This window comes from Styela clava, chromosome 9 (assembly GCF_964204865.1).
Source record: "Styela clava chromosome 9, kaStyClav1.hap1.2, whole genome shotgun sequence".
Classification (NCBI taxonomy): domain Eukaryota; kingdom Metazoa; phylum Chordata; class Ascidiacea; order Stolidobranchia; family Styelidae; genus Styela; species Styela clava.
This window is the reverse complement of record NC_135258.1, coordinates 16,135,608-16,207,696: the sequence shown is the minus strand read 5'-3', so window position 1 is coordinate 16,207,696 and position 72,089 is coordinate 16,135,608. Positions and strand designations below refer to the sequence as shown.

The 72,089-nt window shown below is 34.8% G+C and overlaps 6 protein-coding genes across 7 annotated transcripts; 2 read left to right on the top strand and 4 right to left on the bottom strand.

Annotated features, from left to right (window-relative positions):
• The first annotated feature begins 1,191 nt into the window (after positions 1–1,191).
• LOC120339476 (cathepsin B-like) lies at positions 1,192–5,988 on the top strand. Its single transcript, XM_039407612.2, has 8 exons — positions 1,192–1,349; positions 1,464–1,702; positions 1,892–1,985; positions 2,203–2,255; positions 2,606–2,692; positions 4,170–4,300; positions 4,735–4,950; positions 5,371–5,988. Exons 2-8 carry the CDS (start codon positions 1,473–1,475, stop codon positions 5,574–5,576), a joined length of 1,017 nt encoding a protein of 338 aa, XP_039263546.2. The 5' UTR covers positions 1,192–1,349; positions 1,464–1,472; the 3' UTR covers positions 5,577–5,988.
• A 15,762-nt stretch (positions 5,989–21,750) lies between these two features.
• On the bottom strand, positions 21,751–31,918 carry LOC120338870 (pyruvate dehydrogenase E1 component subunit beta, mitochondrial-like). The gene is made up of 18 exons (XM_078116578.1): positions 31,754–31,918; positions 31,394–31,465; positions 30,784–30,891; positions 30,611–30,709; positions 30,069–30,222; positions 29,858–29,989; positions 29,386–29,588; positions 28,765–28,906; positions 28,306–28,474; positions 27,089–27,093; positions 24,828–24,971; positions 24,299–24,438; positions 23,900–24,029; positions 23,259–23,411; positions 22,824–22,996; positions 22,550–22,641; positions 22,076–22,184; positions 21,751–21,971 (listed from the first exon to the last, which is right to left on the bottom strand). Exons 1-18 carry the CDS (start codon positions 31,775–31,777, stop codon positions 21,924–21,926), a joined length of 2,097 nt encoding a protein of 698 aa, XP_077972704.1. The 5' UTR covers positions 31,778–31,918; the 3' UTR covers positions 21,751–21,923.
• Positions 31,847–35,502, bottom strand: LOC120338869 (palmitoyltransferase ZDHHC6-like). Its single transcript, XM_039406846.2, has one exon. It carries the CDS (start codon positions 34,978–34,980, stop codon positions 33,817–33,819), a length of 1,164 nt encoding a protein of 387 aa, XP_039262780.2. The 5' UTR covers positions 34,981–35,502; the 3' UTR covers positions 31,847–33,816.
• A 2,470-nt stretch (positions 35,503–37,972) lies between these two features.
• On the bottom strand, positions 37,973–53,486 carry LOC120339031 (WD repeat-containing protein 1-like). Its single transcript, XM_039407073.2, has 15 exons — positions 53,149–53,486; positions 51,570–51,691; positions 49,093–49,239; positions 48,523–48,617; positions 47,682–47,862; positions 46,388–46,498; positions 45,326–45,468; positions 44,440–44,525; positions 43,856–43,975; positions 43,246–43,325; positions 42,347–42,529; positions 41,446–41,565; positions 40,813–40,986; positions 40,258–40,399; positions 37,973–39,874 (listed from the first exon to the last, which is right to left on the bottom strand). The coding sequence occupies exons 1-15, from the start codon at positions 53,168–53,170 to the stop codon at positions 39,774–39,776; spliced, it is 1,827 nt and encodes a 608-aa protein (XP_039263007.2). The 5' UTR covers positions 53,171–53,486; the 3' UTR covers positions 37,973–39,773.
• Positions 53,487–59,771: 6,285 nt separating this feature from the next.
• Positions 59,772–65,713, bottom strand: LOC120339584 (carboxylesterase 1D-like). 2 transcript variants are annotated; one of them, XM_078116131.1, is made up of 9 exons: positions 65,370–65,713; positions 64,420–64,612; positions 63,666–63,862; positions 63,418–63,581; positions 63,068–63,219; positions 62,350–62,559; positions 61,676–61,820; positions 61,286–61,532; positions 59,772–61,026 (listed from the first exon to the last, which is right to left on the bottom strand). In XM_078116131.1, exons 1-9 carry the CDS (start codon positions 65,519–65,521, stop codon positions 60,864–60,866), a joined length of 1,623 nt encoding a protein of 540 aa, XP_077972257.1. In that variant the 5' UTR covers positions 65,522–65,713; the 3' UTR covers positions 59,772–60,863. The 2 variants fall into 2 exon arrangements, with proteins under 2 accessions (XP_077972257.1, XP_077972258.1); XM_078116132.1 differs by having other exon boundaries at positions 65,479–65,713.
• A 3,154-nt stretch (positions 65,714–68,867) lies between these two features.
• Positions 68,868–69,666, top strand: LOC120338776 (cystatin-A1-like). The gene is made up of 3 exons (XM_039406722.2): positions 68,868–69,057; positions 69,251–69,355; positions 69,463–69,666. Exons 1-3 carry the CDS (start codon positions 68,923–68,925, stop codon positions 69,583–69,585), a joined length of 363 nt encoding a protein of 120 aa, XP_039262656.2. The 5' UTR covers positions 68,868–68,922; the 3' UTR covers positions 69,586–69,666.
• Positions 69,667–72,089: the final 2,423 nt, after the last annotated feature.

The window sequence follows — 72,089 nt, the reverse complement described above, 5'->3', positions numbered from 1 at the left end:
TAGAATCGTGACCCGGAGTTGAATTTGAACCATTCATTTTTCACTTGCTTGTCATACATTAAAACTTGTGTTGCTTGATTAATAAGCGTATTTAGACACCAAAATCCTCTGAAGTCGTTTCCCGATTACGTTATGCCACCAAACCAAAAATTCTAAGATGTCAAATCGGCAACTTATATGTCCCTTATATCTAGAACAAGGAAACATTAAAATCCTATAAATATAACAGGAAATCACAAAACAAGGATAGGTGGTCGGTCAGCCAGCGGTCAATTGTTCATTTGTCATCACAGAAAACAAGCATTCAGAGAACTGATACGGGTGGATAACAGATTGAATGATAGATGTTATGCAGTGGTGGGATTCAAATTTTTTGGCAATCGGTTTCATCATAAAAGTCATATTTTCCAGCCGGTCCCGTCATAAAAGTCATATTTTTCAGCCGGTTCTGTTACAAAAAGTCATATTTTTTCAGTAATGCTAACCGGTTCGCTGATGACGGTTCTATAGAACCGATGCGAACCGACTGAATCCCACCATTGAATGTATGGCGTCTGAGAAGCGGTTGATTGTAAACAAACCAACTAGATGCTCTGGGAAAGAATTAGCACTGAATAAATCGAGATCAACAACGCACGACACCTAACGTAATTATTAGTAACCGTGATTACATGATCATTCTTATGTGACTCAAAAGTTCATAGTTTTGACCATGCTGTATCGCGGTCATGTTTTGTGCAGTGCGGGCTTGAACACAAAGCAATTTGAACTCGTAAGCGGTGAAACGGATTACAAATAATACGATATCATGTGTGGTCTCGTTTCTACATTGATGAATTTCATCGTTTGCAGTGTATTTTTTCACTGTTACAATTGCGACTGTGTACTTTTTTCTTTTTTGCTGATGGTAAACAAACAGAACGAACTCATGCTGTCGGATAGGCCATTTTACGTTAGATGTGCTTCAGGCAGACTAGGTCATGTGATTATGTCGCAGGCACGCAACGAGTGGTAGTTACGTCTCGCTATGCGGTTATATATAAAATAAGTATCTCCTTTTATATTTGATTGGAACAACTGACTAAAAGAGGAAAAAATCTACTGCTATAATAGTTGTTTACCATAGGTGTTGAGAAGAGTTGTTGGTAGTACCCAGTACAGTACGCGCACCGCTGTCAGGCTGTACCAAGGTTTCCTGTATCCTTTTTGCAACAGATCTGCAGATACTGGCATTTCATTGCTGCAACATAACGAATATTTTTATTAACAGTTTTCAATCATAAGTTTTAGGTTTATTTTCTGTTGTTGCTGTATTGCTTTTTCAACACAAGATTCAAACTGCAGAACTGGTAAGCCATCATTTTTTTCAATAGTACAGTAGACTAGTACCTGCAGACAGACATTTAGGCCTTCAAATCTTACATTTTGACATAACATAAAATTATCAATTTATTTTATTGAAGGGAATTTAAATGATGAAGATCATATTGGCAATTCTTGGGCTTCTGGTGGCAGTTGAGGCAACTCCCCATATTGTTGCATCGTTCTCACCATCTTTCAAGGAGATTGTTGATCATGTTAACTCGCTAGGAACAACCTGGAAAGCTGGTCATAACTTCGATCCACTCCACTATACCCCTGACACAATTGCTCGTTGGTGTGGAACAATTATGGGAAAGAGAATATTGCCATTGCAAACTGAGTGAGCATTAAAACATTTAATTCACTGCAATAATTTCTGAATTATTTTTTAGTTTTGCATCTTTTGTTAACTTATAAATATTACTCGGTATTTCCATATTGGTTTTTGTTGATCATCTTATTGTTTTCAATCTGCTTAATTGTTTAAAGAGTTCCAAGAAAATATATAAAATTTCATGAAATCTTTCAGAAAAACCAAAATTCGCGCCACTGATATCCCTGATGATTTTGATGCAAGAAAACAATGGCCAAATTGTCCATCAATCAGAGAAGTTCGAGATCAGGTATTTATGTATAAAAATAATATTTTTTGAATTAATATAAAATTGAATTTTGTAATATTAATTTTATTATTTCATAATATTTATTTAACCAGAAGTTATTAAATTGTTTTATGCATGGTATATTTTATGTAATTTCTGCAATTTCTGCATCAAGTTACCTTTCATTACCTTTCATTTTCAAACTTGTCAGTCCAACCTGATGTTATTTTCTTTTTAGGGCAATTGTGGTTCATGCTGGGCATTTGGAGCTGTAGAAGCTATGTCTGACAGGTTTGTATATGCTTGATATTACCGAGGATTTTTGTATTATTTAATTGCCACATGGTGATATTCACAAATTTTCACAAAAGTCTTACCCCAGCTAGTTGCGGCCAGATACGATATCAAATTTAACATGTTTCCGGTATGCAAAGTAAAATTGGATCAAAATGGAAGTATAGTTTTTTTACTGTCTGATTAATGTTAAAAAATCACTTTAGAGAAAATTCTCTGCCTAGCTAATAGAAAATATGTGTGCCGCATGATGATTTTGTTGCATCTGTCAAGCACATAGCATTGAACTGTCTTCTGCAAGCAAAATAATAATATTGGTATAATAACATCTATATTTGTTATATCAGGTATTGCATTGCAAGCAACGGGAAGCATATTGTCGAGGTATCGGCAGAAGATTTGTTAACTTGCTGTGGTATTGAGTGCGGCAACGGGTAAAAATTCATATTAACTCATAATCTTGTAATGAATATTTGTCAGGTATATGTAATTAAAAGATGTTAGTTATGGTCTATGGAGATATGCAATGTGGCAAAGTTATTATCAGTGTTTTAAAATTGTGTTCCCACAAGTGAAAAACGCATATCAGGGTTTTTCCTATTGTGTGATAGACCACAATTATGAAATCATGCAATTCAATAAAGCTGGGAATCTATTTCAAAAACTTATTTCAGTAATGCTATAAAATATTAACAAATGAGAATGCACTAAATGCATCAAATGAAAATGCACTAAATGTATCAAAACTAACAGCATCTGGTAAATCATTAGCCTGGGCTCAAAAACCCTAAGGTCATTTATTGAATCATGTGATGCTGACATGAAAGTTTGTTTCTCAGTCGGATACATGATCGGTCATGCGGTTTTTATGAGATCAAATCTATTGGAAAATTACTGAATGATGGCCGCTATGAATATAGAGAATGAACATTGCTTATTCAATATACCTGACACAATATAGAACTTATATCAATTCATTTTTAATAGTACTAACTAACTGTGTTAATATTTGTAATGCATGTCACAAAGTGCATTGTGCATGGTTCGATGATGCATTACTAATAGGCTTAGGTTGAATTTTTTATTATTTCCTGTTGTTGGCAAAATCACATGATGTTATTGTTAAAAGTATTGACATTATGAGTGAGTCACAATTTGGAATACAAGTTAATTCCATGACACATGATGTATGTAAATTTTTTTTGAAGATGGGAAATGGATCCATGGATCTGCTCTATTGTCTTTTTATATTAGTAATACCTAGTTTCATTTAAATACAATCCGTCACTCAAGAATTTAATAAGCGTATTGAAAAATAATAACGGGCTTCAATTGCTTAAGACTTCCCCATGAGTCATGTCACATGACTGTCTGGAATAAAATGTCAAAAAAACTTACATTCATTATAACGTCACAAATCATGTGGCTTAATCAATATCACTAATTTGTATGCGTATTGAAAATTAATAATGTGCTTCAATTGCTCAAGACTTCTCTATGTTAACAGCAAACTTGCATGCTGTTTGTAAGCAATTGTCGAAAAAATTTGCCATTCAATATAAAGTCACAAATCATGTGACTTGATCAATCAAATTCTAATGGTGCTTGTTTGTGCACAATGTCATGAAACTAAAATTGTAATTTTAATTTGTAATAATTTTTAATTTTATTTTTTTTACACATTAAACTAGATTTGCTATGTCTCTGCCCAAATGTTGTATTTATTAATTATTGAGATGTAAACTAATTCATTTATGCAGTTATGGAACTAGTAAAAGTAGTTGTATTATCTGTAATTTGAACTTGTTTCGAATATAGATTTGCAATTTCAACAGCCTGAATCAATTGGAAATTTCTGTAAAAACAGGTTTCATTAGTATGCAACAGGTATGCATCTTGATTATTTTTCAGATGCAATGGAGGATTTCCACAAATGGCATGGGAATATTGGAAGAGAAATGGATTGGTAACTGGTGGATTATATGGTACTACAACAGGATGTTTGCCTTATGAGATCAAACCATGTGAACATCATATAAATGGTTAGTTATACGGTTGGAAAAATTATTTTCTCAGATTCAGTTACAACTGGATATTCATGTGAATATCATGTTAATCATTTGTGTTTTATTTGAGCTCAGAAATTTAAATTTCTAACTGAATAATGACATTTTTAAAGATTTTGTACTGGATACGATTGGCAACTTAATGTTGTGCTTCATATGTTGTTAATACTTAATAATTTATCATTTTCTCATTGACTAATTATTGGCTACCAGATTAGGGTTAGGCCATAATTTTATTCAGATTTTCTATTAAGAGTCTGGGACTGTCTGTGTTAGCCAAATGTATTTACACCCGTCCATAGGTTTCAGTCCCTTTACACAACTTGATGTGAAGTAGGCGAACAAAATTAGTTATCTCCATATTAGTACACATACTTCTGGAGTGCCAATTATTGATATACTAAATGTAGGTTCCAGACAACCATGCTCTGGAGAAGAGAACACACCAAAATGTGTAAGAACGTGTGAAGGGGATAAATCAATAGACTACAAATCCGACAAGCATTATGGAGCCAGTGCCTATGCTATATCTGAGGAAGTTGAAAAAATCCAAATGGAAATCATGACCAATGGTCCTGTTGAAGCTGCATTTACTGTGTATGCCGATTTCCCGACTTACAAATCTGGTAAGATGTTTTAATTGTCTACTCGTGCCTTTCGGGTGGTAATTGAATTTTATAAATTTATAATTGAAAAATATTTGTTCATTTATGAGATCAAGCATGAATATTTAATTTTATTGTACCAGTCACATCCGTTACATGAATGGGCAAAAAATTCTCTGAAGATGAAAGGTTGTGTTGTGAAAAAGGATGTTTATACAGAATAATTTGATATTGAAAAATGCAAAAATCATTCAGATTTTAAATTTCAAAAAAATGTTTCGATATTTCAAATTTTGTGGCAAGCAAATTTATTAGTTTACAGTAATTTTAATAAAGCCATATTGATTGGGCATATGTTATTGTGAATCTTACGCAGCTTTCCAAGCTTTGGGTAAATATGTTTAAGAATATGGTATTATGATCCATTCTTGTCCATAACAGGAGTGTACAAGCATGTGACAGGAAAAGAGCTTGGTGGTCATGCGATTAGGATTTTAGGATGGGGTGTGGAAAATGGCACTCCATACTGGCTGGTGGCAAACAGTTGGAACAACGATTGGGGCGATCATGGATTTTTCAAGATCCTTCGTGGTAACAACGAGTGTGGAATTGAAGGAGAGGTGGTTGCTGGTATGCCCAAAATATAAGAAGGAAACAGTATTTTGACATTTCGATAAGATTTTTTTATGCTGATTTATCTGGATTGTTATGTTAATCAAATTATGCATTAAAGACTCCCATTATCTATTTTTTCTGATCTGTATTTCCAATGCCTTTCATGTTGTGGCATTTGACTGTAAAGATGCCGAATCCTTGTCTCTGTCCCCGTGTTAATTATTGTTGATTATTGTATTAGTAATACCATTGTTAATGCTTTTTTGGCATGAAGAAGTTCCTTTAACTTTCAGGTCTTGATTTTCTAACATTTACAAAAAGTTCACTTTATATTTAGTGCAATCGTTTTTTTTTTGCAGTCAGTTTTGTTGATTTCTATGTAGTTGATATCTGTGTGTATAATTTCTCATAGTTCACCAGTATTAAATCAGTTCAGCAACATTACTGATAGACTTGAAGTGGATGTATTTAAAATCGGGGTTGGGTGTTTAAAATCGGCGCAAGTGTTCTGACTAGGCTAGAGACTCTAATTATCACAAGGACTCTAAATTCTCAATCATTGAGAGAAAAATTCCGAATTGCGCCGCTTATAGCAGATTAATTATATTATATTATACATTTTGTAAAGGCTAGTTGTAGAAGTGATTTTCCAATTGGAAGATGTCTACTAACTCGCAGGCCGCAAACCAATTTATTGGTATTATCAAAGCGGCCGCGAGACGTTGACCTGTGCTATGAAACGGTTGTGACGTCGTAAAACTCCATTCGTGGCGTAAACCGGTGGTTCACAAACGGGGTCGCGTGAAGATTTTTCGGGGTCGCCTAATTTCTGTCAAACATGCGCACACAAATGAATAGGATTTTAAAGTTGGAATATGAAATTTGTGCTGGTCGGCATGTATCGTAAAAGTGCCTAACTTCGTATTTTTTGAGCAATAACTCGACCATTTGTTGTCCAAACGAAGCCACAATTGCCCAAGAAAACTGTCATGTAGTACGTATCCATTCCAGCTGGTCGATAGGTATCGGTATTAAGTGGCGGCGCGTGGTCATTTTGACAACCGGGGCAAGCTACTGCGGGACCAAGTCACCCCCATCTACGGGGACAGGATGAGCGCTGTAAGTTCTCCCATCATTTTATGGGTATAAAAACCATTCCATCGGTAACAACCAATCGGCAAAAGCGACAATTTTTAACGATAAGAAAGTGTCTTTAAAACCGGTCCAAGTCAAGGGATTAATAAATATAGACATAGTTTATTTTGAAACCTCTTTCAAAAGGAAAGGCAATATTTACCCAGATAAATACAATGACATATTAACAGAAACTTCGGGAAAGCAGACAAAACCTAAAATAAGGTTTAAAACGTTACTATGAAGAAAGGAAAGTTAATGCAAAGATAAGGACATGCGTCGCTCACTCATAAATATATATGCTGCTAGACTTCTACTGCTTGAACATATATGCAACACGCCGCGGTTTCTTGGAAGCAAAATGCTCAATAACGCGCTGATTAAAGTCATGCATCCCAGAAATAACGTCTCTGTGAATGGATAAAACAGCCAAGGAATTTAATCTATCTTGCTTCATCGTGTTTCTGAGATACGTTTTAATACGCTTCAGCGTGCTGAATGTTCGCTCTGCGTCGGCGGAAGAAATAGGCGTCGTCAAAATGATGTCCAGAAATTTGCAGACGCCGCAAAGGTAGTTACTAGAGTGTTAACCCATAGAGCGCGCAAGTTGATGTGATGTTCAAAAAAGTTTGATTGGTGTATATACATCGCAATTCATTTTCCAATTTACCCACGTTTATCATGGGGTAAAATTTGGAGACAGTAGCCAACAAATGGATGGGAAATTGACGTGCAAATTTTGAAAATTTTTTGGGGTTCATCAAAGCAATGAGCATATATACACTCATTGATCAAAGAGAACGCGGCAAGGTGTTCAGTGCGCAGACGATCGCCTATTTGATCCACCAGAATGTCACAGCATTCCTTTGCAGACAAAATCAAACGCTGCGTTGTTTGCCCGCGGCGTAAAGAAGCACTTCATGTGTCGTCGTATTTTATTGTTTCCCGGATACGAGATACAGCATCGCAGAAGTCTGAAATACACGACTGCACAGACGCTCCATCCATTAGCCTTGACTGCAATGCGCCGTATAATACATCCACGTGATAGAATATTGTGGAGAAAAAAGCGAGAAAAAATGAAAACTCACCATCTTCTAGCAGACGCTTTAGACCTGCCGCCTCCCTCACAGAGCGTTCGTCCCAAACCGGAGAGCTCTGAATGCCATTGAAACACTCAATGAGCCCAGACCTAATTTCGGACACGCCCTGCACCACGCGTGATTGGAAGTTCCAACGTGTTGGTGCACAAGCTTGGAGACGGCGGCTACATATCTGGCGAAGGAGGTCAGAGCGCTTCGGCGAAACGGAAAAAAATGAAGAAAACCCCGAAACATTTGCAAAAAATATACGGACGAGAGGGGTATCAAGACACATATTTTTAATACCGAAAATAAATTGGTGTGCATAACAATGTAAAAAATGCGCATGAGGAAAATCTTCTTTTATATGAACTTGAACACCATGTTTCGACCCACTCATGACTGCCGCGCCGTCATAAGTTTGAGCTATCAATTTTGACTTCGCGTTGTAAGGCTGTAACACTTCTTTCAGTACAGCCGATATCCCGCAAGCCGTGCGATCAACGATTGGTACAAAGCTGTGAAATCTCTCGGTAGGTTTACCATCTTTCACAAACCGAAAAATCACAGCCAGTTGGGAAACGCACGTGATGTCAGTTGTCTCGTCAGACTGAATCGAAAGGAACTGGCAATTCTCAATTTCCAGAGTCAAATGTTGTAAATAAATTTTATACATTGAGTCGAGCAAATCATTTTGGATATCCTTGGATGTCCCTTTCGAAACAGTTGCGGCATCAAGATGATCTCTCAATACTGTATCTAGGGATGCGGTGTATTCCACCATATCCAAAAATACCCCTCTATTAGAAGAGCCAGCCCGTTCATTGTGCCCACGGAGAAGCAGCTCGTGACAACCAATGAACTTCAAAACATCTATCAATCGAGGCAATAAAAACAAAAAAGTGCATTTTTGTCCTCGCTGTAACACAACCATTCGTGTTTTTTATACCAAGTTTCTGCGCAGAATGTACGCCGACGCTTTCCTCCGTCATGGGATTGTTTCAGTGAACAATTTTTTGGTTGATAAGGCCCAAGACGTTGTACCTCTAATTTTTGTTCCAGCGGCAGCTGCGAAAACGGAGTGCGAAGTAGTGCATCAACCTTATTCATTATGAGGTCTAAGGCTAAGAAATGCGAAGCCGGAAAGAAGTGAGGAGCTCAAAAGGAATGTGGAAAATCGAAAGCAAATGGACTAAAGGTCTCTACTCTCTAACTGATTCAAATAGCGAAACAAGCGACAAAAACGAAGGCGAGGAAACTATCAACTCTTCAAGCAACCAACGAACGAGAAGGAATGCGTGAATATGTCAACACGTTGTTGTAAGAAACGTCGGCATTGTGTCGTCATAATTTCGGGGCTAGTCCCGATCGGCCCCGATGATTTAGTAAAAGAAACAGAAAACAAACGAGACAAACGCGGCGAGTGGAAGATAAAAGAGAGAATACGATATACAATGAGCAACCGGGGCAAAATCGGCGTCGCCCCGTCGACGTTCGGCGAAGGCTTTGCGAGCGAAAAATGAACCATGTCGGGAGAATATGGCTAGTGTAGACAGTCTGTGCAATCGATATTGAGGTATTTTTCGAATATTTTTCATTATACCGAAAAAACAACCGGGGCCTTGCCCCGGTTGGCCCTATTGACGCATACGCTATTAGTAAATGTAATTGAGTGATAGTGTTACAAGCGCCAATAATATTTTCTTTTTTATAGCTTTTTTGATCATGTTACATCCGAATGAGTAGTTGGCCCGCTGGTACGCGATTAGGATTTTTTGCCAGGCTGCAAGAAATTAAGTTGGTTTACTATTTGGTATCTGTGTGGCCGCTTTGTGGTTATCGAATATACCAGGGGTGGCCAACCTGCTTGCGGCCGCGATCGACTAAAATCGTCAAAATAGTTCGCGATCGACTAATCGGTAATACACAAAAACGAACGAAAAAATTGTATTTCTTATGTCAATTTAATTCTCTAATTGGATTATGTAATTGTATCCGGAGTAAATGTTTCATAATTTATTTAGAAGTGATTCAGATTTAGGACCTGCCTAAGTTTTAGTCGTGGAGTGTTGAAAATTCCTCGAAAAACCTTGCCAAGTGTCAATGTATTATCTAAACAGCGAAAAAAAAAATATTCCCAAACCATAAATGTTACATGACTGCTCAAACTTCTAAATTTGTAATTTCCTCCGAGTCCGATTCTACACTCGCTTAGAATTAGAAAAAATCGGGCATTCTGATGCCAATGCTACCGTTGCGAATAAAATTCATCACACTACTCTAGGAGTGAGACAATTACTTTCGCATACTGCAGAAGTTGTAGTACGGTCGTTTGTAAGTCAAGCACTCGATATTCGGCACTTCATTTCTTAACTTTGGCAGCGGCGAACTTGCTTTTGTTACGTATTAATATGCTCTATCGGCCTTGCCGGGCTCAAATACTATATGTAAATTTCGTATTTTGCGCGTTTACACTACACTCACAGCAGTGCTCTTCAACCTTTTTGTTATTGCGGAACCCCTGATATCATTTTTCGTTTTTTTATGGAACCCCAAATAACAAAAAAAAAACACGAATATTTGTAATTCGAATTTTTGTATTTCAAATATTTCCACCTCAACAACGAAACAGAAAGAAGGTAACAAGCGTGAAATTCAATGACTAGGTTGTTCTTGCATTTTTTTGCAATCTTCTTGAATCGTGGCTCAACGGCGCTCAAAGCAATTCTCATACACATGTCTACACTCTTTAAACAACTTCGTTTTTTTTTTATATAGTTGTTAAAGCAGAAAATGCTGATTTACACAAATAGGTATTGGGAAATTGACACAGAAGTTTTAATGCATTTTTGCAACTGTGAAGAGAAATCCAAAAATATTCCTTCCCATTTTTTTCGAAGGTTTCCTCAGAATTAATATCATTACGGATAACTAGGAGTCCTTCTTGATGTTGCGCACTTAGAAATTCATCCAAAAATGGAAAAGAAGAATAATCATTTTTTGCAATTTTACTGGCCCAGCAGTCATTTTTTCCTTTACGCGGACCCCCAAGGAACCCTATAAACTCACGGACCCCACTGCATGTGTTGCGGAACCCCTGTTGAAGAGCACTGCACTACAGTATCATTCATTTTACAAAACACACATTGGTTGACGGCATTTTTTGGGGGTATGTTATTAAATTCTCTCAACATCAGACGCGATCGACTAGTCAAGACGTGACGATCGACGTGTTGGCCACCCCTGGAATATACCAAGCAGAGTTGCTTAAATTAGGTGTTTGACAAGTACGGAATTGATTGCCAGGCGGCTTCTTATTCGATTAATTACACTTTAGGTTTTGAAAAGTTGCGAAAGCTCTTTTCACGCACGTGTTTTAAATCTACGAGTAGGCGACGTGTTTTGTCCACACCGCCTCCAGATAAAAGTAAACATTTTATTGCAATATTACGTAGTAAGACCTTTCATACATAATTTCGAAGCATCCCGAGCAGTCAAACACAAAACCACAAGTTCTAGCATAATAAAAGGCAATTAGAACATGCGACTGCGTATACATTATTTCCAATTTTACTTTTTATGCTCTGTTTTAATTTCGAATTAATAATGAAACAATCTGTAATATGTTAACATTGAAATGAAAAAATCTTGGAAGATACTCAATACGATTTTAAATTTTTATATTCGTACGCTCTCTTACAATCTACCACATTTTATCAAGTCCGTTTGTGCTTCGCCAAAGAACCATTATAGTTCTTATCTGAGAGATTTTTACAGAGTGGTTTTCATACAATGCCATGTGTTATCAAATGTTCTGAGGTTTCCCTGTTTTCCGCGTATTGCCGGACTCGTTCATATATTTTTTGGGTCAATGTTCAACGTCCACTTGCAGTCGATATACAGGTGATTAATTGTTCACATTGAGGTAATTAAACTGATATACAGACAATACAGTACTGTTTTTTGAAGTTGCTCAACGTTTATAGTTGTGGGGTCGCGACTCGCGAGTATCTGTAGGCTTTGATTTTATGAAAATTGGGGTCGCAAAAAAAAAGTTTGAGAACCACTGACGTAACTGTCTCTATCGAAGGGCTTTATAAAAGGGCGTCAAAGCAGTTTCGAACATAAGTATTTGGCAGATGTAAAAATCTGACGACCCTGGTGTCTGCGCTGAAACAATGGCATGAAGCACTCTCACCCAGTGGCAGACTGCGTAGGTAACACTGGACTGTTTGCGGGGGGAGATGTTGGGTTACTTGCCTTGCTAGTTTGATATACATACGGAGTAATGGCACATGAGAGTTTCGAACATATTGATAATATAGTTGAAGCTATTTTAAATGATTGCTGTTTTTTCATAAATTTGAAAAATTCTACATAATTTTGGTTGATATAATCAATTTGACTATTCACGTGACAGAATATATTTACACTGTAGCGAATGTGCATTGTGTAACTATGGATTATAATGTATTTTACCCTTTCATATTAATAGCATGTAATATTTCACAAACTAGGCCGCATTATGTTTCGCAACAGCGATAATGCATTCGCTCCATGTATTGCCTTTCTCGTTTCGACCAATTTGATAACGTATCGTTTCCGGTCTGCCGAGAATGCTCTATAATATTGTGCTTTTTAGAACGAAACCCGCCATTTTTTTTCCATTCTCAGTCTCTGCATTAAACATCAGAACCGTTTTACATTTTAGGGTGTCCCTTCCGGTACATCGTCGCCATTTTGTTTCAATGTATCGTTACAATTTTATTTTCAAATGGTAAACATTTCAAAGCACCACGGAGACCCTTTGAAATTTTTTTTTCTTGTATTTTGATTTTTTTTCTTCTCTCTCGTATTTTCGTGCCCTCGTAAACGACGTATATTCTCTCGTATATCTTAGCCATTATTCATCATATCGTACCTTTTATTGATTCGTGTTTTTTGTTTTTAGACTTTCATCTCTCGGCGACCGGACTACAAAATTTAAAAAATTACCAAGTTAATTTTTTTTACTGTCGAGGGGGAATTGTGTAGCGAATGTGCATTGTGTAACTATGGATTATAATGTATTTTACCCTTTCATATTAATAGCATGTAATATTTCACAAACTAGGCCGCATTATGTTTCGCAACAGCGATAATGCATTCGCTCCATGTATTGCCTTTCTCGTTTCGACCAATTTGATAACGTATCGTTTCCGGTCTGCCGAGAATGCTCTATAATATTGTGCTTTTCTTGTTCACTCGATTTATGACTTGGATCTGACCGTAATCTTACTGCATTAGGAATTAAGTGTATACAACTTTATCTGTATTTGGAATTTGGATCGTGCATCTTTTCAATAATATACAACAATTCGACAATCATCATCGTGTGCTTATTATCGTCTGAGGGAATCCAGATTGGAGTCACATTCCATAACACGTGAAATTAATAACGTGGGAATCGAACTTTGAATATTAGGGTGAACAGTCTTTATCCCTAAGACCGCACTTGTCTCCCTATAACACGACTTACAGCTTTACAATTTTCTGATATATATGGCTGGTAAACATTCCCGATATCAATGTCCGAATTTAAATTCCTACATAATTTGATTTTGATCTTGTATATATGTCATATAGCATCAAAAAATGGTTTCAGACTATCTTAACACGATTTGATGACGACACGGCTTTTCCATTTGAAAATTTATCCCTAGCCGGAAGCGTTCGAACTTGCCTGGCGGAGAGCAATTATTCGAAAATAAACTCTGGATTGAATTAATGCCTTGGCTTTCGAACCATCGGTTGCGACTCGTCAATGTCATATTCGTGACAATAGCTTGAGTGAGTACTGAGGTATCATATATATATATATAGTTTTATATAAGCAACATGAATGTAGATAAATTATTAAATTTTCCCTCATGTGTCTGCTGCAAATTAGTTAGACGAGAAAGTATGATACTGCGTCGTCGGCCGATTCGTCGTGGACGGCCTAACACCAAAGTTATCTAATATTTTACCAAGTTTGGAATTTCTAAATGTGGATGTATGGGATTTATGATGTAAAAATATCGGACCGAATAATAATTGGTGTTCACCTGATTTACATGACAGAAAAGAAAGTATTTGAAAACTGTAACTGTGGTGTAGACTAAATTAAAAGTATGGACATCGCGGACATAGTCATTTTAGTGGGGGCATAGGTTTAGTGGGGGCATTTATTCAAAAAGAATTGTTTTAAATCAAGTTTTTTTTGCCTGTTTTGTTCAAAATGGCTGTACTATTTGATTTTTTTGTATTAAATAGGTTGAAGAAGAGTGGATGTAAAAACTTGCCAAGCACTTCTTATATGCAATAAATCTTTCAAAACGCCACAAATATCGATAGAGGCTCATGCACACCTTCTCAAGCTGTAGTTATGTGGTTGGCGCAGTAAGACACAACCGATAAGCCATTACGTGAACGACCCTGCTGCGATGAAACCACCTTGCAAAAATTGAAATGCGATCGAATAAATGAGTTTGTATAACCTAGAAAAACTCACTTCAACCTTAAAAAACAAAGTATGCTAAGCATAGATTAACCGAACAGTATTAACCGTAACAATGATTCATTTTATGAGAAAATGTCAATACATGACCTCGAAATCCATATTATGGCGTCATAACAAATTGGTTGTGGCGTCTTTGCATCAGAGGACTCTTACAATTAACATAGGCTAGGTTAGGGTGTCTCATCGTTCTATCAGTAGATTACCGCCTATATAAGCGCATTCTTCATTATCGCAACCCATTTGTTTTGCCGAAGGGCTGCACTTGATCGAATTGCTTTTGCAGTAGTCTCGTGAGCTAATTTTCATGATTTTTCTTACTCAAAACGTCTCTCTGATATTTCGGCTAAACATTCAGGGTAAAATCTTATGACTTTGGTGGAGATATAAAGTGGCTATAAATGTACGCAATAGTGGTAAAAGTCAAAATAAAAAATTTTACTTACATTTTTGAAATTATAATTCCGGCTGCGTGTGCAGCTGCCAGAATGCAACGTTTTGGCGTAGTTTCGCGGCGATGCAAGGGGTATTTCAACGAAAAATACAAAAAATACAGAAAAAATTTGACTTAAAACAAGCCCTTGTTTTAAAACACGATGTTTTTTTAAATTGATAAAAAACAAAACCCCAGGCATAGGCATATCCATATTAGTAGAAACATAGTACACATAGAAACACTTTAGTAGGAACACCATTTTAGTGGGAACATAGCTATTTTAGTAAGGACGTAGCCATTTTAATACATACATAGTCATTTAGTAGGGACATAGCCATTTAGTAGGGACATAGCCATTTCAGTAGGGACATATAACTTACATAGACATTTGGTGGGAATATAATTTCCTGGAAAATACTTTGTAATTAAATATTGATTTGCGACTGTTATTGACAGTAGCCAATTTGTAGGGGCATAGTCATTTTATTGGGAGATAGCGGAACTAGCCTGTTTTGGATTTCTATATTTTTTTACTCACTTTGCATAAAAGTACTTCTATTTCACGGTTTTATTTGTTTTCGTATTGCTGCTTTGATTTTTTTTACAGTAATGCAGGGGTACGCAAAAAGTGGGTTGCAAGACCTTCCACTCTGGATCTCAACATTATTTAAAATTGACATAAATATAAGCATTGCGTCCGTGTACCGTGTTTATGTACTGAAGCTTTTTAAACCTATAATTATTATCTGGTTGTTTGCATCGTGATTATCTAATATAGTCAATTGCATTGTTCGTAGCAATGCGAGGTTAGTAGCACCTGTGTGGAATTGCTTGATAAGTAGGTTTCGTATTTCGTTATTTCTAAAAACAGTCAGTTTTTAGAACAAGGGCTTGTTTTAAATCAATTATTTCTGTATTTTTTGTATTTATTTATTGATGTCGGTGTCGTACCAATAATTTGTAAGTGTAAAAGCAGTGCTTTAATACAATAATAGAAAATATACTTAGATCGACGGCAATATATATGTAGGTTCGAATCAGGGCCGCATTTAGACGCTGATTTAAAATGAATAAAAGTTCAAAATTGATTGTCAAGGCCGCCGAGGTTTGACGCCCCTGACCGTATACCTCTAATGATATAGCCCAGTGGTTTTGTTGTTTTTATGCCGTCTCAATCGCTTTACCGTAGACAAAGTTGCGTTGGCTCATTACGCAATTCTATTCTTCCGTCATATTTAGACGTCTTTCGCGACATGTCGGCGCCGTCTTACGCGACATCTTGGCCGCAGATCATTCAAACTTTTGGCTTTTTCGGCTCCGATTCATCGCGAATGCGCTCCATCAAATCTCGCAAAATTAAGAAGCCTAAATATCGGCTCGAGTGCTTTTTCTGTTCTGCGTGCTTTTCCTGATTAATATAACCATCCATATAAAACGTAATGCATATCTCCATGTTTAAACCAGAAAACTGCCAAGAACAGTATAATATTTCAGTAAGATATGAACTTGTTGCGACTCCACAGGTGGTCAAGACGCGCAAAAAAGCATGGGCCGCAGAGATCTTTTCCAGACACAGTAGGATTTTGAGCCTGTTGCCAAGTTATCGACGACTTTGTCATTGTAATGTAAATTCATTTCCCTTGAGGCGTCGATCAACTGCAGAGGGATTAATATGATGAACCCAATGAAAAAGAAAAGGCTTGATTAAAATGGCGATCCTACTTTACAGTCCAGATTAAAAAAGAATTACTTATCACAATTTTAGATGATAACGAATACCCATCGCCAACTAATAGAGCAATCAACCTGTTGTCCGTCTTTTCAGCCAGTTACTGCGTTATGCGAAAAAAAACATTTTCGCTAGAATTATCACTAGATTCAATTAAAACGAAGCAAAGAAATCGGCGACACGCGGCTGCAGAGCTACGTGTTGCAAAAACTTCTTTGAGTTTGTAGCCTCGTCTTGTAATCTTATATTGGAAACGAAACAGCAGCAAAATTCTCACAGGAGTTAATTGTGCATGTTTTTAATGTGGGATATTTTATGCGTGCCTTTCTTTCGCATAATGAGTGCCCAGCACTGCATTTCATTACGCAAATATATGGTATATATTATTTTATCTTTATGCTTCACCCATTTTCAATTTTTGGTCGGCACATTATTTGATAGTTTTTCTCAGGGTGAAATGTTTTTAGGTGTGCTTTTTTGTCTAGAAGCATATTTAGTGCCCGACATTGCATTATATTACGCAAATATATGTTATTCTTTTCTGTTCCGGCCATTTCAATTTTTTGCTGGTCCGCGAGTACATTTAATCTCATTTTACCGGTCCGCCAGGGTAGAAAGGTTGGGAACCGCTGAATTATAGCCTAATGATATATCCGGCCCAAGTTCGAATCTCATGAGTGATGTGACAATGTGCAAGAGACGCATTGCGCTACAGCTTGAGAAGGCATGTATGGGCAAGTCATCGATAGTTGTTGTTGCAAATTTTTATATCTACTTTTCTTGTTTCAGATCTAACCTATTTAACACAAAAAATCAAACGATACAGCCATTTAACCAACTGTAAAATATTCTGTTATTCGTTTATCATATCTTGTTTTAAAGCTCCCGAAGAACACAAACGTATTTCAGGCAACAACAAGATAATAAATATGCAAATGTATTTCATAACGTTGGCTTCGATTTTGGTCCGTGATCGGTTCCTCATTCATGCAATAAAACACCAGATGCATGCACCATTTCATGAATCATAACTTCCAATACCTTTGCAAGGTTTCCAAACATTTTCTATTTAATGCTATATTTACTGGCGTCACTGCCGGTGTACCCTCACATCTTTATTTAGGTTGATAGTAATTAAAAGAGGCTCAATTGCTATAATGAACACACCAATTTTCGACGATTTAGTGATTCTTGATTTCATCGATCTCTTTTTTTTTATTGATTTCATAAAATAAAATTCAACACAAGCGTATCATACATATCATATTACAAATGTATAAATAATATATTCACATATTATTCCACTTTTTATTATGTATAGCTAATTTGCCCCGGTCAATTGCATATATACCTTTTCTCGCTTTCTTTCACACTTTGGATAAAGTTAACAAAAAGGTCAAATATTGGAAGAATATGCTGCAGCTTATATCGATATATATATATATATAAATGTGCACATTTCGTCAGCCCTATTTTGACACCCCCAATATGTCTTCTATGCTACAAACCCCTCTCCTTTTTGGCGTCATGCTAAAGAAATTATTCTAATTTCTCACAACCCAAGCATTTGATGAGCATATAGTTTCGTGGAAAATACTTTATAACTGGGGTTACCATATTTTTTTGACCTCAAAGCGGGACACCTTTAAAGAGTCTAGGCTTACCATACGTCCCGCTTTAGGTGGGACAGTCCCGCTTTTTAGCGTCTTGTCCCGCCGACTCGACAAGTCAGCCAAAAGTCCCGCTTTGGCTGAAGCCATCCAGCATAATACACGAACATGTTCTCGTTACTGTTGTTGCTGTGTAGCGTAACGCTATAGCCTACTTATTGAAGGTGAATGAGTTATTTTGTTTGTTTCGTTGTTTCCCGCTAACATTGTTAGCGAACGTATCACACGTAAAATCAATTTTAATCGGCCCTATTCCGACCTTGACGTGAATGTAACATTGAACAACGTCTTTTTGACGGTGCTATCTACAGAAAAGCATGCTTGGGCGAATAAGTAAATTCTCAATGCTTGAAAACGGCAGACTATTTCATTATTCTTTATTCTATTTGCTGTACATAAAAAATCTAAATTCGGATCATTTGTATCGTTAGCGTACATTCCTTTCTATTTCTCGAACTGAACGCGATATTTAGACAGAGAATATGCGCATGAACTCTCGAAGACAATATGGTCAACGAAGACAGTCGGGATGGCTTTAAATGTAGGCCTATACCGTGTTTCCCCGAAAATAAGACAGTGTCTTAAATTTTCTTTAGAAAAATATCACTTGGGCTTATTTTGGGGGAATGTCTTATATTTTCATTTAGAGAATTACGAGATTTTCAAATAAACAAAATATGAAAACCGATATTAATTTACCGTACTTATGAATAGCACGTGGACCTCATGAAGTATACGCACCAAGATGGCGCACAACCTGAACTCAGGTTAGGGTTCAGGTAATGCGTACCTCCTACAAATCTTGGTGCGCATACTTCAGGAGTACCTGAATTAATGCAATTGATCCAACTATGCTGTGCTTAGAACACAACATATCAAATCGAGTTTTAATTTGAGAGGAGTAAACTCGAAATCTTCTTCTACTCCTAGCCTTGATCTGTATTTGTTTGAAAATATGATAACGCAGAAAACGTTCTTTCACGTTTGGAACAATTGTTTTAAATCAAGTTTTTGTTTTGGCTGTATCATTTGGCTGTTAAATTTGTTTTTAGAAAATTTCCATGTCCTCAAATAGTTTCAAACTATTTTTTCCATTTTATTTCTAATATTTTATGTTACCTAATTATGCATAGAAATGACATGAAAAAACATGTTTTATGTCATCGTGAAAGTGATTGTGATTTAATTTAAATTTGACGTACGACTGGAATCACTCTGCATAGAGAGACTAAAATTAACGAAATCTTTCTATGCAGAGTGATCGAGTCGTATGCCAAATTTAAATTAAATCAAAATCAGCTAATTAAATTTAACTAAACATTGTAAATAATTCCTAAAGTTTCTTTCAAACTTTTTCGATTATTAATTTGAACAAAATTTTGAATGTGAAGGTATGTTTGATATATTATTACGTTTTGCTCTTCAAGTCTTGAACATCTCGAAATAGTATCAGATTTCTCATATTTCAAGTAGAGAGTTTATTTGTTTTGTCAAACAGAAAACAATAACACGACAAATATAACTGTATAAGCAACGAAATCTCGGTATAGACTGTATAGCAACTGGTATCAATACGGTCATGTGGACATCGAGATCAGTTACCAGTACCACCCAATATTTATAACGTGAAAGACAATAGCTTCAGATGTGATAGACATCTAGGATGTGATATTGTAGGTTTGTCCGAAGCCATCAATAACCTTCAATGGAAGAATAATTTAGTTGGCAAGCGTTTGGGATGATATAAGCATCAATTAAATATACCTAGACATAAATTCAGACAAATTAGTTGTTTGATCAATTATGATATTAACGAATTTGACATTTTTGATTGATGACTAAAATAATAAGAGAAGGTTTTCATGTGAGTGTTTGGCATTGGTTACTTAAAATATGTAAATGGTGATTGACTCAAAGTAGCGTCTATATAGGGGCATTACAACGTCACTGCAATAGTCAAGTTGTTCGAGTGTTAAAGTTCGGAGCAACAAAGTAGGTATAAAAAAGCAATCATATCAAAATCGAGCTTAATTGTTTTTGTATGAATAAGCTCTACAAGCATCTTGTAAAATATCAGGAAGAATACCATGTTAGAATGTAATTTACACCGATTTTTCATTCTTTTAGTTAGGTACCGAATTCTATGAGAATGTCTTTAAGAGATGAAACGGTATTCAGAAGATGTTAAGTAGGTGAAACATATCTATAGTGCAGGGTGGTCGAAGGGCCACAATTAGTTCCCGAATGATCGCGCGGGCCTCTTAACATGGTGGTTATGTTCTACGCCGACTGCAGATTAATGAAAAACAAACAAAACCTTCAAACCAAAATCATAAGCTAAATGAAAATACGAAGATACAGTAAAATTCAAAGTTTTTACTACGCATATATATATATTTCAATGTCAAGTATGACACCGCTTTTATCTATTAAGTTTGTCAATATTCGGTGAGCAATGCAGAGCGAATTTTTCATTAGCAAAATTAGTGATCTCATGGGGATTTGACATGGTTCATCTGTGAAAAAACTTGCTCGCACAAGTAAGTGCCTTTTTTAGCTTCGCAGAAAAAAGACAGGAAATCATCAGACAGGCCACTCGGAAACCTTCGGCGGGTCACATGTGACCCGCAGGCAAAGGGGTTGGACGACCCTGCCTTAGTACCACCCATATATATTCCATCTGATGCATATAAGGATGTACAAAGTCGAAATGAGAAAAAGTTTTTGAAACAAATGGGTCCAATCAGAAGATTGCACTCGAAATGTTACGGTAAATCTTTTAAATGTTTATGTAAATATGAAATGATAATTATACGGCTATGTGCTATTCGGTGAAACCTTTTAAAAATTAGTCTGTTAAATTCTAGATTAGCTGGATAACATTGGATGCCACATTTGAAATATACAGGGTGGTCGCTAGAAAAGCAGAAATTTGGAAGCTCGAATGAGATCAGGGATAAAATGCATTCTTACTAGTTTCTTGGACTAAGATACTGCACTGCACAGACAACATTTTAAGCATCCATGAATGTAATATATATAGCATATGTCTTTAATAATTTCATTGAAGTTATTCTTTGTAAAAAGTTTTGATAATTTTTTTGCTTTTATAGCGAGAACCCTGTAGTTCGCATAGACAGGCAACAGTAGCAATGAATGAACTGTAAAACAAGTATTATGAGAATGATTGATTACAGTTGATCTAATGACTCGTTTTCAGGCATGTATTTCTCGATGACCTCCAATAAGGCCAACATTACGACATATTTAAAGAAAAATGGTAATTCTATAGATTCGATTTCATCATGATGACAGAACAGCATCATGGTTCAACATGATCATATATATTGCCAAACATAGCGCATATTCAAATAATTTAATGAAAAATATACATGTATATATCATAGTTTAGGACTCTTTGGCATTTGACGTTTCTTCCAAACATAACATTTTCAAACTGAGTCTTGCACCAATCAATCAAATATCAATCTCTAGTGGGGTACCAGTAACAATACCGAACTTGTTTGAGATATTTCAATCTCGCACCAACATTCCAGATTCAAATCACATGTTTGCCTTCGACCAGAATCTGACATGCTACAAAGCCCCACACAATATAGGAATTACAAAACTTTATTGAAAAATCATTGGCAATATAAGTAGCAATAAAATGCGCTGTAACAGTCATGGACTCACATTTGAGAACATTTCAAAATTACAGCATATGATTGATGAAATCCTTCTATTCTCCATTTAGCAGAGTAAACAGTGATACGAAACCTCTTTTCAGCTAGTCCTCAAGTGGCTTGATATCATATTGCAGAAACAACCAATCTTTCTAAAAACATCAAAATGATAATGATTTAGAAAATCAAGCAGATTTATATATATAGTAAGGCCAGCTTATAAACTATGATCTCACAATAAAATTTTAAGACTCACCTCGGTTTCAAAACATAAGCCATGCCTTTCAATCTGTTCCAGTGTCAGAATAGATGGAAGGGTAACACCACCACATTTGATATCACATTGCACAGTTGGTTTCAGATCACTGAAATTATATTGTTCAATTTCACAGTTAATAATGTCCGAATTGAATACATTCAAAACTACCTCAGATATACACTACATATAAAATACATGAATTCGGGAATAAAATAGTTTCATTCTTAAAATTTTTTATTCTAAGCATTTGACATCTGATGCCAGGGGGAAAAATAAACTCGAAAAAGTGTATCACATGTATTCAGCATTGCCAAATAAATTCATTTTCTGTGAATTTTCAAGCTTTTTTTTTATAAATTTCCCTGTTCCATGTCTAAAAATAGTCTGTCTGAAAACGACAAAAGCAAGATATATTCAATTATAAATCACAACAGGTGTGAGAATAATTTTATAACTGATAATCAAGCAGACCTGTCAATATTCTTCAACTTTTGGAGAACAAATTGCGATATATGTCCAATAGTTGCTTGTGATGACACTCTGACAAACTTTTCTGGTATTTGCTGAAATAATGAAAAATGATAACATAACTTATGCATTTATAATTACTACAATAAAAATTGACGCAGACAGATTGAAATTGTACTTCTAAGGTGTGTTATAATAAGTAGGAAAAGTTTTAAGTGGAAAAAAAATCAGATAATAGAATTTAAAAGATAGTTAAAACTTAAATAACTATACTTACTTCTGCCATCAGACTGCAATGTTTAAGACCAACCCATTCCAATATAAACTGAATTGGTTTAAATTGTATATCAGATTTTGGAACCACCGTATGTTTTTCAGGTGGATCCAAGAAGTCATTATTTTGATGTGCATGGTATTTTTCATAGAATTCATCTTCTCGATTTTTTTCACCTAGTAAATACATGAAAATATATAATCCCTGTCCTAAACACTCGATCAAATAATGATTGAATAAATATAATACGAAATAGAGTCAATCTAATTTTCTTTCTGAAAATGTTATGAAATAATGAAATTCAAGCACACAGCTTGGAGAAATGCAAAAAATGTCGAAATAATTTCTTGCGATTCAGAGCGACTCTGTTCTCAAACAAATTAAATAAAAATTTTCAAATGCATGGCAAAATAGAATATAAAACTACAAACATCCTACTTCTGTCAAGTCCCGGTAATAATTTGCAGACAATATCTTGTAGTAAAACATCATGCTTAACATATGCAAGTGGATCTGTCTCATGAAGCAGTACATCGCATACTGGACATCTTTGACTTGTTTGAAAGTGTTGGACAATACAACTCCTGCAGACTGAAATTATAAGGATTTAAATTAGTATTTTAATGAAGCTGGCATTTTAAAAGTAGCATAAACTGAATAGCCTACATTTTAGGTTTGTGATAAAAAAACATTTCCAATTATCTAGTTAAGGTATATGAAGGATTGGAGTCAAAGCGAACAATTTAACGCAGACGGCTATCAAGCTGATGATACCGAAGCCCTTTATATGAATATAGAAAGAAATTTGAGAGAAAATCCCAGAACACCAGATTAAAACTTTGACTAGGCAAAGGAATATTCTAATAGGCATACCTCGACAAATCTTATATATAACATCATATAAGCTGGCTATGATAAATCATGGGTAAGAAAAAGGATTTCATGTAATATATCTAAATGAGAAATAATTTTTTCATATTTTTAAGTGGCATTATCCCATTTCTAATTTGAAAAAAATATTCATCGATAAATATTCATGACTAATTATAATCAAATACAGTAATACATTTTCAACTTACATGCATGTAAACATTCTTTTATAGTTGTTGCATTGACTAAATAACCACAGCACAACTTGCAACAAATATTTTCATTGATTTCGCGAACTGGGACCTTCAGAACTTTTTGTTGGCGGTTGTTATGCTTTTTCTGTAAAACCATCACACATTTAAATAATCGATACAATCCTATCAAAAAAGTCAAGCAACAGCAAAAAAAGAAATGGGAGCATATTTGATATCATACAGATCTTGAATCCTAAATATGATTGCATACTGGGAAAGAAAGTCTATTTATAAGAGGGGTAAATCATATAATGAGTTCAGTCAGCATGCCCATTCTGCGCAGAATATCATCAAGATATTGGTTCAAAAATATGTTTCCAGATAAAATCAAAGTGTTGTGATGGTTTTACTTACAATTTTTTGTAATTTCTTTAGAGATCGAAATCTTATACGATAAAGTGTTGAATGTGGATTTCCAATCACTCTTTTCTTGTATTGAAATTGTTGAGCCAAATGTTCAAGGTACGAACAAAACCTCGCAAAATCCATGCTTACTGAAAAAAGTCATAAAAACCAATTTTTACAAATAATAACGTTGCTGGTCATTATTTTAGCTTGGCCAAAAATGTATTGATTCCCAATGTTGATATATTTTTACCCTGTTCAGATATTTATTTTGGACATACTTTACATAGTCCTGTAGTCATATATCAGTCTATTATACTAACTTAGAGGAATTATTTAACTTTAACAAACACGGAAGGAAGCAAATAAAATCCGCATATGCAGATATGCCTGTATGGCTGTATGGGCATAGTAGTTCACTGAATCTTAAGGTAAAAATCCACTTATTAATTTTGTCATTCGTTAGCAAGTTGAGCTGTTAATGTCTTACAGAGTTAAGAAGCCTGACTCTGTAATTTATCACAAAAACATACCGTACCAATAATATCAGGTCTTTTCCTCGATATATAGGTTCGATAAGCAATGAATATTTTTCTACATGATAGATAGGATGCATCGTCTGGAGTTGCATGACGAAGGAGGAAGTCCGCCAATCCAACAAAGGGTTCTCCTTCACCCATTTTCAGTTTTTATGAATGTATCGGTATGCTGTGCAGCTGAACTCACAGCCCCTGCTTGTACCGATGCCCAATAATCTAGTCACTGCGTTGAGTTGCAACACAGTTGCGTTGCAGACGTACCGGTAATAATTATATGTTATATCACTACTGAAGTCTTATTCACTACGAGATTATAGTAACCATATATATAAGTATATATAGGCTTTGATAGTAACGATGAGCTGGATCCCGCTTGCAGTCGCTGTTGACCGGATTTATGGACTACTTTTCAATCCGCAGGTACATATTCCTGACATGCATGACATTCCTGATATGCAATTCATCAACTGTGTGCTGTTAGCTGCACGTTTCTTTATATATAGATGCCGGATTGAAAAGCGTAAACCAGTTTTTGATGTTTTTTATAAATTCATTTCTGATATTCGAAACAATGAGAAATATATCGCAATGAAAAATGGTAAAATCCTGATACATAATACAAAATGGTGTTTATTTATATAATCATTGATTACTTAGCTTAAAACTGACAACTGTGTTTTTTTTCTTCATTCGTTTATAGTCTTATGTAATATATATTTGAAAGTGTGAGATTTAAAAAAAAATCTTTCATGTTTATTCTGTAAGATAATTTGAATAAAACTGTTATGTACATGTTATGAAAAAATACTCTTATGTCTGTGTTATTGAGTAATATTACTATTTATTTATTTCTATGTTTTTATTCCAAAATTATCTATGGAATGGTTTATGGAATTTATTAATATTGTTTGCTTGTTTGCTGCTATAATGTTCTATTATTTATGGAAATCCAAAAAATGCATGTCCTATAGTGTGATCTGAAATGATATTGTTATTTATTGTTTTTTGATTTTGAACGATATTTACACATACACTGATACTGAACGTTTTTACACTTGGAATAAGTTATAGGTATTATAAAATAACAATAAACATTATATATCCTTTTGTGGATTTTTTTTAATTCTGAAAAATTACAATTTTGGTTGGACGATTTCTGGAAAACCTCATATAAAGGCAGCAATACGACACACTGGGAAAAAAGGGGAGACGTAATAGATTCGATTTTATCGTGGCAAAACAGTAGCAGCACGGTTTTACATGGCCGTATGTATTTACAAACATAGCGTATAAATGTAACATATTTTAAAGTGGATGCTTTCGAGAATCGCTTCTTGGAAAAGTTTATTTTTCTCGAGATGACGTTGACATTGATCGATTTAAATAAAACATAAAACCAATTCAAAATATTTTACGTCTGAATTGTTGAAATATCGAAGGATATGCGCTGTGTTTGTATCTACGTGCTTCTACTGTGATGAAATGGAATCTATGAGGGTTTTTCTTTTCTTCCAATGTGTCATAATACTACCCTTATAAGACGTTTCCGAGATATAGCCATTCCAAAAATGATATATTGAAAATTTTGAAAAGAGTCTACGGGTGGGCGTGAAAGTTTTTTTTTGTTATTTCAAAGTAAGCTATCCGCAACTTATTCCAACTTTGATAGGTTTCCAGTATTAATTTATGACAAAGGTAAAAAAATAATTGTTCAATCATTCAGCATATTCAGTTAAAATACGAAACCTTTACAAAATAAGTTACATTTAAGTTACAAAATCGAAGAATATACGCTACGGCTGGTATTATATGCGACCTTGTCGAACCGTGCTGCTACTGTTCTACTATGAAGAAATATAATCTAGAAGGGTTCTCCTTCTCTCCCAATGTGTCCTAATGTTGCCTTTATTTGAAATTTCTAAGAAATCACTGTTTGAAGAAGACCTATTTACGCAAATTACAACAACTTGATAGACGTAGAACACGGAATTTAGACAATAGTTTTAGAAAATATTTACTCAAGTGTTTAGTAAATTTGAGTAGAACCACAAAAGCCCATTGAAATATTTTTCGAATTGTTAAAAAATCGAAGATTATACGCTGTGTTTGTGATTATATACAACCATATCAAACCGTGCTGCTACTGTAGTAGTATATATTTACGGTTCTACTATGATGAAATGGAATCTAGAAGGGTTCTCCTTTTTTCTAATATTACGTAATGTTGGGTTCATCGGAGGTTTTCAAGAAATCGACCAACCAAAGCTGTAATTATTCAAAATAAGAAATAAAATTCACGAGAGACCGTATAATGCTTGTAGTAATTTTATATCATTCCTCACTTATTCCAAGTGTATTAGACGTTCCGTATCGGTGTATGAGATGGTAAAAAAGGTAATTGTTCAATTATTTATTAAATTCATCTAAAATACAAAACCACGTTTATCTATGATAAATATATATTTTTCATAAAATTATCGGAATATACACTATGTTTTTGGTATTATATATGGCCAGTTAGAACGTGCTACTACTATTCTGCCATGATGAGTTCGAATCTACAAGATTTCTTTTTTTCTCCCAATATGTTGTAATGCTGGCTTTATAGTAGGTTTTCGAAAAATCGCTCATTCAAAACTGTAATTTTTCTACATTTCTAAAGAATTCACGAGATGGCGTAAAATATTTTATTTATTTCATACTCTCCGATACTTGTTTTAAATGTATTAGACGTTCAGTATCAAATTAAAAAGATACTTGTTCAATTTTTAAGTAAATTTAGTTACATAGTTTATTTAAAGGCTCTGGCGACAAATGTTTGCCTCAACTTCCAGCAAAGTCATTCAAGATTTGAGGAATTGTAATGGGATTGCAAAAATTGAGGATTAGAGCGAAAACGCATTTACTATTAATTAGGCAAGTAAAATTACAGCTTACGTCAACCATGCCGCTGTTACCACCATATTCTAGTGGACAAGTAGGCTTGTTTGTTAGTTGTTACCTTCCAATGCCTTCTCACAAAATTTTACAAACAAGATGCGCACTACTAATGTTCAGACATATTTTGCTCAAACCTTTCCAGAAATTAAGAGTAATTTATGTGGCCGAAACTTTTGAAAATAATATCATGCAATCCATTTTGTATTTTTGATACAGCACAATGTTTTTTGATTGAAAACTAACACTGAACTTCATATTATCATCATTATAGTTGATAACAGGAAAAAAATATGCCAAAATCTTATTTCGAATGTACATGGCGAGGCAGGTAATGGTCATAATTATTTGTGCCCTAATTATAGTGAATTCATTTCACCCAGCCCCCAACGAAATACAAAAAAAGGGAAGTCTCGGGACGCTATTCTCACGTCAAACTCCTCAACCAGATTCTACGCAACACATCATAAAAGCTCATTACAATCTGTTACTGTTGTGTATTTATAGCAAGAGAGATAAATATATAGTAATAAAATATGCTAAGCAGTTGCAGCTTGGCCTTGTTGTAAATGTAAAGTTTTACGGACAGAAAGAATAACATCCTTTGTTGCCGGCATAGTGTTGTCTTCCAGAATTTTGGCATACGGCATTGGTATATCAGCTCCAGTAACTCTGACAACTGGAGCATCGAGGTAATCAAATGCTGGTCCTGTGGATAAAAAATAATTCTTTTTGACTGGAAATGAGCTTTGTCCCTTTAATTTGGAGTGCTATTAGTATATTTTCAATCATACACTGCTTCAACGAATGACAAAGTTATTGTGAATATTATTAAACAAAAAAAGGACTCTTCAAACTGAAAAGATATAGTGAAACTAGATCTTGAGGCGACATTATTGTCATACATTCGCTTATCCAGAGAGGAATTATGCACATACCGAAATTGAATAAAAAGGGCAAACCATTGTGAATCAGGGTTGAAATATAATTGAAACATACCTTCCATTATTTGTGCAACAACTTCAGCACCAACCCCAAACATTGGCCATCCTGATTCCACGACTACAAGATGATTGGTTTTCATAACACTTCTTTCTATAGTTTCAATATCAAGAGGACGAATACTTCTTAAATTGATCACCTGGTATAAAGATAATTTAAATTGTTATAGACACTAAGTAACGCGATGTAAATGCCTTCATCATAAATATGTCTGTGGAACTGAAGTCATATTTTCAAACTACCACAGAGAAGGAATTTTCCAAAATAAAATAAATAAGCGCTGAGCTAATGAAGCCTTCTTTACAGACAGTTGAAGAAGGCTTGCATAGGCCAAAGTTCATTCAACCTGCTGTCAAGAATCATCTTTAAAATGGCTCTGACTTTGGAGTCGGATGTAAATTCCCCTCAATGTCCTGATTAGAATTAAACTTTTTTGCCAGCTGTTGATATCTTTTCACTAATTCACTTTACACACTCGTAAATGTTATCAGAGAATTGCTCAAAACTCAGAAATGAAATATGACAATAGCATCAGACAACATGGTAACCCAGGTGGAATCAATCATCACCAACCACATATTTTTAAAATTTTTATAAAAAATATTCAAATTAACTCACTTCACATTCAATACCCTCTGCAGCGAGTTGTTCAGCTGATTCGAGGCATAATCCTACAGGTTTTGAGTGAGAGACAAGTGTAACATGTTTGCCTTCACGTTCAATATTGGCTTTACCGATTGGCAAAGTAAAATCTTCTGACATTGCAGCATCCGAAACGGGAAATGAGACACCATACATTAATTCATTCTCCAGGAAAACAACTGTAATATTAATAAAGTCACAAACTGAGTTGAAGACTGCTATGATCACTAGGAGCTTCTAAAGCATTTCCAGTATATGACTGATGCATTGTATTGGGTATCATGATTCAGGAACACAGTTAGCTTCCTCCTTTTCAATGCATTCATTAGGAATGACCATGGTGAATGAAGCTTTGGTTGGCCTTGTCATATTTCCCATTCTCGGCAATATATAGGAAAACCCTAATACCCTCATATCAAAACATGTAATACCTTGAAAACATCTATACCTGGATTAGGATCTCGGATAGCTGCCTTTAATAAACCTCTGCAATCTTCAGAATTGAATGGAGATAAAACCTTCAAACCAGGACAATGGCCATACCAAGCTGCAAAACACTGTGAATGCTGCGCTCCAACGCCTAAAAAAATTGAAGAATAAGTCATATTAACACAAAGGTATACATACAATAAATACTTTTTTGTTAATAGGTAACTTACCAGCAGCAGAACCGTTTGGTCCTCTGAATACAATAGGGACGGGCACGGCCCCAGCTGACATATATAATGTTTTAGCAGCAGAATTAATAACATGATCAATTGCTTGCATTGAAAAGTTGAAAGTCATGAATTCACAGATTGGCTTCAAACCGGCCTAAACAAAAAATAAAAAGAAACACAACAGTTTGTGAAATAAACAAAATTTGAGTAGCTGCGGTAACATGCCTGCAATATTATTATTTATCTTGGGTAGATTAGATCTGTTCAGTAATTAGACTCATGACAAACTCCAAATTTCATGCAAGGACCTATGGGACTCATATATTAGTGCAGAGTTTATATTAAAAGAAGGAGGACCAAGAATTTATTGAAAAAAAATTCGCATGGTCATTTTATTCTAGTCCAGATATGTTCATCGTCACACGACTGATATGAAAAGGAGATGCATGTTTACTAAAACTAGATTTATTAGTACTATGATTTATGAATTAAAGTTACTCCAATAACAACAGTCTATCTAATCATAAAAATATTCCATATACCATTGCCGCTCCCACAGCAATTCCTGCAAATCCCATTTCTGTTATTGGAGTATCAATCACACGTTTATCACCATGTTCTCTCCATAATCCCCTGCTGACCTTGAATTAAAATCACAAATTAATTTACAAAACACAAAAATAATTTACTTCAGCTTAATGAAATTAAGAATAACCTTATAAGCCCCATCATATTGAGCAACTTCTTCTCCAAGCAAGAAAACTTTGTCGTCTCGTTTCATTTCTTCATTCATTGCCGAATTCAATGCATCTCTCACATACATCTAAAAGACCACAATCAATAATCAATGTTAGTTTCACAAATTTTACTGCTAAAATGCCTTTGAGGAACATTTCAGGCCGAGACAGAATACAAACAACATACAACATCATATGAGCTAAAATTTTCTATAAATGTATATATTCACATTCTCATTTTTAAACAAAAAAGCCATAACTGATGAGCCTGATGAGATTTTCAAAATTTTTCTCGACGCCTTCCTTATGATTTTCGCTCTGAACAAGGAACTGAAATGTTTCAAGTTGAGCATTCCCAACAGAATTTATTACTCTCTGGGTGGGGTGTTGAACATGGATTTCGTACCCAAGATGTGGAATCTGAAAAGCCAACACAGGTATATCCAATGCTTTCACCACCAGGCCATCGCCCCCAGAACTGCAAATCATAGTTGCACATTGAAGTAAACACACACACACATATGACATATTTATGTATTATGAAGTGTAATTCAAAAAATATATACCAGTAATATAGGCCATACAAACCTCTCCTGGATTACGTGAAGATGTAGACATCATTAATCTCCCACATACTTTTGCATTCAACAATTTGCTGTGCTGAAAAAAGATGATATTGAATAACTAAAACTTTCAATATTATAGAAATAAACAATGTCACATCAGTTATTATTAAAAAGTATTTAACAGTTTTTGAGTCCTGAAATATAATAACAAAAAACAAATTTTCACATTCATACCTAAAAACCCGTCAGAAATGTTTTGATAACATTCATACAATATTACGTTTGTATTAAGACAATACAGTATAAAATAGCAATTTTGTTCGACCACACAAAATGGAATAAATCATCAACACACAATGTCATGTAATGTATGGTAACTCACCTTGAAAAGTGTTCTGAAAGCCATTGTGAATCGTGTTGTATAATCAATCAATGTTATAGGACTGTCAACCAAACTTAATTATAAAACTCATGACTTCATGTATAAAAGAAAAAGATATTGGAAGTAAAGTAGCACATAGTATACTCATAAAGAAACTTTCTTAAGTAAGAATTATATCTTGAATGAATTTAACATCAGCCGTAGTGCTCGAGCTGTAAAGTGTTTATATAATATGAAATAAAAGTTATGTTAGGTTTTAAGCATTCAGATTTTTCTTTCAAAGCCTTTGAATCGACAAATTCACAATGTATAAAAATTTCACATAAATGAAACTTAAAAGTATAGCAATATTTGAAAACACAATTTCAGTTCAAGCCTAGGACAAATTTGTCGGCAATATCAGCAAAGATATTTTCGTCAGGTTTTATGATATTAAAGTTTTGGATCAATGGCTAAATATGGTATGTTCAAAATTTAGACAAAATATATAACGTAATTCCTTAGTCACACTATGATTTCCCAAGTCAATGTAGGGGAAATTGTTGTATGCTCCCTCAGTGATGCATACTTATTTAAATTCGAAATGAGAAAAACACTTTTCTCCACACAGAAAAGTAAAACAACAAAAAGGATCATAATTCTTAGAAAAATACATTATCAATTATACCTATAAGCAAATTCTATTTCAAGTAAATTATATAATAAATTCAAGCTTCTTGATTAACTACCACAAGAAGTTTATAATGAAAAGCAAAACGAAAATGATGTAACACAGACACACAACATGTTGGCTGCACATGATCTAAGAATTTCAAAACTGTATGTAATATTTAACATTATTAAATAGGCCTAGTTATTTAAGTAGCAAACTGTTATTTGAAACATTTAAACAAATTCATACCTCTTAAACAAGATTTTGATAGAATTATTTTCAAAGATTATGTTTAAGTAAAATTATTACATATGTTTTATATATGTATGATTTTTCAAGCATATCTGAATCTAAAAAAAATTAGGGAAAAAGGTTATAATTCTTGGTATAACAATTGATACAAGACTATTACACTAGTGCTTATAAATTTATCTACAATGTGAGCAAAAAACATATACGAGTACTGGTATATGTCATAATTACAGAGTTATACAATTTACTGCTTAACAAAACTCAAGATTGAGCAAGCATGGCAAATGTCATTTTCCTACTAGCAAAATATACATATAGATATAAAAATCAATAATATTCTTCATCTGACTTAAAAATAAATAAATTTTGATGTTTTGTTGCCATTTAATCAAGGTAGAATGTTTACAGCTTCTAACACCAGGGAATGAAGAAAAACAAAACTGTCAACAATATGCCATAATTGAGAAAGGGTGTGCAACATATTTTGTCGGCAGGCCATGTGAACAACTTCAGACATCTACCTGGGCCACATAAAAAGAACATAAACTGTCGGATTGGGATTTCATGCTAAATGGGGAAAATCTGAGTGCTGACAAGGGCCACAATAAATTTATTGACAGGAGGGTTGTGGCCCGCGAGCTGCACACCCCTGATATACAATATCAATCTATCTTCATTGAACTATTTGAAAATTAGATCAATTTTAAACATAAATATAAGGAAGTTTTGAGGCACTCTTGAGTAAGCTCTCATTTGCATAGATATGCAGGGCATACAACGCGTTAAAGCCACAGAATATATAGTAGTCACAGTCTCTGACATGAAATTTGTTTAGTTAAGATGAAATATTACCAAATGATTATTAATATTGAATCAAGTATTTCAATGCTACATAAGTCATTTGTGACAAAAAGTAACTTTGTTGAAGCTTTTAGGAGTCTGAGGCATTTTGAAAATTTCATTCATTTCTTGGTTTGTCATAATTGAATGTTTTAAACTTTTGTTCTCAAGAATAATATCAACAAAACAGAGTTTTGTCAGAAATATTAAACATTTGGTAATGCCATAATAATATAACAACACTGCAAATTATATAAATTTTTATGTTCAAGATATTCGATAAAATTTTTTTAAAATTATAGCTTCATTAAGATCAATTTCAATCTTTCTTTTTTGTGTTTTCATCGGTATCATTTGGCATAGACCTGGGTGGAGATAATCGCAAGACACATCGTCTTGGAAACCATCCTCTGACACGTTTTCCTTCATTAGATTCTGTTTCAGACAAAACTTTGTTCCCATACAGCCAATAATGTGACCCTCTCGTCACTTCAATTTTATCTCCAACCTCCAGACGAATACGTGGTTCATCAGATATAGGTATACGAATGCATGTGCATAGACCTTTTGTGCAAGGACACCACCACCCAGAGTATGATTCTTTCACCAAGAACAAAACAGTTCTCTTACGTTTTTCTCTCTTTTGTTCCAATTGCTCAATTGATAGTGTAAGGTTTGTGCAACCTTCAACAACTGGCCATGAATACCCACTTCCTTGAGGCCTACAATTCCAGTTTATAATTTGACTTAAGTTCTTTTTATATCCCAAGTCATAAGGGTATGTGAAAGGGGGTGCACCTTGGCCTGTTCGTTCTTCAGCCTTATCGATAATCCATTGTTCAATGCCTGTTTTGTTTGTTATTATAATTTTAAGCTGTTGTGCAAATAATACACCAACGGCAACAATTGTACCAAAAGCAAGACCACAAGCGATAATGTTTAAAAAAAATGCATTTACACCAAAGTGAACAGGTGCAACTGCATATTGATACATTTCTGCCCTCCATAGTAATTGATAAAGTAATGTAAAAATGCATACTATTAATGCATGGATACACCCAACAGGTGCAAAAAAGAGAAACAATACAAAATTGGTATGATTCTGATGACCGCAGCATGTATTAATCCATGGACAATGATGATCCATTTTCATAACACATCGTTTGCATGCACGGCAGTGATGCGCTCTTGGTGGTTTATATCCCTTGCATATAAAACAGTATTGTAGGTACTTTTCATCATCTTTATCATCCGGTGTCCATTCGAGAGGAACAAACCCGGGACCAAGCAAAACAGCGAAGAAAAAGTTCCGCAAGATCAACGCTAGCCATATTGTGAGAATTATCAGATTCCAAATCCCAAATTTGCTTGTGTGAAGTGGAAACAACCACAGATAACTATCGATGACAGCAACACAGTAACATACAAAGGTTACAAACAAAGCTATAAACGGTCCAATATGAACTAATCGCCAGAGACTCATGATTCTAAATATATACTATAATGAAGAGTACAGTTCAATTTGTACAGTTGTTACAGATAAAAAAGGCGCATGTTCACTAAAGGTACAGACTTCTAGATGGCATGGCACAAATATTTTTGCATATGTTATTCCTAAACACCACCTGGCCACGCCATCTCAAAATTACGTCACTACGATCACGTCATAGAGTTTGCCAAAGAAAAGATACGATAAGCCGAAACGGTATCTCCGCCGACAATAAAGATCTCGCTAAAGCTAGCGATCTCTCTCATATCGGGATCGTTACGACGAAGGAACGAGAGAAATAGTTTGCTTGATTTTGGGTGATCATCTGCACGTTTTGAACGACAATCCGTATACTTTGACGAGCCCTTTTTCGTCTCTGTAACTTAGTCAGGGGGTTACAAATGACATATGCGAAAATGGTTACGCCACGTCAACTAGAAGTACTTGACAGGGTTTACTAGCCATCAAAAAAATACTGAAAATTTTAAGCGAGTACTGTAATATTTTTATTATCTACAAACAGATATCTGGATATCAAGAGAGAGAGGTAAGTTCTGAAGACCTCAAGCAGTTCTTGGAATAGCATTTTCACATTAATCCCATGAAAGAGTACAAGAGTTGGTCGATAAGATGACATAATTGAAAGAGTACAAGAGTTGGTCGATAAGATGACATAATCATATGACTTTTCCCCCAATGGCTTTACCAACCACAAGCAGACAAGACGGTTTGATTTATGAGTTTGTTTTACATTGATTTTTGGGTTTGTATAAATTAATAATATACTGATATATGATTCTGCAAATATTTATACACTTATTTCTGTTTGTACCGATATTTGTCCACCACGTTAGTAGAGATATACGATAACGGTGAACTGGCAGACGCGCTCTCGTGCCAAGCGTTAGGAATACGCTCGCCACTGCATCTCTAATTAGCCTGCGGGGGTTCGCAGGTTCGAATCCCATGCGAGATGGTTATATGTGTGAGAGGATTGCTGGACTCCGCGCTGCCGTAGGGGGGTTCATGTAATCGCTGGTCGGTTATGGCTTCCTCCACCATCAAGTCCATGCTTCCGAAAAACAAATAATCTGAAGAGAGGCTGTGGTTCGCCATATGGTTAAGCCGTGTTATCGACTTTCCTTTCCCCGGGATAAATATGTAAATCCTATCCTAAATTATCCATGTGACTCACAGGCTTGGGTAAAACCTTCACTCTATCCTATGAATCCAATACCGGTAGGCTACCGTACCATGTCTACCTGTTATCTGCATATGCGTCGGCAACGATTCGACAAGGCAGATGAAACAGCGAAAAATAACTAGGTACCGTACGTATAGCCGTACCAGTAGCTCTGTGGCAATCAATTGACACTACTTTGCTGAGATAAGATCACTTCGACTTACAGACTTAGGTAACGCCGTTACCGGTACGATATTTCGATTATGAGCTTTCGACCAGCCATGCTTCCTCTTTTTTGACCTCGGTAGCACACCCCACACCTTTCTTGACTAATTTCAATGACACCTTTCAATCCCAATCGGGTTTGGCAGTCATCGGGTCCTTATTCGGGTGCAGTCGCATTATTCGGCGATGCAGAAAATGATAAAGATGAACCAGCACTGAAGGAATATCAACATTATAAGAAACTGGCCCAACTCGTCATCCCACAAACACAAAATACGGGGTGTCGAACCGACATTGTACGACGGCAATTCGTGTATGTTTGTCTTAAATTAAATCAAAGCATTGCATTTCAGTAACTCGTCAGTGAGGCACAAGTGGCCAAGTGGCTTTTTCCCGTGCAACTATCTATCTCCATTCAATAAACCAAGCTCTTAAGTTTGCCAGATTCTGGTTTTCCTTGCGTCCCTACGTGTTTACTATGTAATATGTATGCAGGAGGGACTAATGGATTTCAATGATTTTAAGTTAGATACACACATGTTAGTCGTTGGATGCACATGTGAATGTGAAGTTGTGAACCATATTTTATTATAAGAATTCGAATTTTTGTCGCCCAATTGAAAAGATATAGGCTACCCTGTTTTCCAGAAAATAAGACTGGATATTATTTCACTTTGCTTCCGAAAATTAACACTAGGGCCTATTTTCGGGGGATGTCTTATATTTTCATTTATTAAAAACAAAATTACAAATTGAAGAATTACGAGTTTTTTTAATATACAAATATGAAAACCGATAACCATTTACCTATAAATAACCCGTTTATATTCAAATAACCTTAAAACATAGATTATCAATCATTTAAAACGTTTAGGAGAGATTTCTTGTTATGGACTAGGTCAAAATAAAAATTCGCGTCATTGACTAGGTTATTTTAAAGTGAAGGGCTTATATTAAAATAAAAGATGCAGTTACATTTTATCCATTCTCGGTTTCAAAAGTTCTCTTCCAAAAGTACTGCCACGGATTTATTCCGAATAATGATCACTGTAATGCATGGTCAGTCAGTTTTCTATTTCCACGTTGATTTAATACGACATTGACAGTTTAGGCAATATTACCGGAAAATTCCACCCGTACCTTTTGTGTGACGCTGCTACGCCACTTGTATTGCTGATTAAAGTGAAAGAAGAATGGAAAGGGCGTAGTAAAACCAATCCGAACGACTAAGCTTTCGTCGCAGCTCAGTTGATTGCTATGAAAAAGACACTAACAAGTCCATCGCTAAACAATGATTACCATAAATCATAAAAACAATAAGACTTCACAAACCGAATGGCATTTTTTCAAAACAGCTCATCGCGAAGCACCAAATTAAACACAACATGCAACTCAAGAAATGCTTCTGACTGGAAAGCCTGTCATCGGTCGTTACATTGATACTATATCTAGAAGCGAAAAAATCATTAGAATTTCAAACAAGTTGAGAAACAATTCCAAAAATCTGACAGGGGAGAAGGAGATGCCACTGCTTTCTTTCTGTGAATTTCGCACTTGCACTCTGATAGAAGAATAGAATATTTTCTACATGATTTATTTAAAGTTTAAGACACAAATCGTTGTAATTGAGATATATCATGGTAAATAAATGAGCATATAAAGCAATAGATGACGCCATGATATTGTCCAAGAAAGCAAGTAAGATGTTAGATTAGAGTGTTGAGGTTCATTTAAATTCTTCCAAAACTGAACAAGAGCTCCACGATAAGATATATTGATTGAAACAAATTAATAAATAAAAAAGTCTGGTTTAAACATGTTTTAAAAATCAGCAACGAACCCTAGTTGCACATTTGGCTTTGATTATTAGTAATTTCCATTTTCTGAATAATTAGGAATCAAATCTATAATAAAATACTTTTTTTGTCTTTTAAAGAATTTTATATTTCCTTTTGATAAGCGGAGCAAAAAGTGAGTACAATGGTGATCAGAAATTTGTCAAGTGACAAATAAATCACATCAGCATAAACGATTGCTTTTTTTTTAGGCAGTTTAAAGTAAAAATTAACTGTGAAAACAATTGTTCAAAACAAAAGTGATGAAGCCTCAAAAAACATGAATTATGGAACAATATATGCATATAATCCAACATTGACACAATCCGAAAGATATATTGTACCGGGTACAAGGTCTGAGTACAAGTTTGATTATTCAATTAAATGAGACTCTTGAATATTTTCTCACACAAAATATTTTTTTTATTGTGACGCCAACAACTGGATATTCGTTATTAAAATATGAATTGCTTAGTGCATTTGTTTGTCAGTATCATAAGTCTTGAGAGTTTGAGATGACCATAGCGTATAGAAGCAGATAAGGACCCTCGGATTACCCTAAAATACAAAAAGTACGTCTACTACTCTACAAAAGGAGTGCTAAAAAGTGCGACTAAAAAATCGCTAGAACCCAAGAATTAGCAAATTGTAAAAGTAGCTAGAAACCATTGTGAGCCATGCTTGTTGCATTGCTGACAGCTAAACTGTACATTTCATAAGATATTGCTGTTTGGAAGACTTAACCAGAGAACATAGACCAGAAAACATTTCAAACAGTAAAAAATGATAGTTTACTAACCTAGTATTGAGTAAGATTATGCTAAATTTATAACCTATTTAAAAAAAAAAGCATTGCAAAGCGGCTTGTTTGAAAAATTGCATCGCAAAAATTGCACCAAGCTCAGTTGAAAATAACATGAAATGAAGTCAATTCCATCTATCATTTGAATTCATCAACAAGTCCTAGTGTAAGTGACATAGTCATCGTACGAGTGGGACACTATAACATGATTTCTACCTCTGGATAATGACAAAATATCAAACAGAAAACAAAAAGTGCTCATGTGAAAAGGCGACATAAGATTTTGAGCTTTATACAGCTCATCGTAAAAAATACATTTTTTAATACAAATGTACTGTATATAATAAGTAATTTAAACCAAGACTGTAGGACTGGGACATTTGTTACATTCTGTCATACGCTACACCTCAAAAAATTTGTTTCTATTACGACAGGTACACAACTGAAAAAGTTTCAAATACAATTCCTATATTGTTTGAAGAGAAATGGTAGAGAACTGTTAGTGATAAGGCAAATTCCTACATTTTTAATTCAAAAACAGCCCAACAACATTGATAAGTTATCATTTGCAGTAGAAAATCTTTGAAAACTAAATTATTGTTGATTGATTGATACCCACGACATGGCATATGAAGTACAAAGCGCATTAATAAACTTTTTAATGTCACACAACCATTAAAAAAACTTTTTGGGGTGCCCCTGAAAACAAGAAAGAGAATCCAATGATCTCAGATGATTACTTCTAGACCGTCCATCTCTTAATAAGGCAGTCATCACCAGCTGAAAGAAGTGTACGATTGTCTAGCCATGTTACACTTTTGATAAAACCACTGTCATGGGGACCTGGAATTGAACAAAATGTAGTTCGTAAATTAAGAACAAACGAAATCAATATTGAATAGACAATGGTTTAAACACATCTCATCAAACAACCCCAAAAAAACTCTATAAAAGATACTACGGTAACTAACAAAGCAATGCAATCACTAAAGTTTTTAAGGTCAAAATTTGGTCATATGCCTGGAATCAAAATAGGATTTTAGGAATGAGCCCATGTGAAACGTTGAACGCTGCCTTCGCGACTCAAACTATCATGTATATTATTTGATTTGAAGCGCACAGACTTTCTTGTAGAGCACGTATTTGTAGCATACGACTGGTAGAGCACAGCACCAATTGTCAAAAACAGAATAGGAAAATAATAAAATATTCTTCAATTAACTCACGGTGTTCTAGACTGTTCTTCTCAGTAGCAACATTCCACACAACTAACAATGGATCAATGCTAAAACTTGCGAGGAGTTGGCTGTCTGGTGACCAAGTTAGTATTGAAACCTTCATGCCGTGGGCATGAAACACTTTTATTTTCTAAAAAAAGGAATTTAGCTTAAAGCGGTTAAACTATTATTTTACACACATATGATACAGAAAAATGTGAAAAAGAAGTAAGAAGATATGGATACAAATGGACAGTGTTATAAAGAAAATTTACATAAATATGCTGATCTTCAACAAACTCGAAACTAAAGGAAGTGTTACTATAGTAATGATTACAAAGGTAATAGTGAAAAATTAAAAGAAAAGTTTTTCAATAAAATTATGTGAAAGCACTAGGAGGGATATACTAATATTCCAACACTGACACAATTAATTATTTAACTATTCCCATACCAGACCTATGCTATACTGATAACCAGACAGGAAGCTGGGTTCCTCTTATATTTGAGATGCCTGCTTTATAAGCTTTCCTATCCAAATCAACATTTACGAATAATACCCACTTTATATCCATCTGAAACCAAGTAAATATCAATAGACTTATTTTCCGTTGCAACTGCCAGCATAGATCCATCAGGACTGTATGACAAACAAGAAACACCAGATAATGCATTCAAAACTGTGTCTGTTTTCACCAACTTGTCACCATCAATGTGAAAGATGTTTACTTTATCCTCCTTTAAAAAGATTGTAAATAGCATATTCTCTGTATCTAAAATGAACATATTCTCCTTCCAAGATAAAGAAAGAATATTTGAAAACTTTCTCGATATATATCATAATCTAACAAAACAAGATATAATTTAATCAAATGATAGATTCAGAAATAGAAAGTTAACAAGACTTTCAGTGTAATACACAGAAACCAAGTAACCATGTGTCTTGTGTGAGCTCCCTTAACTTTGCGCAAAGATGAGCCTTTTTTCTTTGGGGGGTGCACGTAATTTTGCTCAGAAAAGAGTCTCCTTGACTTCTGAGTGAGTGACTGTGATTTGCTCAGAAATAAATCTTTTTTATCTCTGAGTGTCTGTAACTTTGACTAAAAACACTGAGCACCGGCTTGAAACTTCCTTGTATTAGATTTGAAATGCTTGGTTTATAAATGGTGGCACATGCTGTGATGAAATGTTAAATACCTTGGCCTCTAGGGCAACATCATTTCCTGAACTGGCAGCCAACAGAGAAGGCTGGAAGTTGTCGTAATCCTCCTGGTGCGGCTCATCATATACAATTTTCTTGTTCCTCATAAGAATGACCTGGAAAATGATAATTTAAGCAAATGTTTTCCAATGAACAAATGAATTGTTAAGGGTGGATAAAATTTTGTCATAATATGTCCAGAGGTAAAGAGAGCTGACCAATTGTTTGATTATATGTACTGTACCCTCTTGATAGCGTCTTTTACAACAGTTCGGTGTGATTTTCTCCACCATTCAAGTCTATGTATCAACAATTGAATGCTTGATATCAACTTATTTAACTGGCTTTCCTCTCACAAGCTACATATCAGTTTATCGGGCCACAGGGATTCAAATTCTGCACTAAAGGAGCTTTTTTCTTATTATTATTTTATTCTAAGCTGTTTGACATAACCTTTCCAATTTATCAACTTCTGGGTGAGATGGGGGCATGATATTTGAACTCAGGGTGTGTAATCTGCGATGACAACACAGCTAAGTCTAACGCTTCAAGCCAGGGGTGTGCAACCTTTAATACAGGAGGGCTAGATACAAATAACTGGATGAAACCTCGGGCTGCTCTTTTATTTAATAACATTGGTTTTCTTGTAATCGCAGGTGCATAATGGATTGGAATTAATTGCACATACCAGATAAATCTAAATTAAAATTCAAAATCAGCACTTCTATGCGAGTCGCACAAATTTTCCTTGTGGGCCTCATGAAGCCCGTAGGTCGTACACCACTGCTTTAAGCTATAGGTATTACAGACAGCATTAGCCGTGTAGGGGCAATCATTTTAGTTCACAGACTAAGAAAATTCATACGAGCCAGTGATCAATAGTATAAAGCAACTTACAGATTTATGACAGAGAATCACTATACTATCTTTTGCCAGCGACAATATAAGTGGTTGCGAAGTAAGTCCAACAGTAGTGGGAGATGTTGAAGAGTCGCACGATACTGACAAGAAAGATAATTTATCGTCCCATCCTGCTGAAATGGTTTCATTATTTGCATCATCGTAGAGAATCGCAATCACCTACATTAAAAATGAGTAAAATGTGTCATCTGGGTTTTTACCATTTGTATAAGTAGTTTTCTTAATTATTTGACTCTTATCTAAGCCTATCACTCAGACCTAGGCTCTACACTAGTAGCCACTGATTTATTGAAATAATAGGAATCTTTTCGATATGACAATTTTCACCCAATATATAACACCTTGGGTAAGGTGGGGTCTTAGGATTCAAACGCGAAATGGGCAATCTGCTATGTCAACGTAGCTAAGTCTTACAGTTCGACCGCTAGGCCACTGCACCGCCCCACCCACTTTATAGATATAGTTTGAGTAAGCTAACTAGAATGTCACAAGTAGAAAATCTTTTGTTGGATCATATTAGAGACTACTTTGACCAAGTCAAATATGGGCAATATTCCTAACGGACTCCTGGCCATTTAATAAACGACCAGGAGTTGACAATAATATTGACTCCGGCTCTAGCTCCAGACTGAACAAATTTCGACTCCGACTACAGCTCCAGGAACTGATTTTATAAATGGTGACTCGAGTCCCTTTGAGTCAATGACCTGATCTTCCCAACACTGCTGCTCAGAAATCAAAATTAATTCCCGTAGCTTTCCATCACCCATAAGACTGTGCGTCCATTTTATTTTACTGTTTTGTTGCAATTTTCTATTGTCTAGAAAAATTAAACTTGACTACAACTAAATTACTGTTTTCACGATCACACCTACCTTACTCTCCCCATGTCCAGGCAGATATTCAGCAACTCCACTTTCAACATCCCACCTCAGAACTTTCCCGTTGTTATCACCTGAAATTTTTTGAAAGAACTATTTTTAGATATTAATTTTGCATATTTTTGACAAACAGAGGAGAACCAGTTAGACCGCCGAAAGATATGGATAACAGCAACCTCTTAATATAGGGTTACCATACCAAGTTGATTATAGGAATTAGATATCCAGCCAATCCCACATATTCATGAACAATGAAGCAAGCCATTGAAAGCAAACTGGTCCACAAACATTCGAACCCGCAAAAAAACTCCTGCAAAGTAAACAATGCGGCAAAGGTGAATGTACTCCCAATTCTTAGGCAAAGTGCTCCAAAGGGCATTATATGTTTCTGAAAATTGAATATAGCAGTACCCAATACGTAGTTTCAAATTATGATTCAATTTGATTTCTCCAAAATATTTAAGACAAAACTGTATTGGTTTATCAACTGTATTTACATAGTATTTGAAAATGTTCCTCCTTCCTTCGTACTATACTGCCCAGCACCATGAAAACCTCCAGTAAATGAAAAAAAAAATAATAGTATCATAAATTTATTACTTACCACTAACAAAACGCATTTTGTCACCAGGTATTGCTTGAATCGATACTAGAGGTTTAGAGTGGCCAATGAGGATTTGAGATGGCTTATCAGGATTATTTCGATCCAAATAATTGATAACACCTGCAAAACAAAAACGTGCAATATGGCCGAATCTGAATACTTATTATACCAATAAAAAATTTTTTACTACAATGGGCTATTATAATTTTTTTCATTTGAATGTCTGCAAACAGTCCAGATAACTGGTTTCAACACACGATTTCGCAGGTAGGTAGGTATATAAATAAAAACCTATATTTTGAAGAACCAGAATGTTTAGTTGTCAGAAAATGTAACCAGATTCACTAAGTCTTATTCGAATTGGCACTCATTGGGTTTAAACTTGATATCAAATAGTCTCACCTATTTATTATATTAGAAATCCTGTGTGGGTGAATTACTCTATTAGTTACTGTATAAGTTGCATAATAATTAAAATGATGAAACCGTTTTCAAGTACATTGTTGTTATTTATCTACCAATGAATTCTATAAAACACTTTCACTTTTGTTTACTATTTATTTCTATATTCTCTTGTGCCATACCTGACAAGGAAACTGTCAAGATATGTTCTCCCATCCACAAACAAGACAACTGCATGTCGGTAACTTCTTTTCCAAAACTAAATTTCCTGCAAAAGAAAAATAACGTTAATATCATGCCCGAACTGTAATAATACAAGTTCTTTTCATAGTATAATCAAGGATTTTTTAATTTCTGACAAAAACCCAAAAAATCATTTGAATTACTGGTAACTAAGCATTCAACTCCAACTCCATATCTCAGAGTAAAATTCACAGAAAAAATAACTTGAAATATGTATAAGGCATAACTGAACAAAGTGGACAACTCAAAGTTGAAAATGAATTTTGATTTCATAAAGGACAAGGATGCATAAACATTCACATAATTTAGTGAAATAGGAATAAATTGGTAAACAGTAGAAATAAATAAGTTAATATTGAGGAACCAACTGGAGTCATTATCACGAGCATCACTAATTTTCGGCAGGGATTTTCAGAGGTTGAAGGAGGCGCAACAAGCTAAAAACAACGTCATCTCTCTAACAAGTCATTAGGAACAACTTTTGAAATTTATATCTAGACAATTTGATCAAAGCTAGGTTCCATGCACTCCAATCTTACATAAACAAGATATATTATAAAATTTGTTCAATGGTTTTAAGCTATTAATTTTCGCCACCAACAAGTGCAATCATTGTCAACAGCAAAAACCGACTACGTATTCACAATATATTTGCAAATTGATGCATACTGACATGGTAGATTGAAGATTGTAAGCGAGAATCTCAGAAAGTCAACCAAAACAAATAATCCTTTTAGTACAATTATAAATGGAGGCTATACGTCGATGGCATTGTGAGCTTTTGTAGCCTCGCATATAATTTCAATAACAAAAAAGCAAGCATACACAACTTCTTCTTTTGTTTCAACATTCCATATCTTTGCAGTCTTATCACCAGAAACTGTCAAAAGCTCCTTGCTATCTGGGCTCCATGACATACCATAAATTCCTCCAGTGTGACTCCCAGTCGCGCTTCCAAAATGTCCAATCTGAATAATAAGAAGTTTTCCAATTTCCTCAAAGCAAATAGAAACAAGTAGCCTATGACATGGCTGGTGCTACAGAAGAGTAGAGTAGACATATGAATTTCCAATGCCATAATCTGGCAATTCATTTTACAATGATGTATTTTAAGCTTTGGGCAAATCATGATTAATAAAATTTACCAGTACAGATCCAAATTGTGAATGGGCAACTAGCTAATAGTTCCAGATGCATGGTCTTGAATGGTGCATAGCCATAACTAACCACCTCATAATGCTGAGGAGTCGGCATATATTTATTCCTTATAGCATTGGTCAGCAAACAGCCTAGTACCAGGAAACGTTCATTGCTAAGTCGAAACTTTCCAGGTTGAATGCTTTGAAACTCTTTTAGACATAATTAAGCTACATTTGGCTCGGCGGTTGATGCAAGCCATTGTACCCTTCTAATTACCCGGCACATGTTCCTAGGCTCAAATTCTGTGGGTGATAATCATGTGCAAGAGGATTGTTGGACTCCTCGCCATCATAGGGTGGTCCGCGCAAAACTGGTCTGTTGTGGCTTGCTGCACCATGAAGTCCAAACATCAGAAACAAACAATCGACTAACCATTCCCATACACAACATGGATTGGTAACTGCACAAGAGGCTATGGTCCACCATAATGATTAAGCTGTCTTATCGGCTTTCCTTTTCCTCTGGAAAAATATAAAAATCCTATCCTAAAGTCCTGAGTTTTTCAGGGAAGGTCTGTATGGAATTTTCTTTTTCAAAGTCTGCAGAGGAAACCCTTAGTATTACATGATATAAGAAGCAAGGTAATCAGCAGTGTTATGACAAGCAAAACTATAATGCTTATATAAAAATTGAAAGATCAGATTATCTGGTTGCATTCTTATATTTATCACTATAATAAATACAAACCTGCTCTCCAGTCTTTCCATCATATAAGTAAGCATGTTTATCTGAGGAACCAGTAGCAAAATACTGACCATTAGGCGAAAAGCGTACACAGTTCACGAATCCTGAATGGTCCTGCAAATTGAACATATTATACAAGCATAAGGGATGTCCAATAACGAATAATTCACTACTTGAATACATTCTAAATTACCGGTATATGAAATATCGAATATCTTCTTAAAATCACCGGATTACGATAGATATGAGCTAGCCAGTGTTGAATATATTCAATCAATATAATATTGCGATCAGTAGAGGTTGCGCGAGACTAACTCCCAATCCTTTCTTAATGCCTTTGCGCTAGTGGATCCGTATGCATGTAATGCAAGGATGCTGTAGCAGGAATAAAAATACCATGCTATGCAATTCAAGAGTCCTGCTGCACACTAACACAAATATATTTGTGTTAGTGTGCAGCAGGACTCTTGAATTGCATAATATAATGTTGTACTGAAATAAATAATATTCCTTGCTATTGTATCGCATATGTATTTTTTAATGGCAATGAAGACTTCTCAAGATCACAAAAATACGAATCAAAATCATAAACGGGAAGTTGATCATAGATTTTTATGTCCGCAGATTGCAGTGTCATTCTTGAGCAGCAATGATTTTATTTTTGCGTAAGTTGACGAAGCCGTATGATATGTTGAGCAGAATTAAATTGAATATTTTGTGCAAAAGAAAATCATCCTCTGAAAACGTACATTCATTCAGCTATTAATAGACTGAATCATTCGCCAAAAAGTGGGAAAAAGTATAAATTATTTTCCTAATCTTCTTATTTTTTCTGACTCATTTTATTTGGTATTTTTTTATTTATCATACCAAAGCGTGTGAACACAACCTATTTCATACTGTAACAATAAGCACCGCACACTCGCACAGAAATAGAAAAACAATCAAAGTGCTGATTCTATCTCCTCGTCATTACTCATCACAACATGCATGAAAATTGCTTAAAGATTTTTCAAACAGCTCAATATTTCAAAATTCATATAAACTAAAAGTAATGGTTTGTCCCCATCTAATATATGAGACTTAGAATCCTGGACTTTAGGTGTACATACAAACTTTGGAGCATGCAAGCCATTTTTTGAGAAGACTAAGTCAACTTAATGCTTTTTGAGTCCCTGTTGGAGACTTTAGACTTCCTAATCTCCATTCAAATTCTTTAAATCAATTTAATTTTCAAGACTTTTGTAATATAGTACCCCAGCAAATAATAATACAAAAGTTTTGAATAGAAATTCACCTTAGCGTCTAATACAATTTTGAAGGGAGGTCCATGAAAAAACGATGCCTTAAATTTATCATCTCCTGTCGCAAGCCTGTAGGGTCGTACCGGTCTCATGCTAATAGAATTTACACGAGCAGGTAGTGCATCCATTTCGCCCAGACTGTTGCCGCTATCAAACATTATAACAGCAGCATGTCTAAACAAATTATAAAAAAATAAATTTATTATCATCCACGCAATCCAACCAAAATCGGACCAAAGTGTCAAAGAAAACAATTCTCACAAGGGGGCTAAAGGTTAAACTAAACAAAAAAGTAAATGTAGGTTGCAACTTTCAATGGAATATAAATATGGGTGAAAATTTGGTACTCCCGAAGTATGTGAGCCAAGATGGCGGACACCGAAGGGAAGGCCCAAACGAAACAATCTACTTCAAAAATAAGTTTTTGTTTTGGAATATATTCTCCATTAGTTCACATTTAATTAACAGAGGAATTAGAACATATATGATAAAATAAGAGCAGAATAGCTGAGATTAACATCGATTTTCTATTTATACATTGTCAAAAGTTGAATAAGTTGGTTTTTCGTCAGATATAAATTTCCAAATGACCTAATCTAATTTGAAAAACAAAATTTTTTCCAATATCAAATATAACTAAATTCAAATTGATTCGAATATTCAATTTGTTTCAGACATTTTAGTTCACAATAAATATTTACACAAATGCACCAAAGCAATAATCCATAAATTCTTCTACAACAATCTGCCAAATGTCCTAGAGTTTAAGAATGTTGAGAAGAACGAAATAGAACAAAGAAATATATATATATATAGGCTACACATAATTCATACTTTTTATTTCTCCCGTCTCCACCTACAGCTACTCTTTTGCTTTCTGGTCCCCATGCGATATCTCTTATTTCCCCCCCAAACGGTCGAAATTTACTCTGAAATGCAAAATGAAGTGTTTAATAAGTTTGTAATTTTTTTTTATGAATTTACTACAAAATAAAACCATATTGTCATGTCATTCAGAGAGATTCCACCAAGTTCAAGTGCTTTTCAATTTTTTTTTTTTGTGCATTCCTACCTTTCCTATGTTAAATCTCTTTAATCCTGACAACTTTTAAAAAATGCTCAGATAGCATTACGGGAAAACAGCAATCCGGCCTTTCCGCAATTTGAATAGTTTATAATGCATGTATTAACAATAACATATATTCAAATATATAACTGAATAACTAAAAAATTATTAGTGAAAAACTACACAGAGTATAAAGTCCTATTTCTGTATTTACTCAAAAAAATAAAATAAAATAAATCTCCCAGCAGAGAAACGCTGTACTACCCGAAAAAAAAGGTAACAATTGAATTTTATTTAAAAGAAAAATTAGAAAAAAAGTGACAAATTCCATAACTTACTTTCAATTTTTTCTCTTCATGCTTTGGCTCCCAAATCCTAATTTCGCCAGTCTCATCTCCGGAACAAATATATGCTCCAGATGGACTGTATTGAGCGGTAGTTGCATTCTTCACATGCTCACAATAGACATCACATTTCTTGGGGTTCTGAACATTGTTTTTTTAATATTATGAATGTGCAGTTATATTCAGTTATTACATGTTGTGTGGAGATCAGAATGATGAGCTCTGTAATCCTATGACACAGCTTTTTATTACCTAGTACCTACCGGTATATATTGGTCATGCAGAGTATGAAAGTGCCAAGTGGGTTACACTATGTACTGGCAAAAATGAATACAATAAGTTAGTTACTATTCCAGATGCCTTCAGAATAATATTTTCCAAAATAGCATATTTATACTTGTTAAATTAGGAATAAAATTGCATTTGAGAACATTGTCTGATTGTAACATTTGTAGATATGGAATTTGATCTTCGCAGAAAGTTAGAATTTCAAAGGAAAAGTTTTTGTGTTACCAACAATTAGGGGTGGGCAAAATCGAATATTTTTTTCAAATCGAATAATTCGAATATTTTTAACGAATACCGAATAGTCGAATAACAAATATTTTTTTGTCGGTTGATACTCCCTGAAAATAAAAAAAACATTAAAAAATCGTCAACAAAGCGTTTTTGACTGGTTAATTTCGCCCTAATCGCCGATTGTTTTTGTCACCACGATGGTTTTGATTGCGATATCCTGAAGTTGGTAAGCTAAATTCCCGCCAGTTCACTTTTTTTGCAACGATTTATTAGAGTTGGCGGACGTCGAAGTTTTATATTTCGGGCATACCCGTGCATTCATGTCGGCAACATTTGTTATAGCTATAGGTATAGAGGATTGATATCGAAACCCAAATTAATTTTACACCAATTTTTTGCGTTGGTTTTGGTCTTATTTGGTCTTACTTATTTATCAACTTTTGTAAATTTGCCGTTCGAATTTTAAGCGAGTGGTAATACTAACGCTACCAAGATGTAGGTATTTATTATGACGATAATTAACTTCCTTATGCTTTTCTATGGTGTCTGTGTTATTTTCGTATCAGAAAGATAAACCTCACAAAGCATTGCATCGATCCTGAATGTTGATTTAAAATATGATTCGACAATAAAGGCAATTTCTACGTGGTCATTAGACGAGAAGACGTTAACAAACAGCACTTCTTGAATGATATTTTATTTAACATATGCGACTTAATGCTAAAAACATTTTGCGCTTGAGTGCTTTTGTGTCGGAAAGTGGGTCAGACAATTATTACAATTAATTTTTTCAAGTTTCAACGTTTCTTTTAACAAAACAATTTCCCGGCAAGCATTATAGCTGAAATAGTTTCTGAGTAATTCACAATTTCACTTACGGAATTTGCAAATTCACCATTTCACTTGACGATTTGGATAATGTCACGTCCTAATTATTAGTGCAAAAATGTTAGAAATATACCGAATGTAATCATTTACGATGATAATAGGTGCAACAATTCGCAAACGAGACAGTATGCGTTGTAACATCGAAATTCATGATTGATTTTACGATCTACTTTCGTTCACGATTTTATCACTCAAACCGCCATGCATGACCTAGTAAAATGTTCACTTTTTCGAAACCTTACTTGGTCACAGATGGAAGGGATAACTGAAGAGCTCATAGAAAATACATTAAATGGAGTTTGGCTTGTCATTTCTTTTCTGGTCATAGCTTATAAGCTTCATGTATAGATTCTCGAAAACGCAATTTCAACTTTTAATTTTCGATAATCACTTCTATGTTCGGGCCATGCATAAAATGGCTGATACCTAATTTACGTACCGGCGCGGTCTGTGTTTTTGCAAAGTAGGGAATTGAAACGATTCGTTAGGCGCAAAAAGAAAGCAAATCACACCACAACGCAAAGACAACGATTTCTCAAATTTGTCGCTTTTGTCTGCCAGCGAGAGCTGTAGGTGAATTCTCACGCAATTCACGATCGATTTCGAGAGGCGCGAGTTCTGTGTCCAAGCAAAGTGTTGCAGGTCACGTGGTACCGGATATTCCAATAGTAAAATGCCATTCGAATAATTCAATATTCGATTCGCTATTCGAATATTTTGCCCAGCCCTACCAACAATAGATAATGAAGCAAAACGATCAACATATCATCTTTTAGTCAAACAATAATATAATTAATTTGATTCTATATATTTTTTAGAAGATTACATGAACTGTGAGACCAATCTTTTAAATTGTAGTACTGGGAAAAACCACTCATGGAACATGTAAGAAATAGAAAAACACAATCATTCATAGGCTGACAATGGTGTCCATACTGAGAGAATATATAGGAACCTCTGACTTTAGTTTGAGTAAAATATATTATATGTGTAAGGTAGGGCCTATGTAATTTCAACAGGTTATATGTAATATCTGAATATCCCAACCATGGAATTAAACATACCTCTACATCCCTGATAATAACTCCTTTTTGACTTGTGTACAAATAGGTTTTTCCATCCGGTGATCCTCCGAGAACATATGACTTCGCTCTAGTCAAACTTGGCACTGGTGGAAATGTTTCCACTGAAACAAAAAGATTAAAAAATATAATTGTGCTTTAGACCAGTGGTTCCAACCGGTGGACCTGTCCGCAAGAAATTTTGTTGTTTTTCTGGTGTCTCAAATATTCCAGTATTCTGACATTAAAATTCAAATAACTTATTGGGTCTCCTGAAGTACACGCCGCAAGTACTTCTAGTTGGCCTGGCTTAACAATTTTTGCATATGTCATTCCTAACCCCCACCTGACTATGTCATCTGAAAATTACATCACTGCGAACTGGCAGTGACGTAATACGGCCCTCCAAAGTCAGAAAGTATACAAATGGTTGTGCAGACAATCATCCGAAATCGAGTAGGCTATTTTTCTTGTTCTCTCGTCATACCATTTGTATACTTTCTGACTTTGGAGGGCCGTATTACGTCACTGCCAGTTCGCAGTGATGTAATTTTCAGATGACATAGTCGAAACGATACCGATAAGAGCGAGGTCGCTGACGTTAGTGAGTTATCATAGTCGGCATGACACGATTGTGACGTCGCAGTGATAGATAGTTTTATTTTGAAAACTCCACAATCTGACAATACGAGCAAAAAAAATCAGAGAATTTCAGAGAGCGAGCAAAACCTTTAAAAAAGTTTAAAACAAGATGAGTATCATGTGCCCACTCACCAACACGCAATCACAAAAAAAAACACAACTTTGTTAAACAAGGCTTAGGCCAGAAATAAATACAAAAAATATGCGAATGTACTAATCTTTTGGACTGTTGTTTCCTTTTAAAATACTCAAGCTAATAAGGACCAATTCAATCCGATACAAAGACAATGTGTGTAGGTGTAATGTAATGTGATAAAGTGACGAGAAAGGTTAAAAACCATGAAAACTACATTGATTAGGCATTGGTGACAATGTGATAGCGTGAATCAAGATACATATAAACAAATCAAAACAATGCTGGCAAATTCTGCGCTCAGGCAATTATAAAAACAATTATCAGGATAACAGGATGTAATTTTTGGGTGGCGTACTTAGGTGGGGGTTAGGAATATTATATTAATCAAATCATTATGCTACACCCACTAGAAATACTTGACGGAGCGTACTTCAGGAGACCCAACTTATTATTGCATATAAATAAACCTAATACAGTAATGAATGGCCTGCTACATTGATAAAAACCTTACACCTTATGAAATTAACAGATATGGGCTTAATAAAAATGTTCATACTATCATATTGAAATAAAAAAGTTGACAAAACTTTCATCATAAACAAGACTCAAGAGATAAACCACTCAACCAGGTGATATTGCCGAAACATTACAAAAGTATGCCTGTATGCATCAGTCAGTCAGTGGTTATTCTGTTATTTCACTACCGTGCCGGCCGGTACAGGTATTCCTTATGTCTGTATGTGATCTTGCCCATTCAGACATAAGATTAGAAGAGGACAGATTGCAAACATTTTTCAAACTTACCAAATTCTAAGTTTAAAGCCATGATGTTTAACTTCTTACGTCGGATGACAAATTAAACTTGACGTCGTATGATTATCCACAGTTCCAAACGCAGCGTTATCCTGTTGATAGTTTTTTGTTCAGACTTATCGATGTACCGCAGTAGCTACCGAGAGATTTCAAAATTACAATTAAGCCTATCAGCAGAACTAACTGTATGGCAGTGAGCGACAAATGGAGCAACTTATATTAAATTCGGAAACTAAATTTATGAGTAAACATAAGATGGCATCTGTATTTGGTATTTTGAGTATCGTATTATACTATATAACGTCACACTATTGCGACTCTGTGTCGCGAAAATATTCCAGTTTAGAACAGACGGTGCCTCCCGGAAGCATTCCATATATGGCAACACCAAAGCAAGAGCCGGCAACAATTTACTGATGCGTTAAATGACATCACACGAAGTCAGACTTATGTACTCAGCACCAAAGTCCTTATATACCCTCAGCACCTCTCGATGGCTCCCATGCGTGGTTGTCACAAGGATGGGATATACATATTTATCCTTGGGGAGATGGACGCCGATAAAACGGCTTTCGCATTTGCCAATGATGGATGGTCAGTCATAAAATTAACTTAGTCCTGACTTCAGTTACTGACCCAAAATCTTCAGTGTGCAGACATCTCGGATTTTTTACACTGATATCCCAAACTAACAACTTTTTGCAGAACTCTGGAAAATCCTGTCGTGGAAAACTTGTCTGATTTTTCAGCCAAGATAACTCTTGTTTTTTTCTTTTTGATCATCATGAGCTTCTGCCGAAGATATAACCTTGACAGATAAGTAGATAACGGTCCTTGGTCGTAGTTCAATTTGAATTCCATTTTTTTTTTCCTGAAATACATTGAATCAGGTCTTTCTCCGTGTTCGCTTCCGTACTAAAAGCTTTTCCGTGGTAATTGGTCGATGTCCTAACGCATTGGTTCTCAACGTGGGTTTCGTGGTCGCTTAGGGGTAGGGATCCCGGGGTTCGGACTTCTTTTTTTCAATCCCGATACCGCAATTATTTCCCAAAAATCCCGGGATTTTAAGGCTTTGTTATCCAGATGTAGATATTCTCACAAATGGTAGGTTATATCATTTTATTTAATACTTATTTTGAAAAAAGCAATCCACGCTTACAGTGTGAGTCAGTCAGATTAAGTGGAATTATTGTGCGAAGTTTTTCTCAATTTTTACCAAGGAATTATTATATGACTAGTAGAATCGCCATTATTACCGACTAGGGTTGGATTATCCGGATAGCGGTTAACCGGTTAACCAAGAGTTATTTTGCTATCTGATATCCGGATATTATTGTGACGGTTAACCGGATAATAGAGCAGTATAAATAATATATATGCGCGATTAGCGATTTTTATATTTTTTGTTGAGTGGCGACTGACATCTCCCAGAGCATATAATAACAACTTTTTCCACTCTAATCTGCCTATATATATTTTAGCCATCCGTAGAATGCTGGAGTGAACTTTACTATTACATCACAAAACACGCAGAACAAATGTGATTATTGCGGTTATTAGAAGAGCTTATTCGCTTTATAAAGTTAGATTTGAACTGGAGGTACAGTTTAAGCAAGACTAACTTAAACGAATTCAGTTGAAAAGTATTGGTGTTGGTGTGAGTTTGTTGCTTTTTTGTCGGGTGTGGCTTTTAGTAATTGTTGCGTGTATTGAAGGAACGCATTTCATCATGAAGTAAACCAGTTTGAATTTCAAGGACTTATTTCACAATACTTCCGATTCCATGTAATATGTGTAGCATTTCAAAATTTTGGGTACACAACCAAATGTTATGTGCTTCCTTTTAACTTTGGTATATATGTTTTTTCAAATTTCCTTGTATCAATCGAATCAATAGATATACCAGCCGAAAATAAATCTATTCTATCTAAGTCAGGTGTATGTTAAACTAATTGAACTTAAAAGCTTAAAGAAATGGTCATCGTGAGTCTGCGACACCAAAATTTAGTACGAGTCAAAATTTAAAGAAAATATGCTCTAGGTCTAGACAGAAAAAAAACTTCCAAAAAATTTATATATAATATAAATTATTACATAGAATTTGAATATGAGAAAATAACTTAACAGTCGAGCGGAAGACAATTAGGACACAGTATTTAAAACAATGTTTCATTATATTATTCAGCAGTACTTCTGTACGATTACAGAGCTTAAATTTTTATTTATTGACACATGCAACATCAAAATGCACAATCATTTTTATTCGAGAAAAATAATACATATGTACGTATTTACAATAGAACTGTGTGGTGGTTTTCAGTCAATTCGCCGAAAAAATCTTGTAAAATCGGTTCTCTGAAATTAGCAGTAACTAACTATCCGGTTAACCGGATAGGTAAAATACGAAATACCCGGATATATCCGTTATCCGGATAGTATAAATTATAGGTATCCGAACTAACCCTATTACCGACGTATTTCATCATAATTTGAACTCAAAATAGCATTCAGGATTCACGCAATGACTTTAAAGGGTTTTCATTCACTATTTAATAAGAAAATAAAACAGCCACGATAGAAAAGTAAAATCAACAAGGTCGTCGTCATAAATATCCACATTCCGGCGTCAGAAATGATAATATTTTTAGTTTAAAATTGGGCCAGTTAATTTACCAAACGGTGACAAGAAAGATCAAAGCCGACCCAAACAATAAAAATCGGAATTAAATCCCAAAACTAACCCGATATTCAACAATTCGTTAAAATTATTCGATTCGATGAAAATATACCATTTTGCCCACCCCTGCGATCCACTGGCGTAGCATCCATCCCCGCGGTCGAGGTATGGCACACAGCGCAAAGGGGCCCAAGCGGTTAGAATTTAGAAATTTAAGCCGCAAAACCAAAAGCTGCATTGCAAAACCAGTAATGCATATCTTATAACGTTGATGTCAGTTCTGCCCGAAATCGTTTTGTTACGTAACAATGCGAGGGAGTCGTCGATTTTTGGCGTCTTGTGGTTTGATCTCACCGGTAAAATTAGGAAGGCTGTCAGAATGATGGCGAAGCAAAACCTCTCAGTTGCGCACCGAAACGCAGAAAAAGGGCAGAAGAGGAAGCACGTATGAAAAAGGCGTCCCGATTTGAAGTCCAAAAATATGGTAACCCTACGTATTACCCATGAGGCGCGCAACTTTTACAATAATGTGAGGTGCTCCGAAGACGCTCTCGTTTACATTAATGTAAGAAAACAGTTGTAATATCGGTAACTATTAATCATGTGTTCGCTTTCGACTATCGTACTCTTTAAGAGAAGAAAATGTTTGTGTTTTGTGATAGGTGTGCCGCGAATATTTAAAGAGCTAAATAGTGTGCCGCGATATAAATCCAAATCTATAATATCTCTGCGTCGATATTACATGGAATAAATACGTGATTTTATTGCCATGCAAGTTGTTTCAATCTTTTACTTAATCCCGAAAAATCCCGGGATTATACGGCTCAATCCCGGGATATCCCGATACCGGGATTTCAAAAACTGGCTCCGAAATCCCAACCCTACCTAGGGGTCCCGATGCAATTTCAGAGGGACGGCGAATCCACCTTGATTGTAAAATAAAAGCACTACTGAAAAAACTTTTCTAAGTCATTTTAATGCAAGATCAACGAGCAAAAGTGTAAATGATACCGCAAAAGACCTGAAAATGAGAACCAGGGTTATAGGCAGGGCTGCCATACCGTCCTTATTTCCAAGATTTGTCCATATTTTGAATGTCTTTGTCTCAGAAAATATTTTTGTCCTTATTTCTAAGAAACGTTTTTACTTTGACATGTGTCCTTATTTTATGAGTAGAGGTTCTAATACCAGGCACTTAAAATGATATTTTACAACCTCATTGATTGCTACGCGCATTCATTACGTAATAACAGCAAATTAATTGACACAGTGACAAAAAAATAGCCTACTGGCCAAAATCAGTTGGTGTAACGTGAATCAGATGACAACTTAAAAGTGAGATGGAACAGATCGTTTCTAAGAATAAAGAACTGCTGGAGCAAATCTCTTCTAGTCACTAGTGCAAAGTATGATTCGACACGGGCCGCACTGGCATAAATACATTTTATTTCTCACATTATTTTATTATTATATTTCCCGGATGTCCTTATTTTGGGGTTAATATCGATCGCAGCCCTGGTTATAGATATATATCTCCAGTAGACATGTGAGAAGTTAGTCGTTGACACGACAAATCAACTCTTTGGCCAGTGATGGACCGGACCGATATACCTTGCAGTTAAATTTTGTACGATGGGTACCAAGTGCTTCGCCTGGATGTTACTCTATCGACGGTTCATACATACATCTGACTGACTGAGACAAAACAATAATTCCACTGGCTATAATGACCACCCAGTTCGTAAAATAATTTTGACGAAAATTATATTGTTTTTAGCTATTAAGCAGCCCAAGCGATAACTAAGAGCTATGATTAGCGTAATTTGCTATCACCCTCCAACAAATATTAGTCATATAGAATCCACTCCATCAGTATGGAACAGATGATTGAGACGAATAATTCTGGGGAAGTTTGGAAAAAAATATCTTGAGACCACATCAGGAAATACTGCAGTGATATAATAAACAATTTCATTTACGCATCGACTATTCTGGGATCTAAAAAAAATCATTATAGTTTTAGTAAATACTCCTTCAGATAATGTACTTTTTGGAAAGATTTTTCACACCAGTAATCCAGATAATATACAGTGTTTCCTCTAAGAAATTGTTATACTGAGCTGTTTGTTTTACTGTGCATGAATATTTTGAGGCTGAGCAGAGTTCTAAATGATTTACAAACTATGTGAAATATTACAATAATATAATATTAGAATGCAAACAAAGTACACATTTTAACTCAAATAGTTTCTTGAAATACGACACCGGACAGCGCTGGCGTTGTAGAATCGGTCCGTTCCAAATGATTCTAAAGAAATTAATGTACTTGGACGTAACAGATAAGTATTTTTGTTTTCTGTGTCTGTATGTTTTCTTATATTGTTGATATATAGGCTATATATAAAGATAAACTATTTTTGACAAAAACAGGATGTCGTACAAATGTAGTGGGTAAGTAATTGTTTCTGATTCAATTTGTGTGCTGTTTTCCTTCTCCCTCCTTATTCCGCTACGCACCATTTGCCCAATACATACATCCTTACACTTTTTTGCATCATGCCGCGACATTTCAGTCATTCTCGATCCGACTGTACTCTCACCCATGGTTTTTAATTATACGACGTCCACCAAAGATTGAGAAATATTCTTTGATTTTAATTATGGACACTAGGTTTTGTTTTAGAATTTTTTTTTACGAAATATTCATTTTTCGTAGTCATGACAGTCCTTCGATATATATATATATACAATTATAAAGGAGCAGAAGATTTGTATTGGGTTAGGTGGGTTGATTTATTATCCAAAATTTGACCAATCCATAATCTGGCGCTGTGAACTTTTCCGCATTGCGCTATTTATCACTGAGCTCTCGGATTTCGTGTTTTTGTAATTGAATACTTTTTTATTTACCCTATAGTGAATGTGTGATGTTCATACAAATAGATAAGTTTTGAGTAACTAAGGAACGAGATAGCGATCAGAGACGGCGACTTATCGATCTAGGGGCGTGTATCCTCTGATCTGGCCCAATAGCGACATCACGTGTCCCACCACTAAATAATTATTAACTCGCTAATTATACGACATAATTCATCTAAAAACAACAGTCGTCTGGTCCGAGTTATGATGAATGCACATGCAAAATTTGGAGCAGATTCAATACCGCTTTCGTGAGATATCGCGTGTAGCTCACAGACAAACAAACAAACCAGCAAACAAATACCTATTAACACCGGTCAAGATAGATTAGTAATAAACTTAATGATGTCTGTTACTGCTATGAAGTCAAAGCAACAAAGATTCGGTGGTCTATTTGGGATCGGGCTTTTTAATTGCGCGGGCATTTGCACATATATATATATATATATATATATATGCAATAATCATAATCCTTTGCACCATTCACACCCGCGTTCATTTGCGTCCATAGATTCTGTGAGAAAAAATTTCCAGGGGTGCAAATGTCCGCGGTAGCTAAAATTTGCGGATGCAGTTCACGGGTCCAAACGTGATGTCATTATAATACGCATATTATCGTATCGAATATATTCAACAAAAAGTAATAGCTCGAAACAAAATTGACGGGACCGCAGTTCGAGGTGCGTGTGTAATTTATATCAACTTTTGTGTCGATAAATGAAACCGCTATTACTATGCTTCGTTGTAATAATGCTAAACAGCCCGTCCATTCGTAATATCTCTTTCGTATAGATCTTCATTCTTATATTTTCCGTTTAGTAACACCAGGAAGAACACAGATATAAAAAGTGCACCGCCGCACCACGCAAATGACTCAGAACTTACAACGCAGAAGCGTGTACACATATTTGAAATCATCAATGAGTTGGGTCTTTTATTTGTTAAGTTGAAAACTCATAATAATTATGTGATTGTAACGTGAAACGCGTGGACAGATTAATCGCTTGCTCAGTAATACTATATATATATATATATATATATATATATAACATATGAGTAAAACGCTTTATTCACATTTTGAAATTAATTTATTAATATATATAGTATATATATATATATATGGGTAGTGAGGTAATGGGCTATTCCAGGTGACACTACAGGACAATTCCAGAAATTTTGCATTTTGTTGGATGCAATATATTTTCACATTTACAGCTACATGTTTCGTTTCATTGTCCAATCAGTTGCTTTATTGAATATGTAAAAAATTGCACAAAAGTTACACCCAAGACTTACTTAGTAGATAAAAAAATATAGTAAAATATAGCGTGACACTACAGGACGGCAAATCCACCATGCACTAACAGTACGTTGTGTTGTGCTGTAAATTTTTGCGATGATACAGTAGGAGCCCATAGTATTTTCTGGTGCAGTAGCTGAACTACCCCTCTATGTGTTGCTCAAGTTACTTAATGTAACACTGTAAATCCATGCCAATAATGTGCATATTGTATGTGACACTACAGGACGTGACACTACAGGACATTTTTCCACTTCGGAATAGCGGCCTCTATCATCTCTCAAAATTCTGGTAATAAATCGTTAAATGGGTGAAGAAATGTCCTACAGCACTGCAAACATTTAAACTTTATTAACTTAAATCCAGTGTGTCAATTCCATATGAAATAACTGTACCACACAATCAAACACTTTGTGTCAGGAATCACCACAAAATATGTCAATTATACCAAAATTTCTACATTTCAGGCAATTTTTTATAAACCATCAAAAACCTGGGTGAAATTTTAAATTGTTCGATGAAATGAATGCAGTCCAATAAAATTCCAATGTCTTTTGAAAATAAAAAAAAATTACTTTCACTACACATTTTGAAAAATTGATGGAATTCAACTTTTGCTTGGAATGGCCCTAATATACATTTCAATCATGATGAGTTGATTATTCTAATAACCAAATACTATTTTTTTAAGACCGCATATTTACGATATCGCAAATATATTTTTACGAAACAAAAAGGCTAATCAACAAAGATAGAGAACGTTGAGAAGTGGTGTCTAACCATTCATTCGATTTTTAGTATCTAGTCAACCTAGTGTTTTATGATGTAACGTGGCATGGTATTCATCCAAAACTCAACTTCCTTTTCATAAAAATTTCCACCAACAGTAAACGAAGAATCAACAATGAGGTGTTCTTTATTTTGTCCATAAAGTGGCCATTTTGTGCCAACTTTATTTCCTTCATTTGGATTTCTAGTGCAATAAAATCAAGTTGAGTTTTAATATAATTTGTAATGTTTACTTATACAAAAATCTGATAAATAGAAAGATAAGAAAGTAGACTATAATTTTAAGATACAGGAAGAATAGTTTCAGAATATATTGATCAGTTCATTTGGCTGAACTGACATGCGTCATTTCTGTTTTACCTCGAATGTAATCTGAAGTTGAGTATATTGTAACATAATTTAATATTCACGCTTACAAAAAGTATGTAAATGAAGTAACTTACCCCGTTTTGGCAAAATTTGTTAAATATGTCATGAATTTACGACTGATTTCCTTTTCTTCTTCTGAAAATTTTGCACCAAATGACATTGGATTAGAAGAGAATGGCATTCCAAACGTCATAAAAATATCATCACCGTGGTCACAAACGCACCAATCTACTTTTTTTGGAACTTCTGGTCCATAACGCGTCTCATGAAACATTTTCAACCGGAAGGTACCGTAATACATATAGACCGGAACACCAGCAGCTGGAAGGACAAAATGTATTTTGTTTTTAATTACAATGTTATATTTATTTACAATTGTTTACAATAGTTACATTTTGTGAACCAATAGCTTCATCAGGCTGTCCATAGAGTTTAAACTGCCAATAAAATAATCGGGTTCTCACAGGAATAACTGGACGCTGTCTGAATTGCGTTCGTAGCAAATAATTCGTCAGCTGATACTTTGCCAAACAATTTGCTGAATCTCATTTTGTCCTCAGAATCGTTGATGTAAAATTCTTTGCATTTTTTATACCCATCATCAGTCATCTGTAAATGATTATCGCAAATAATCAGCTACACTTCTGTTTATATTTATAAAACACGGCTTCATCGAAACATTATATACACTAAAACAAAATCAGACATGACTAAATTTTAGATATATATATAGAATTTTTGGTACTCTTGTAGTATGTGAACCAAGATGGTTGACGTAGTATGTGTACCAGGTTAGGCCTTAATTCGAGGTACAAATACTACAGAAGTCACTTGGCCAGTCCCCGAACTCGTAATAGAACTAAAATAAGAAAAAGTGAAATAAAATTATGGCCTAACCCTAACCTGGTTCACATACAACGTTCCGTTGTCCGCCATCTTGGTTCACATACTTCTGGAGCGCTGAAATTTTTACGTGGTAGTTGAAAAATACAGGCACCATAAAAAAGCGTAAGGTATACCTGTTACGTTGGACCTGTCTGTGAGCAACATACAGTTTGGCGAAAAAATTGAATGTGTTAAAATAGGTGCAAAAACACAGCATAAAAATAATGTTATATATATTGAAAACTGTACACACCGTAACACGCATTGCGTTTCTTGATTCATCCTCAGTGAGACCTTCCGAGTATTTCGAACACAGCATAGCCGTTAGCAATCCATCACCTTCAGTGTTGTTAAATCCAATTATGTATGGCAGTTTAGGGAAGTCCTTATCTTCCATGAATTGCTCGGGTGTTTTTGGAAGCACATTGCCATATTCAGTTGGCACGAAGGGGTACGCTTCATGCTGAAACCAAACTACAAGTTTATAACATAAATATAAACACGTAATCCTTGCTATTCTACCCCGATATCTACTTTGAATTTCGACATTCGGTGTTATTTATGTATATACAAATGTATTTTAAGACAAGATATTCAAAACTGGTGGTATATCATCGAAACCCTATTTGACATTTCCTTAATTAAGTCACAAATAAATCAAAACATATTTAGCTGCATAGTCGGACAAATATATTAGAAGTATGCATATGTATACATTTCTTATGCCAATAGATATTGCTCCTTCAACTTTTCCTTTTCTAAACTGGACTGAACAACTGCAATAAACAATATATTATATATATCTACAAGCGTAGTAGTATTATATTGCCTAAAAAACCATACGCATATTTTACTACCAATTCTGAATTCCATTTATCGATGTCCTCATTTTGACATATTGAATTTCTAACTGTATATTAACGAAGACAATCTTAGGTGTGTTTTAAAATACTATAGCTAAAACATGAAACCCCAGTAAACTGCATTGATGCGTTGATCAATTCTTCGGCTGAAGTGTTTTGCAACGCTTGAAGCGTTTTATCGGCATCCATTTGTTCGATTTTGAGATAAGACAGGACTTTCTTATTTGTCTCTGCATGTTCAGCTTCAGAATGTACAATCGCTGTAATATAATTTTAACTTTGTCAACAGACGTACGAGCGAACTGTAACCAATGTCTATAACAATCAATCGAACATTATAAGTACTGCATATATATACCCAATTTAATTACTGGGTCATAGACAAGTATATCGGCATCTCTGTAAACCCAAATGTGTTTAATAGTTACATCTGCCCTATTAGTACTTATTGGTATTACCTTTTGCAGTTGCCTGTCCACTGTGACTGATTGCTTTATGGAATAAACCATGCGAGAGAGGAGATAGTATATGAATGTTCACAGAAACCCCTCCCGCACTTTCACCAAATATCGTCACGTTGTTTTGATCACCGCCAAAATTTTCAATATTTCCCTGAATCCATCTAAATGAGGGAAATATCTATAAATTTTATACGTCCAATGCTGTTAACTGACAGAAAAGTATGCAAATTAGACCGAACACTTACTTTAGCGCCATCTGCTGATCCAATAATCCAGCATTACCCGGGCAGGCTGATGATGGACCGAGTGATAGAAATCCAAATATTCCCACTCTGTAGTTTGGAACAACGACTACAACGTTATTCATACCCGCCAGTACTGTACCATCATAGAAACGTTCCGAGCCCATGCTAAAAGCTCCTCCATAAATCCAAAACATGACCTGTTCACAAAAATAAAAAAAATAAATGATATTTACCTCAGATGCAATTTTAATAAAAATTCGATACTACAAAAACGAGAATATTATTGAGTGAATTTTCTTTGCATTAGTATATTGCTTCATTTGAGTAAATTACAACGAGGTTATATCACACATGTGATTTGGAATTATTTATAAGTGCAGTGAATTTAAAATGTTTTTTTTAATACTATATTCACATTGAGATATTATGAAGCACTAAATACATCTAGTGAGTATGGAATTAACTGAAAAATCTTTTGTACATCTCCAAGTAAATAAGTAGCCAGAACTTCCACAAAGCAATCGCGTTAGATGGCGGAGGAAACGTAGCATAAATAGTTTCACACACAGTTTACTCTTATACAATAATCGATAGTATTTATATGATTATACATGCAAAACTCCTGTGATTAATATTGATGCAGTGTATGTGCATTGTCTATGAGTAGTGATTAATAATGTTGAAGATGAACTGATCAACTGTGTTTTATATATTGATAAATATAAAAAAAAATGATAAAATTCATTCGACTTACTGCAAGATTTTGTCCTCTACTTGTAGATGGAGTATATACCGACAGGTGTAAACAATCCTCGTCATGTTTTGAGACGACATCATTTTGATTCATAAAGAGCCAATTTTTCATCATTATTTGATCAAACTCTTTTGCATACATTGGTAAATTACCACTAGTCGTGCCATCTCTGATTCCATCCCACGGTTCAGCACTACAACAAGGTTAGTAGTTTATTTTAGGCAACTTTCTTCTTTGATATAGACATAGTACACAATACATAATTATATCACAATCTGAGTACATGTATTTTGCTCATATTATGAAATCGAATTCGAGTTGAGTGAGATTCAATTCAACCAGAGCAACCACACTCTGAGTATTTGGGCAAAAGTAGAACTGTTCCAGTCCCGATCCCGGTTTCGAATGATTAACATTTCACTCAACACCACATTATCACCCTTGTGTATTGTGGTTGCCGGCTACACGGATAAGGCAGAGGAACACATGCGCAAAAAATTTATTTAAGGCTATGATCAAATTAACATTACTCATCAATCCCTGTCGTAAAAACTATTCAATTCAAAAAAATTAATTCAAATAATAGCTAAATGTGTGATTTGCTAAAAAAACATTCTATTTTAATGGCTTAATTAACGATTAGGCTACATAATAAATTCCAAGCGAATAAGCGAATTGATAAATGATATCATGCAAAAACAAATTACTAACATGTTTTCCAAATAACTTACACATAATTCCAATAGATGATTGAACTATATTTTTTATTATTAATTTAGTTCATTAAGGAAATTTGAAAGTCTGTCCTCATGGTCTCAAATTATGATTTTAAAAATTAATTATCCATGGACAATGAAAACTATAATCAAATATAGTTTGCTCATACAACGATCAATGACGATATAGCTAGCACACGGTTTAGAAGCTATTCTTGTTTACATATTACTTACGGTTGTGGAGGCATGAATCTTAATTCCCCGAGTGGTGGTTTAGCAAAAGGAATATTCCGAAAGATATGAACAGGAATTCCGCCTTTTTCGTCTAAATTTACAACTTTACCTTTCACCATTCCATTTGTAGTAGATACGACAGTTGAACTCATGTTGTTTAAGTATTTCGTTTCCTGTACTTGGCAAACTAATGAAGTAATTCAGTCATTCAACTACGATACCTTAAAATGTGTCGAGACTAATAGTTCGTTACCAATAGCCTATTATAATTTACAGCAGCTTCGTGGCTAATACGGCAGATTGCTGATTTATCTCTTGAATATTACAGCGAACGCGCAAATATTATTTAATAAAATCTTTTTGGAGTTCACGAGCTTCGTCTAATTTATGCTCTACTACTTCTTTTAATTTTTTTTAAACTAACACTGGATCAGCGTAGCATAGCATTCCTGCGGTAAAATATTATCTCGTATGTGGCGCAGTGGGATTATAAATTATATATATATATATATATCTTTTTTAAATATCTGTTCCGAATATACAATTCACATTCGTGATTTTCAATGTTAATAGATGTTCATACCAGATACACGATTTATCTATCCATACACACAATAAAATAAATGTATATATCTATAACGAAATAATGTTAAAAGAGTATTTGGTGAAGTTTTAATCAGTATTAAAATGCGAGTGAGGGAGCTTCTTTTTTGAATATTTCACCCAAGCGCAGAAGTTCAGAACTCTTATTTGAGAACAACCTCGTCATTCCGTCCCGATATATTCTCGAAATTAGTTATCGAAAAAAGGTGGAATCTATCCTAAAGTTGCCGTTCGAAAATGCAAATTCAAATTGGAATATTTATTAAATATTATTTTATTTTTTGTCCATCTCAATGTTTTATCTCGAACAAAAATGGCAACGAATATTCAGACTTATATATTATGGAGGTACTTTTCATTCATCAAAAACGTCTGCATCATTTTACTGTTTCTTTATACAACCCTGCATCATATGTCATTTCGTTAACAAATTGTTTCTTTATATTACAATGAAGAGGATGCACATAAGAATATTCATTAACTCGATATGGGAATGAATATTCACGTAGAAAATGATATGCCATAATATCATAATTTATATCATAAATAACAGATTCTAGTACAGTGGTTCCCAAATTAGGATCCACTGACCTTTTGGGCTCCGTGAAGCACTTTCGGAGAGTCCGTGATAGAAATGTGTCACCTTTTGCTGTTTCACAATCACTGCTAGGGACACTGATTCTTCACTTTCGGTCCCGATCACGCTGCCCAATTGTGATGTCACATAGCTGGGGGCCTGTGATATCACAGAGAGAGTTCAATTAATGCCATTACAAGTTTACTGGCTGCAGAGAGAGGTGCAGCTGACGCTGCCTTTTTGCACTCTTATGGGTATAGGAGGGAGTTGCCGTAGGCAGTTTATAAAGTATGCGAGTCCGCTTCTAAATGGAGTTTTACGTTTTATATTGAAAGCTTTATGTAAGTTTTTAGCCGTCAAATTTAGCATTTGACATACAGTAACGGTAGGCCCAACTTATATTTTTACATTTTCAACTCTGTAATATTAATTTCAAGATGTCTTCTAAAATTGAAATTGAGATACGACGAATCGTATGTAAAGTAAAGGGTTTATCGGGATAAACGCAGGTAAAGAGATGTTTTTTCACTATACCATACGGCGCATTTATTTTTTTGTTGCGATCTTTTAATGTTTTATTTTAGTGCACAATGCCGCGAATCATTAAAAAAATTGCAAGAGGTCCGTCATGGAATTTTTTTTAAAAGTTCGGGAACCACTGTTCTACTAAATACAAATAATTTGATGAGCTAATTTATGACTCAAACTGTGTTGAAACGGGCCGGACAAATGTTTTTGTCAATGTAATATACGGTAATAAATTTCTAAAAGTTCAATTTATTCAACAATATAAATTCTACATTTCGGAAGTCTTGAATATTACATTCTATATCGCGAAATATAGATCGAGAACATCATAGCAAAACAAATATATATACAATATGTCTAACAACTATCCTGAGGTTAGCTGTTAACATATCAATTGCTGTCATGAATATCCGCATGTAAGCGGTACAAAAGTTAATGTGACTTGTATTATTAGCGCAAAATGCACGTTCGTTTATTTTAGCACGAGAAACTCACACAGCAACAGTTTCGCCGAAAGCACGCGCCACGAGTGTGCGAGTGCATCCTTCGCAGAAACGCTGCGTTCCGGTATAGAATTTCAGCCTATTTTATCACAGCTATTTCTAAACAATTTTTGATTACTGCGATTAAACTGCCACTTACAAGAAGGAACAATAATGATTGACTTATTTGATTCATACTTCAATTTCTGAATCACGACCAAAAACTAACGAATAGCATTCAAAATCGCGAAAACGAGATATTATTTGAACCACAACTGAAAATCTGGAGCGAAAGCGAAAAGGTCTATTGTTAGGTCACATTCTGCATCTTGCTGATTGGTCTATGTTACGAAATAAACAAGAAAGTCGATGCTCGGGGGAAACATTCCTTGGAAAAAATCTGCCATTTTTTTTATCTTATTGCGGGCCAGATAAAAGGACGACACGGGTCGAATCCGGCCCGCGGGCCCTAGTCTGGTGACTCCTGATTTATACAGAAAGGTCTTTCACAAACCACTGTTTTTGCGGTATTTCACAAAATGGAAGAAAACGTTTCGCTGTATTCCGATTTCAACTGAACTTTCGCCTTATTTATGAGGAAAAGTCTCTAATTTCGTTATTTTTATTTTTTGAACTCTATGACAGAATAAGGAGTTCGTACTGGAGAACATTAATGGGAAATTTCCACATTTTTCTAAGAAATATAAGTAGAGTGAAAATATGCTCTTCCGGATGAACTGCATTACAAATATAAAAGCTGTAGTGTATGTCCTTATACATATAGAATACAAGACAGTTATTATGAGGTTATTTTTTAGAATGTATGATTTTTTTACAAGTCACAAGTGAAAAAACAGGTACAAAAGCTTTCGTATGGTATGCAATCAACAGAACGGGAAGAGACTGTTGAGGCATATAGAGGATGAGTAAAATCGAAGAATTTGGTAGAACGATTATCAATACGGTATTTATATGCTATCGGACAAGATAGAGCTAGTTTGCTTTCAAACATGAAACAGATTTTTTTTGTTTTATTTTATTTTTATTGTTTTTTTAAACTTATCCAAGTTTTCCAGACTTCTTCTATCAGAAAGCTAAAAATAATACAAAATGCTTACAATCTATATAATTTGTGGGGACGTAGCAAACAATCAAAGTCATATATCAAACAACACATAAATTATCTACCAAAAATTAACTTATTGCAAACGTAAAATAAGGCAACATTTTCCAGCATTTTTTTTTGTACGACACTCTTCTTCCGCTATTAGGTAACATTTGCAAAAATACATTGAAATAATGATAAAGTCTAATGATTGAAATTTTCAGTGAATGAACAGTAAGTCTGTAAAGGTAAATCATTATGAAGATATTGTTTGGGTTTTCACTCACACTGCTAATTGTGTTGAATGCAACGGCTGAAGACATCAGTCCCGTCGCCGGGGGTTTGTCAGAAGAGCAGCCGATAACGGATAACGTCGCAAGACTGACCGAAGCGGTATGTTTCCGCAGTTTTGAGTTTATATGATATTTTACAAAACTGATACCTCCATATAAATATAAAAAGGTTCGGTATTTATTCAATATATTCTTCATGCTTCTTCATTAGTTTTCCCGCCAACCACAAGATTAATAACGCCTACATACACAATAATATATTCTTCATTTTAACGCTGTAAAAATTTATACAGTTGAAAGATGAAGTACTATCAAGGATCGAAACGAATGACGTGGAAACATTCGAACCAGTTTCATTCAGCGAACAAGTTGTTGCCGGCATGGTGTATTATGTGAAAGTAAGTTCGTATAAATAGAAGTTTAGAGGAGAGTGACACTTTTTTCTCTGCATTTTTCTTTTTATCATAAAATTCCATTGACCCTGAAATTAACGCACATTTTTCAGGTAAAACTTGGAGCCAAAGACTGGATTCATGTTAAATTCTACAAGCCTCTATTCAACGACCAACCTGAATTGATGGGTGTAAACGAAGATGTGAGCGAGGAATCTCCGATTGAATATTTCTGATGTTCAATGTGGTATTTGCAAATAATATATATTTTATCTCAAACCACGAGATTTGAGCAATAAAGATATATGAATTAATAATTTTGTGAAGGTTTTGAGGATTTTTTGGCAGCATGTGAGTCAAGGGTATGATTGATTACATTTTTTTTTTTGCTTGAGAATACATATCATTGATGGACTAAAGAAAAAAATTTCCTAATACATTCATATACATGCAGGCAGTATAGAAATTTATAACAATAACCAATGAAATTAGTAGTTGATCAAAATTGACATGCAGTCATCATATTAAACAACAACTCGATGGGGAATATACTATTCTATAAGATCCTAAAAATGTCCAATTTAATCAGATTTTACACTTACAAAGTGTTCATATTTACAAATCACGACCTATTCCCCAATTCCCAGTTCAATAATTTTGTTGCCAGTGAATAAAAAGTGGGTGTCTCGACGGGCCTTGTACACTTTTTTCATAACTTCTCTGCTGGGGTTTCTCGATGACAGAAAACTGCTGAGCTCGTTGCCATTGCATGGCTGTTCTCGTTAACGCTGTTCTGATATGCATTCTCCATCAGCCACTCTTACCACACATTCATTAATAGCGCCAATGGTTAGCTGTTCACGTAGGTAGAAAAGAATAGATTAGGGGAGTACCATTAAAGGTGTAGACTGTGGAATCATATATTACAAATCGACAAAGATGGTTCGATTGCAATCTAATTTCCAGAATAAAAAAGCCCAACAAAGAAATGTCCTCAAGAATGGAACACTGTTTATATATGCACGGAGTTGGACATGGTGACGTCTGTCTTAAAAACAGCGTCATAAAGGTTCCGAATAAAGATTCGATGTCAGCTATTTCCATTTCACTTTTTGTTTATAACTTTTATTTTCATGTTTTTCTTTTTCCCATATCTATGTTTTTTGTCTTTGTGTTATATTAGAACATGTAGCGTTCGTTTCATATATTGACATTTCATCAATTCAGTCATATGATGTGACGTTACATAGCATTCATTCAGAATTCAACTGCCTTTTTATAAAAATTCTCACCAACTCTAAATGACGAGTCAACAAACAGGTATTCTCTATTTTGTCCGTAAAATGGCCATTTTGTGTCAACTTTATTTGGATTGCTAGAGTGTAATAAAATAAAGTTGAGTTACTTATACAAACATCTGATAAATAGGAAGATAAGATAACATAATACAATTTGAAGATACAGAAACAATAGTTTAAAAATAAATAGATTTGTTCATTTGGCTGAACTGCCATGTGTTGCGTTTTATTTCGAGTGTAAATGGAAGGAGCGTATCTAGTGTGACCTAATGTGATAAAGATCATGACATTTTTGAAGTCATTATAAAATTAATCAAAACGGAAAAAAGTGTTAATACTCTAATTAACATTAACTAAGAATAATTTTATTTCAGCAAAGTCAATAAGCATTCACTTTTACAAAAAGTATTCAAATGAAGTCACTCACTCCGTTTTAGCCAAATCTGTTAAATATGTCATGAATTTACGACTGATTTCTTTTTCTTCCTCTGAAAATTTCGCACCAAGGACTAGAGGAGAATGGCATTCCAAACGTCATTAAGATCTCATCAAACGCATTCAGCAGTTAGGCTACATTGAACAGAATTAGCAGTGCAAGAAATAGTTTAAAATATATCTTCATCGTTTCGTACTTTTCTAGACTTTTTGTGAAAACTGCAATAAGTCTAACCAAAGATTTTTCATTATACGCGTCACTTTCAAGCAAATTGTTTTACAAGTAACCTTGATAAAGTTACAATGCCGCATTCTGAATATAGACAGAGTTTATGAGTAATTGAAATTTCAACAAAAAAGCAATATACTCAAATAAAAATAGTGTAATTCATTCAAGTCCTATTTCGCCTTTAGACTTGGATGACTTACGTAAATAGATTTTATGTGACTCTTTGACATATGAGTGGTTATTTACGAGTTTGCTCTTCGGTGATTAGTTGCGACCTTGTTTCCAGCAAATTCATATACAGTTGAGGCGTGTTTTACAATTTTAAGGTCTCAGATACATAACGAATTTAGTTGGCAACGTGTTAATTCAGTCATTCCATTTTCATTTTACTTTTCTTCCTAAAAATATTAAAACTTTTAATACATTGATGTTCACTATAATACGGGAGACTTGTTTTGACAAAGACTGGTAAATAAAGGATAATTCTCGAGCATATTTATATTCTGTCTGGCCATGAAAACGAGACAAACTCCAAACTTCGTATCCTTTATGTGGAATATGAATAAGATGAATGCACATGCAAAATCTGGAGCAGATTCAATCTCGCTTTCGTGAGATATCGCGTGCATCTAACAGACAGACATACATACAGACAAATACCTATCAATATACTTACCGATCTTAAGATCGATAAGTAATAACAACAAAACGATCGTTATGTCCACTAAACGTGTCCAATAAATACATTAAAACGTTTACGTCTATAAATTGAACAGTG

What these genes read in the sequence shown, in the direction of transcription:
- LOC120339476 (XM_039407612.2), top strand. Translation starts at nt 1,473, where the DNA reads ATGATGAAGATCATATTGGCAATTCTTGGGCTTCTGGTGGCAGTTGAG. An exon ending in ATATTGCCATTGCAAACTGA is followed by an intron (nt 1,703 to 1,891) that starts GTGAGCATTAAA and finishes GAAATCTTTCAG; the next exon opens with AAAAACCAAAATTCGCGCCA. An exon ending in GGTATTGAGTGCGGCAACGG is followed by an intron (nt 2,693 to 4,169) that starts GTAAAAATTCAT and finishes ATTATTTTTCAG; the next exon opens with ATGCAATGGAGGATTTCCAC.
- LOC120338870 (XM_078116578.1), bottom strand. Translation starts at nt 31,777, where the DNA reads ATGGCTTTCAGAACACTTTTCAAG. An exon ending in CAGAGGGTATTGAATGTGAA is followed by an intron (nt 28,907 to 29,385) that starts GTGAGTTAATTT and finishes TCTTTATACCAG; the next exon opens with GTGATCAATTTAAGAAGTAT. An exon ending in AAAAGAATGTTTACATGCAT is followed by an intron (nt 23,412 to 23,899) that starts GTAAGTTGAAAA and finishes TTATAATTTCAG; the next exon opens with TCTGCAGGAGTTGTATTGTC.
- LOC120338869 (XM_039406846.2), bottom strand. Translation starts at nt 34,980, where the DNA reads ATGAGTCTCTGGCGATTAGTTCATATTGGACCGTTTATAGCTTTGTTT.
- LOC120339031 (XM_039407073.2), bottom strand. Translation starts at nt 53,170, where the DNA reads ATGGCTTTAAACTTAGAATTTG. An exon ending in ATGGAAAGACTGGAGAGCAG is followed by an intron (nt 45,469 to 46,387) that starts GTTTGTATTTAT and finishes CTTATTATTCAG; the next exon opens with ATTGGACATTTTGGAAGCGC. An exon ending in CAAAATGCGTTTTGTTAGTG is followed by an intron (nt 43,326 to 43,855) that starts GTAAGTAATAAA and finishes AAAAAATTTCAG; the next exon opens with GTGATAACAACGGGAAAGTT.
- LOC120339584 (XM_078116131.1), bottom strand. Translation starts at nt 65,521, where the DNA reads ATGAGTTCAACTGTCGTATCTACTACAAATGGAATGGTGAAAGGTAAA. An exon ending in AGATTCATGCCTCCACAACC is followed by an intron (nt 64,613 to 65,369) that starts GTAAGTAATATG and finishes ACCTTGTTGTAG; the next exon opens with TGCTGAACCGTGGGATGGAA. An exon ending in GATCAGCAGATGGCGCTAAA is followed by an intron (nt 63,582 to 63,665) that starts GTAAGTGTTCGG and finishes TCCCTCATTTAG; the next exon opens with ATGGATTCAGGGAAATATTG.
- LOC120338776 (XM_039406722.2), top strand. Translation starts at nt 68,923, where the DNA reads ATGAAGATATTGTTTGGGTTTTCACTCACACTGCTAATTGTGTTGAAT. An exon ending in TCGCAAGACTGACCGAAGCG is followed by an intron (nt 69,058 to 69,250) that starts GTATGTTTCCGC and finishes AAATTTATACAG; the next exon opens with TTGAAAGATGAAGTACTATC. An exon ending in GCATGGTGTATTATGTGAAA is followed by an intron (nt 69,356 to 69,462) that starts GTAAGTTCGTAT and finishes CACATTTTTCAG; the next exon opens with GTAAAACTTGGAGCCAAAGA.